The sequence below is a fragment of the Papilio xuthus genome, unplaced genomic scaffold (genome assembly GCF_000836235.2).
Source record: "Papilio xuthus unplaced genomic scaffold, Pxut_1.1 DF827597.1, whole genome shotgun sequence".
Taxonomy (NCBI): Eukaryota; Metazoa; Arthropoda; class Insecta; order Lepidoptera; family Papilionidae; genus Papilio; species Papilio xuthus.
Window position 1 is genome coordinate 2,403,145 of NW_013531052.1, and position 70,953 is coordinate 2,474,097.

At 34.3% G+C, this 70,953-nt stretch overlaps 8 protein-coding genes across 9 annotated transcripts in view; 3 read left to right on the forward strand and 5 right to left on the reverse strand.

Moving 5' to 3' along the window:
* Positions 1-5,335: 5,335 nt before the first annotated feature.
* Positions 5,336-12,126, reverse strand: Su(H) (recombining binding protein suppressor of hairless). Its single transcript, XM_013312760.1, has 4 exons — positions 11,269-12,126; positions 10,944-11,188; positions 7,890-8,115; positions 5,336-7,577 (listed from the first exon to the last, which is right to left on the reverse strand). The coding sequence occupies exons 1-4, from the start codon at positions 12,118-12,120 to the stop codon at positions 7,401-7,403; spliced, it is 1,500 nt and encodes a 499-aa protein (XP_013168214.1). The 5' UTR covers positions 12,121-12,126; the 3' UTR covers positions 5,336-7,400.
* Positions 12,127-13,070: 944 nt separating this feature from the next.
* On the forward strand, positions 13,071-18,039 carry mus201 (rad2 superfamily protein mus201). The gene is made up of 7 exons (XM_013312756.1): positions 13,071-13,171; positions 13,246-13,421; positions 13,793-14,004; positions 14,140-14,335; positions 14,432-16,091; positions 16,552-16,838; positions 16,911-18,039. The coding sequence occupies exons 1-7, from the start codon at positions 13,084-13,086 to the stop codon at positions 17,580-17,582; spliced, it is 3,291 nt and encodes a 1,096-aa protein (XP_013168210.1). The 5' UTR covers positions 13,071-13,083; the 3' UTR covers positions 17,583-18,039.
* A 1,555-nt stretch (positions 18,040-19,594) lies between these two features.
* On the reverse strand, positions 19,595-24,989 carry TM9SF2 (transmembrane 9 superfamily protein member 2). Its single transcript, XM_013312762.1, has 9 exons — positions 24,686-24,989; positions 23,973-24,368; positions 23,286-23,441; positions 22,599-22,934; positions 22,145-22,237; positions 21,747-21,952; positions 21,029-21,188; positions 20,570-20,731; positions 19,595-20,196 (listed from the first exon to the last, which is right to left on the reverse strand). The coding sequence occupies exons 1-9, from the start codon at positions 24,809-24,811 to the stop codon at positions 19,855-19,857; spliced, it is 1,977 nt and encodes a 658-aa protein (XP_013168216.1). The 5' UTR covers positions 24,812-24,989; the 3' UTR covers positions 19,595-19,854.
* Positions 23,783-39,509, reverse strand: LOC106118194 (venom serine carboxypeptidase). Of its 2 annotated transcripts, XM_013312759.1 has the most exons (10): positions 39,366-39,509; positions 37,664-37,980; positions 37,441-37,553; positions 36,713-36,886; positions 36,184-36,351; positions 35,500-35,759; positions 34,996-35,127; positions 34,139-34,541; positions 30,886-30,897; positions 23,783-23,792 (listed from the first exon to the last, which is right to left on the reverse strand). In XM_013312759.1, the coding sequence occupies exons 1-8, from the start codon at positions 39,398-39,400 to the stop codon at positions 34,175-34,177; spliced, it is 1,566 nt and encodes a 521-aa protein (XP_013168213.1). In that variant the 5' UTR covers positions 39,401-39,509; the 3' UTR covers positions 23,783-23,792; positions 30,886-30,897; positions 34,139-34,174. The 2 variants fall into 2 exon arrangements, with proteins under 2 accessions (XP_013168213.1, XP_013168212.1); XM_013312758.1 differs by lacking the exons at positions 23,783-23,792; positions 30,886-30,897 and having other exon boundaries at positions 34,113-34,541.
* LOC106118197 (venom serine carboxypeptidase) lies at positions 25,560-30,374 on the reverse strand. The gene is made up of 9 exons (XM_013312761.1): positions 30,222-30,374; positions 29,623-29,878; positions 27,758-27,932; positions 27,457-27,569; positions 27,121-27,288; positions 26,744-26,911; positions 26,261-26,520; positions 25,981-26,109; positions 25,560-25,844 (listed from the first exon to the last, which is right to left on the reverse strand). The coding sequence occupies exons 1-9, from the start codon at positions 30,248-30,250 to the stop codon at positions 25,649-25,651; spliced, it is 1,494 nt and encodes a 497-aa protein (XP_013168215.1). The 5' UTR covers positions 30,251-30,374; the 3' UTR covers positions 25,560-25,648.
* Positions 39,510-40,289: 780 nt separating the features above from the next.
* LOC106118193 (venom serine carboxypeptidase) lies at positions 40,290-45,644 on the reverse strand. Its single transcript, XM_013312757.1, has 8 exons — positions 45,352-45,644; positions 44,565-45,091; positions 43,022-43,134; positions 42,616-42,786; positions 42,321-42,488; positions 41,729-41,988; positions 41,177-41,305; positions 40,290-40,568 (listed from the first exon to the last, which is right to left on the reverse strand). The coding sequence occupies exons 1-8, from the start codon at positions 45,402-45,404 to the stop codon at positions 40,370-40,372; spliced, it is 1,620 nt and encodes a 539-aa protein (XP_013168211.1). The 5' UTR covers positions 45,405-45,644; the 3' UTR covers positions 40,290-40,369.
* An 8,364-nt stretch (positions 45,645-54,008) lies between these two features.
* Positions 54,009-62,180, forward strand: CngB (Cyclic nucleotide-gated ion channel subunit B). Its single transcript, XM_013312709.1, has 15 exons — positions 54,009-54,417; positions 58,061-58,176; positions 58,407-58,481; positions 58,705-58,842; positions 59,086-59,225; positions 59,537-59,796; positions 59,884-60,033; positions 60,189-60,363; positions 60,431-60,561; positions 60,632-60,755; positions 60,834-60,916; positions 61,070-61,216; positions 61,297-61,409; positions 61,505-61,850; positions 61,933-62,180. Exons 1-15 carry the CDS (start codon positions 54,385-54,387, stop codon positions 62,011-62,013), a joined length of 2,112 nt encoding a protein of 703 aa, XP_013168163.1. The 5' UTR covers positions 54,009-54,384; the 3' UTR covers positions 62,014-62,180.
* Positions 62,181-68,879: 6,699 nt separating this feature from the next.
* The window catches only part of LOC106118105 (tetratricopeptide repeat protein 25), a 2,484-nt gene continuing 410 nt past the window's right edge, over positions 68,880-70,953 (forward strand). The window contains exons 1-2 of the mRNA XM_013312659.1: positions 68,880-69,365; positions 70,150-70,410. Of these exons, the coding sequence (XP_013168113.1) occupies positions 68,880-69,365; positions 70,150-70,410 (747 nt within the window). The remainder of the gene's footprint in view (positions 69,366-70,149; positions 70,411-70,953) is intronic.

Genomic DNA, 70,953 nt, shown 5'->3' on the forward strand with positions numbered 1-70,953 from the left:
TGTACCACATGTAGGCAATAGGACTGAACGAATAAATAGACGCTAGTGTTTAAATTTGGGCGCAATCGCGGCACTAACAATTAAGGTAAAAGCGGGGCTATTACAAAAACTGTTAATTAGACCAAACAAAAAATATATATCCGCAATAAGGTCGTGGGAGTCTCTCACGGCAGCGCTCTATTCTGCGTTCTGAGGAATAATGATGGCTCCATTGTAAGCCGCAGCAGGAAGTCATTTATCTAACATCAAGAATATGAGTGTTTAGAGCAATTTCGTGTCTGATTTCTCATCCTAAAGTGTGCAATTTGGGGTGACGAGTCGCCACTGTCGCGTCGCGGCCGGGCAGTAACCAAGTGTCAACCAACTCTGATTCTATAATAGTTTCATACGAGGGTAATACAGATAACTATAAAACAGTGCAGTACTGCAATTGAACGCACATTTACTATTAAAACAGTAGTGTTCTATCCTACTCTTCTTGTGAAACTCAAAATGCCCTCGTGAGACAAAGCAATTTGTTTTGCCCGAACACGACACAACGTATCGTGTTTTCATATTGCTGATAGCCGATTTTTCGCACGGAAAGTTTTTAAATGGAGTTATCCCAAAATATTTGTGTTTGATAAGTAATGGGAAAATTGACGAATTATTTCAGTTGAATAATAAGTCAACAGACTATGTTACATTCAAATAAACTTTGGTGTCGCGTTCATGAGAAAAAGTCACAATTAGTTTTACCTATCTGATTTAATGTTTGAAGTAATTACAGTGAAATTGTTATTTATTGGTATAGTCTAGAACCGTCAGTTTCTTGATTTGCTCAGTCTCGACGCTGCTTCCGACTAAAGAACTAACACAGAGTAAATTGTATAAAGGAATCATTTTTTTTTATAAGATAAGGGGGCAAACGAGTGGCGGGAACACCGAGGTGATCAACGACACGCATAGATATCTGCAACACCAGAGTTGCTGCAGATGCGTTGCCGGCCTTTAACCATGGTTTTCCTATAATAACTAAAGTAATAGATTTGTACAGCCATCTTGTTATCATCTAGTGCTCTAAAGCTAGTTCTAGTTTAGTTCTAAATCTGATATAAGTATTCAGAATTTAACAAATTGCATTTAAGCAATTTATAAATTATTTCCGGAGTTTTGTACAGCAGTTTCAGTGTATTAAAATACAGGTTGATGTATAGGTATATCTATTTTATAGAAAACGTCAGGAAAACAACGTTATGTATAACTAGAGATTGCCCACGACTTTGTCAGCGCGGAATTTAAAAATTAGCCAAGTTACCCCCGCAAGCTAGCTTTCCAGTAAAAGTCCCGTCAAAATCGGTCCAGCTGTTTCGGAATTACCCGGAAAAAAGGATTTGCGCACAAACAGACAAGCAGACAGTTATTTAAAAAAATGGATTGGATGAATAACGTTAACATATCACGTTCGCATACAAGCTTTCCAATATTATTAATTGTAAACATAGAATTTTACAATGTTGAAAAAAACTAATTTACGTATACACTTGTAGTCCATGTTGTCAAGCAACTTTTAGTAGCTAATTACGTTGAATCATTGGAAATCGGAGTGTTCTAGTTAAAATAGTGTTGCTATCCTGTTACTAGACATATAATTCTAGTCTTATGGACAAACAATAGCCACATCGTTTCAAAACAATCGTAAGCTATTAAATTAATCGTCTTCTATTTAATGGGCTTCGATTACTTCAATTCGAGGCACAAGAGAGAAGTGTTTGTTGAGAATAAACGCAAAGGCCGGCAACGCATCTGCGATTCCTCTGGTATTGCTGATGTCCATGGGCGTCGTTGAACACCTCGGTGTTTCCGCTGCTCGTTTGCCCCCTTCTGTTATAAAAAAAAATCAGTAATAACATTTTGTGATAACTAAAGCTGAAATGCTTAAGTAGACATTTCATTTGTCCCGTCCCCTTTTCCGTCATTCACATCTGTTTTTTTTAAATAATTGGCGTGGTTACTACTTATTATTAGTGTACATTCTACATCATCATCAGCTCACTATACGTCTCCACTGAGGACTTCGGAGTCTACCTTAAGTTGTGACTAGGCCATAGTCAAGCACGCTGGCTCAGTGCGGATTGCTTAACTTCACACATATCTTTAAATTTCTTCGCAGATATGTGCAGGTTTCACTTCACCTTAAGAAAGTCGGATAAATGTACATATGTAAATCGAAAAAAATATTGGTACATGGCGGGATTCGAACCCAGGACCTGTAGATTATACTTAAGTGCTTAAACCCCTAAGCCACCGACGCTTTTTACATACCGATATTTTACATATTGGATTTTAAATGAGTCATAGAAGAAATTATAATTTCAAGATGCCGCAGTTCTCACGGCTGAAGATGGCATGTAGGGAAACACGAGCTGCTGAGCTACGCCTAACATTTCCCACACTCTGCATATCTTGCCTTCATATATCAAGTTGGCAAAGTGCAAAAAAGCATAGACAATGATCCAATTGTGTAGTCATAGCTTTCTCACAGTCTCCCCCACTGATATGATCTGTGGTACAGTTAATTAGTGGGGGTAAATGACCACCGTTCTTCCGGATATAAGTGACATAAAGACGGAAGTAGATGATTGGTCTTATACTCTTACAGATGTTAGAATTAAAAAAGTATTTTATTAATATTTTCACTAACAGTTCTGAGACCAAAATCTCTGTATAAAATATATCGTCATTCCTGTCATTATCGTTAACAATTCAGAGATAAGAATATGTTTTAAAGTGGGATTTTGGTTTCAAAAATCCTCCATAAAAGCACTATTTTTCGATAAAAAAAGTGCTTTCGTTATTCAAATATCTTTAGCGACATACAAATCGGCCTTGGTTTTTTTATTTTTTAATGATATTGAGGTTATTCCACATTTACTTTTTTGTAACAATAATTTTCATATCTTATTCTCCACCAGGATGTTACTGATTTCAAAGAATTACAATGATTGGCTTTTTTAACATAGTCATGAATGAATAACCATGTGTTTTTCATCGTCACTGTTTCATTGACACGTCACTATTAATAGCATTCGTCACGCCATCTAAGATGTACGAAGTATGAACTAGTGTTTATAATTTCATTCATAATGTTAATTGGTAATTCATTATCCCTACATATTCCTTTGGATTAGGGTTCGTGTTATGCCTATAATATTAGTCGTATTAGTAAAACATAGATCGATAGCTAGAACTCTTTTTTTTGTAGTAACTCGATAGTTTTAGACATTATTAATTGGTACTTGGCGCGAATGACGTGCTTTCGTTACAAAGTGTCAGAAGTAATAGTGAGGGGACACAAACGTCGACATTTTAGTAAGGCTAGTGTTGGGTAAATACACTACCACATTTTCGGATTTTCTTCCTAACAATAGAGAGTGGTTATTTTTTTTTATTCGAAGCAGCGGGTTCATGTACATCCTAATTTAAGACGCATAGATAAAGTATGATGTAGAGAATTGGCGGAACTTTTAAATAGTTACAGTTAACAAAGATTAATCATTCATCTCCAATTATATTGATATTAAATATTCTGATATCGTGTTATTAATAGAACAGGATCTAGATATAGGAAATTCCAATTATTAGATTAAATCCGTTTGATTTTCGCGTGTTATCCGGCAATTACTTACGATGATTTATTTCACGCCACAGTTATGTCGTCAGGAATCGTCATTGCTAGCATGGGAAAACGTTGTAACTCAGAAAAAACAATTAAAAACTTTGCGTTGCCAACTAAACTATGAATGTGAATCATGTTTTAGATTAATGAATGAATAGTTAGCTTAGTTTCATTACTTAGTGTTATTAAGCTGTATACTACATCAAATAATACTGGAATATCCTAGGATTTAAGTCTTAAGGGTTTCATAAGACGTATGGGCAATTTGACCAGATGTTAGGTTTTCATCATTACGCATCAACAATGCGGTTCAACTGGTGAAATGCCACCACACGGAAGACAAACGTAAAGAGGAAGTGATTCGGTTTCGTCTAATGCTCTTTTAAAAGTGACGTCTTTTAAACAAGCAGATATCTTGCTATATATTTCCTTTAGAACAATCTTCACTTCTCTTTAGTATTCAATAAGGCTGTGGTAGTTCTATGGTTAAATCAGTTTGTTCCTTCGATATCTTTTACCATTAATGGCTTAATCATTATTACTAGTGTTACACTTACTGTTATGTATCGAATAGTTTAATGTATTCAACATGTTTTATTCTCATAGTTAAATATTAACAAAATAAATATTTATAGAAATAATATATTAATATTAAATTATGAATATCAAATTATGACCGTGAGAAAATGTCTGCCGAATGTTACGATTGTAAAATAAAGCAAACAAGTAGGGTGGATTTATTAAAAATTAACATTATCGTAATTACGAGAAAAACATTATTTTCACATCAAAACAAAGTATAATTCTGTATTATTTAAATCAGAGCTAGAAACAATGGCGGATGGGTGGGCACTTGATAATCATCAGAGGTCGGTTCGCCGGCGCGGAACGCTATGTCGGGAAGATTTTTATTATCATGTGAAGACATTTTGAAGACATTCCCACACACGGCCACTGATTTTCACGATTAACTCTGATTCTTGCGATGTTAATTACTCTTTAAGTTAACTTTTTTTTCAATTTAATTAATCGCACTTTGTTAATTAATTTGCTGTTATATTTTGATGTGTGGGAATTCTTGATAAAGTTTTTGTAGACTTAATAATTTTGCGCATTATATTAAAAATTGTAGGTAAATTAATTGCAAAAAATTATATTATTGAAGTATTGAATACGTTTAATTTTGCAAGATGAACTAATCTGGCAGCTATTGGAGTGGCAGAATCTGGATGTAGTGTTTAGTCTACATCTAGATGTACTACATTTAGACTAAACTATCAATTAACTAACATGGTCTACGTTGTAAATATCAGTCACGTATAACTAGCGTTTACTCGTAGAAAAGATCCCACGTCAATTTGTCTTAAGTAGAACTGATAGAACTGTTTCTGTCTCTTTCTAGTTTAATAGAAGCGAGTTTAGTGTTGTATTTGGGATTTGTCGTAATAATAATACAAAAATGTACTGTTTAAATTCATTTTTATTAAAATATTCATGTTTTTTTTAAAGACTGCCTACTGCGTGAACTCTTTATGGATTTATTCTTAAAACAATACCATAAATTAATTCGGGCAGTCGTCTCTTAAATAATGACAATCTTTCAATATATACGAATACCAAATGTAAAAATTATAAAAATGCATGAGTAAACAGTTTTTTCATTGTAAAAAAATCGTTTACATTTTATACAAAATTGACGAAATATTCGTTATATCGATTTCAATACTTATTCACCGTAATACTGCATCTACAATACCAATTCCATAAAAATGTCTAGTAATTTAATTTTTATAGTCGATATAAAAATATTGTTTAAAAAATTTTGTACTTATTAATTCACTTCCTTATGGAATGTTCGAAAAATCACACTCTTCAATATAAATACACACGAAATCGATTTACCAAAAAAAAATTATAAAATATCTAAAAAGTCGCATTTTAAATAAATAGAAATTTTCAATTGAAAGTCTCCTCTAAAATATAATGTACTATCGACTAATTCTAGCTACATCACTAGTTGTTCATTAAAATCTCCGTAAATATACATACTTACATAAATTTATACGATACTAATGCGTGCGTATAAAAAAGTAGCTAATAATTTGAAATATTTTAGTGGCAGAATGTATTTATTACCTTTGCCCTTCAACAGTCAATAAAAAATAACGCAACCAAGCGAGCACAGATATTGTAGCAAAACATATTTGGTTTCCGTCCTCTTATTTACAACTTATACGCACATATCTTTATAAATGGATAGGCTATTGCTATAAAATGACAGTTCCTGACAGTTGATTCTACTGTATTATTAGTTCGAATCCTCACCACCAATACGAACTGCAACGACAGCGCCAAAATGTCGATGATCAAATAGGCACAAAATACCATGGTTTATAGCCTGTCCATGTATAAAGTCAGTACTTATACGTATAAAAACTTATAAACGAAGTCTTCGAATATTGGCTTCTTAAGTAATCTCAAGACATCTCCTCAACCGATAAACTTATTTTACGTGACCCTTAAATATATTGATACGATGATGACTTGTCATGGACATTACAACTATTTGGCCCCAAAGAATCGAATCTTAGAGCAGAGATTTCATTTTACTTCATCGAATCTGAATAAACCAGGCTAGGAACTAATGTTCTACCAAATTTCTAAAACATGCCTGGGTAGTAAAATTTACCATTTAGGCATACACACTACAGTAATCAGAACAAAAACGATTTTATTTGATCTTTGTGGATTTTTTTTGTCTTAGTTGAGAAACAATCCGAACACAAGTGCGTTTTCACCCTTACAAAAAATACACACCAAAAGTATCAAATAAAATTGACATGAGCTTACGAATCATTTAAAAATATAATCTAGTCTAAAGATGCATGACCGTAAATACACGTGAGAATTTCAGTATATTAATAAGAAAATAATAAAAAGAAAGTTGCGATAAAATTTTAAACCAAACATCTTAAATAAAAATAATTCGTTTAAACATAAATCGTATAGCTTTACTAACGTTAACTATCTTAGTATATAGCATTTTGGTGTCGTAATCTCGCAAAAAAAAAACTAAATTTAAGTATAATTTTAGACAGTTACCGTCATAATCTGTCGAGACAGTTCGCTTTGCGAATGTTCTGGACACCGAACGGCAAAGTTATTGACTCACGGCATACTTAAGCTTTCTATTGTAATATAATCCTGAATATTATTTATAAAAAGTCAAATTGTTCATTTCAGTTAGGAAATTCGGTTTTAGAGGGATTCATTTACGGATTATATCACGATAGTGAGTTTGCAAACATTTTTGACCGAACTAAAGTTGCGTCAACAAACATTGGCACATGTAATGTGACTGAAGTAAAATTCTGACATCATTAGAAGTCAAACGACCGGTCAAATAAAGCAAATATTACAGGCACTATAGAAACTAACGTATTAATGTCCTCAACTCACCAAATTCTAACACTTTCTAGTTCACCAACTATTTATAACTCTTTGGATAGTCCTTTTTGATATGCAGCAACAATAGGGTTGTCACTGAAGAGTCCACTCCGCATCTAATATTAGGGTTGTCACTACACTGCCACTAAGCTGGTAGGGTTATCACTCCGGGTTGTCACTGCACTGTCATAGATTATGTCACAAAGAGACCGATAGAGTTGTCACTAGTAACAAGTCCACCCTGTATAGACCGGTAGGGTTGTCACCGCAGACTATCGAGCCTGCAGTCCTCCTGCTATTGTATGTTGTCTGGCAGGCGGTGTGCGATGGCGTCGTGGTGCCAGGCCTGCTCGGGGCGCATCACGTCGTCAACAGGCGGACACACCGGCCGCGGCCCGGGCTCCGGCGTATACGTGAAAGTCAGACCGGTCGCGTATATTATACCGTCGTTTCTCACCAATGATACTGGCACCTGGAATTGTTAAAATTACTTACCGGTGGTTTCTGAGACTTAAAACCCTGTATAAATCCATCGTCATCCAACTCATTATCTTTGAGAATATAGAAATAACAAAATGTTTTATACAGGAATTTTGGCCTCAGAAACTGACGATTAGAGCCATGTTTCTCAGTAGATTGACTCCATGTTGCTGTTTTAGATTTAGATTAACTAAATAAAACAGTAAATAATTGTATGAAGTACTGAAATTTATAATTCTGATAGTCAAAAGTGTCGAAAGAGTTTATCACTTATAACATTTGATTGTAAATACGCGTTACATACCTGAGTGGGCTGTCGCACCCACAGCCACTGTCCCCTGAATTGAGATATGTCCGGTACAACGCAAAGCATGGACTCTGCACAGCGGTACATTGTCTCAGCTTCAACATCGCCGAACCACACCTGCAGTGAGGGCGTGAAGTTGTCCCCCGCTAATTCCAGCATGGCTACATCACCGCCACCGTTCAAATTCAGTGAATGGACTAGGGGCACAGGAGTCACCGGAGACCTGGTTCAACATTTTTTATCATTGACACTTAGGGGACAAATGCATAGAAACAATTTATTGATCTACTTTCCGACCCTATTCTAAAAATAACACACGCGGGTCCCCTGACCCTATCTCTAAGCGTCGAACGAATGGATATTTCACAATTTCATCTCATTCAAATATCCATGATTGCATATAAAGATAACTATTTAATTTAAAAAAATAATCCTGGATTCGATTGACTCTTTAATCGATTTACCGTAGGTTTCAGAGACTAAAATTCCCCTTTAAACCATATCGTTATCTCTGTTTTGTAGAAGATTATGACAGAGGTATGTTTTATACAGAGATTATGATCTCAGAAATCGACGGTTATATAGATACGCTCTAGTGGAAAAAAGGTTAAATCCGAATCCAGAAACAGATTCTTAACATTCATTATTTTAAACTTGTAAAAGAAGATCTTCTTCTTCTTGAGGCGCCTCTCCGACTAACGAAGGTTGGCGATCAGTTCTCCATATAACATGTTTACCAAATGGTCTTCGTCGATCGTATCGTCATATCGTCACTTCATCATTGACCAAACGGAGATAACAATATGTTTTAAACGGATCTCAAAAACCCATCATAAACCATTTGTATTTTTTAACGCAGTAGGATTGCATGGTGATAGTTTATATATCTTTATGAAAGCCAAAAATCAAATTGGCTTGTTATTAAACTTATTGGATATATTTTGCAAATAGGCGTGAGAAAGTTTCACAGTGTATGCAATTGATAGAGATATCACTTTGATAAGGTCGCCCGCGGGAACCACTAGGGTTACAGCTTGTCCCACGATATTTTTCTGTACTAGCGAGCGCTCGCAACTCCGTCCGCGCGGAATTTAAAAAAATCATAATTATTATATGTGTTCTTATAGGATGATGTAGTATAGACATCTATGCCAAATTTTAGCGATATCCATGCAACCGTTCTGGACATATCTTCAAACAAACATCCATTCATCCATTCTTCCATCTGTTTAGATCGCATTTATAATATTAGTAAGATTTTCCCGACTATCATAAACATGGCATGCAAATGGAAATGGGATAAAATATAATTCAAATAAGAATGTATCCATTCTTTACGTCAAAAATCACTAGAAAATAAAAAAATCGGCTTCGTGGATCCGAAGGTCACAAAAAAGATTTACGAGATTGATTTCATCAAATTGTCATTTGTCATTAAAAGAAATCTTAACTTCAATCGCAACAAAATAAACGAAGTATATTATTCTTATCATTATGTTGTTTTTATAATAACTATAATTGAGTAATATATACGTTATTTACTATCGGCGATGCGTTTGTTTGTGTTGTTAGTTAATAGTTGAAAACTATATGTTTACTTTAGATATTAAAATGAATGAATCGATCCTATTGTATCTTGTAAAATGTAATTATACTACTGTGTTAGTTCGTTATATTGTAATGAAAATAGAATAAAGTTAAATAATATTTTATACTACGAGAAATTGATATTTTTGACTTTCATCATCAGCTCACTATACTGAGGGGCTCGGTGCTTACCCCAATTTGGGGGTGACTAGGCCACACTACGCTGGTCAAATGCGGGTTAGTTGACTTCACACACATCTTTGAATTTCTTCACAGATATGTGAAGGTTGCATCACGATGCATTCCGTAAGAACGTGGGATATAAATACATTTGTAAATCAAAAAACACATTGGTAAATAGAGAGATTTGAACCCAGGACCTGCAGATTACCAGTCAAGTGCTTAACATCTGAGTCACCAACTTTTTTCTTGTCATTTCCATAATACTGTAGTATACACAGCTGGATTTTTAAGTTTTATACTAATTATGATCGTTGATAATTTATATTGGAATATTTCTAGTCGAATTGGTAATCGACCGGTGACATTTCGTTGTAGTCACCCGTATTCCGAATCAAAGGAAATTAGCATAGATAAATTTTGAGATTCTTTATCTAAACTGCATTAAAAGATAACATATTTATAACGACTTATATATTTAAATTTAACAAATTAATTTATAACGCGATTATAACGAAATGTTGCGAACGAAAAATTAACAAATTAATTTAACGCCAAAATAAATAGGTATCCTGCTTTCACGATGCTAAATTTTAGCAAAAATATGTTGTTTGAGTTTTTTTTTCAAAGATAATAAAAGCTGAATATATATAGGAATGATGCGGCAGTGCAAACTCAAGACACGCAATACATCATGTGTATAACATACTATTTTTTTATTACATACATACACACCAATTTTTTGGATAGATTAGTTGAACTCTATGTACATTACAATGCCAAAGTTAAATAATGTTACCACAAGTAAGTGTCATAAACAATAAAATATTTATATTATACTTCTTAGATTTTTTGGATGCAAAACCTTCTTCGGCATCCTTAAAATATTCTAGCTAATTTCGACATTAATTGACCAATGGTGTAGCAATACATATTGGGACAAACACAAGTATATCTAGAATCTAGATGATTTAATTTAATGTGTATTAGAAGCTCAGTCAGAATTATAAATGCTTGCAAATATTGTTATATCTAATGTTGAACATTTACATATTTATGTAAACTGAATTGATATTTACATAGTATTAATTAATTTAATAACTTTTTTTTTTAAATTTGGATTTGTTTATTAAGTTTTTATTTTATTTTATATTTGTATAGCTATTTAATTATTTGAATAATTATTTCTTTTTTATATAAATATTAAATAATAAGTAAATAGAAACCAAAATTAAAATAGTACTATTTTTAAATTTAGAGTGTGTATGTATTTGTGTTATTTACCTGACAGGTCCCATGCCTTCGTAAAATTGATATTCAGCTTTATCAGTAGATATAATAGTCCAACAAGCACCATCATTGATCATTTCCTTATTTGGTTCTTTGGGGCACGGTGTAGCTTGGAACTGGATTATTCTCTCCTGGGACAGGCAGAGATACATCCTCTCTGTATCTTTCATGTAAAACGCACATTTGTGCAGCTGAGATACCGGGTCATCTGCTTCCAATAATGCCATTTGCTTGTCCACCTAATTAGCATATATGTATTATTTAAGTATATAAGTGTTATTTATGAAGTAAAATTTAATAGTAGATTTATAATATTTACCTTTCTAATTATAAGCCGTGGTAATGCCATGCCTGTTACAGAACAGACAAGCTTCACAGTAGATCCATAGTGGACGTAACCATCCCTTACTGCAAACTCTTCAGACTCACTCTCATTGTCATCCAGGAGGTGTATCGTGAATGCACCCCACTGTGTGGATGATGCATGGAAGTTACCATTCTCCACATGCAGATATCTTGTTGATACCGTCTGTGACCTTAGTCTATTGAATAGCGCTACTTTTGTTCCGCTAGCTATACACAAATCAGCATTCTTTAAGGATTGCTTTTTCTTTGAAGGTTTTGAAATAACTTTTATCCTTTTACTATTAAAAATGCCTATATCATGTCCGTTACCGTAAAACATTTTAACAGATAACATGAAGTGTTTTCTCTTATCTGAATCTGATATGTACAAAGTTTTAGCGGCACAATACTGTTTGCCATTGTTCAGGTCTAACTGCTGCATGTCCTGGTCTGAGTTGCCTATGCCGATGAAGGCACACAGCTGCGACGCCTGCTCGGTCTCGCCTTCGCGCAGCATGCGCTCGCGTCGCAGCCGCCACCCATCGCCGAAAAGGTAAATACAAGGAGGTGGACAGAAGAACCTTTTTTCGTTTCCATAAGACTTTTGAGCGACTTTAGCGTGTAATATGACAACGACCATATCGGAACGATCGCGCAGGTATCGTTCCATGGCTTCACGAGTTAGGCGGCGCTCTTCTGGACGGTAGGCGCCGGCGCCTGGGCCCGCGGCGCTGGCGTAGCGCGGGTACAGCGCGCCGTGCTGCGGCGGCGGGGACGGCGGGCCCTGCGCCATCCCGCCCGCGCCCGCGCCGTACTGGTGCGGCATGCTGGCCACCTTTGCTCTGCTCTCACCTCCCTCCGTACTGCATCACCGATCGATCCGGAATCTGACGGCACATGACGCTGTCCTCGAGTTTCACTTGAACTCTTTGATACCAATATCACCGCGGAAGATTGCCCATATTACCAGGAGAAATTGGTAGTATCCTGCCTGATCAGTGGGGACTCTTATCAAGCGTAAACACTTACAACGCTTTGTTGAAGCAGTATCTCACTTTCTTAACGACTGTTAACTTTTCGATCGATACACTTTTGTGTTATTCACGGCACCATAAATAAATAATTACGATGGGAACTTTAACACACTTCATTCAAAAACACCTGTTCAATGGTAGAAAATTCAGACAGTCTAGCCAACATACCACAGTTTACTATTTATTAATACTATTGATAAACCTAACATAAGATGCAATAAGTTCTGAGTAGATGATATTTCGTATAAGTTCGTTATTAAAAGTTGATAAAACTTGTGTTTATTTCGCTTTGATACGACAACGCTTTTATTAGGATCTGTCAAGAAGAACCATAGACACTGAAACAAGCGTGTTGTCGATTACACGCGCGCGAATAAAATCGAGCGATGCGAGTTCGGCTCCGGCGCGACTGACAGCCCGGCAGACAGACGGTCGGTCATAGGATGTGGGGTTACGCATGGGGCGTGAGAAAATAAAGTGTGGGAAAGAGTGGGCGTCGCGGCGTAGTAAAACATTTGATATTGTATGTAGTGAACGGAACACTTACGAATGCGCCAGTAGCAGGCGGCATTTCGATTTGTTTTTGTGTGCGTCATAAATATACGTCGAGTTCACAGAGCGAAAAGGTTGCGATGTGTGAGGAAGAGACCGACGATTGACCGAAGATCTCGTGGGAAATGACCTTTGTTATGTACATCGATATATACTTTAGTTAAAACAAAAAAAATCTGGTCTGGAATTTAATCTCACACGCGATGGGAGTCACTGGACTGTGGAGACTGATTGAGCCCGCGGGCAAACCGGTCCCGGTGGAGACTTTGGAAAACAAAGTGCTCGCAGTTGGTATGAACTTCACAATTCACCGGTAGTGTTAATCGGAATCGTATTTGATAACAAGAAGTTTTCTTTTTTACCAGATATATCAATATGGTTGCATCAGATGGTCAAAGGATACCAAGATGCGAAAGGAGCCCCTGTGGCGAACGCCCACCTTATGGGTCTATTTCAACGTCTTTGCAAATTACTATATTTTAGAATAAAACCAGTATTTGTTTTTGATGGTGGATACCCTGATTTAAAAAAAGAAACAATTGTAAGTTTATTTCAATCAATAACAACAAAAACTACCTTATATCCACTATTATCCAGTTATTATTAACATTATATCATATTAACCCGGTTAGGTAGCATTTAAAAATAAAGTTGTTAAAATAGTTTTATTTTTGCTATTCTATAATATTTTTTTTGCCAAAGTATTTCTATTTAGCATATCTAAAAAGATGTGATGATTGCACAATAATTTACAAATAGTGGTAATAACTTAATGCTCCTAAAATTCATAGTTTCTTTGCTCAAAAGTATATTTTTCTTATAATTGTTAATTCCACAATGAATGCTATAACATGCATTGAACAAACTGATTTCAATTTATGTATACTATAATGTGTATATATAAAATTTCAGGCTAAAAGACAAGATAGTAAATCTAAACTTAACTCCGAATCAGAAAGATTAAAAAGAGAACTAGCTCTATTGCTTGGGAAACGGACAGCTATTGGTAGTTTATTAGGAAAGCAAATATCTCCAAAGAAGGCCAACGCTGCAAATGATGTTAATAGAGATGATATGTTTAAACTACCAGCATTACCACAGAAAGAAGAAGAAACTGAAACAGAGTATGTAATGTAGTTTACTCCAACTCACTATAAGTTCAGTTCCCTAAACAAACATATTATATTTTTTATTATATTTTGAGTTAGATGGATGTATACTTAATATCAATATTCCTTAAATCCTTTATTGTGTACTAGGTCTGAAGATGAGCAAGATTCTAGTGCATCTACAGTTGACTTACACACTGTTGATGTTGAGTCTGACAATTTTAAGAGTATGCCTGCTAAAGAAAAGTATGATTTACTTGTTGAATTAAAAGAAACAAGAAAGATGAATTCATGGGGAAAACTTCATACACTGCCAAAGAAAAGTGATCAGTTCTCAGATTTTCAAGTGGGTAACAGCTTTGTAAATATTAATAATTTTTCTTGTTAAATTGTGCCCGTTCCTCACAGTATTTAAAAAAATAATATTTCATATAAATTACAGATGGAAAGATTATTAAAACGTAGGAAAATACAAGAATGCTTAGAAGAAACAGAAAAAGAAATGGGAGATGGCACAATGTCCATAAATGAGCTTGAATCTTTGTTAAATGAAGAAGGCATTGATACAAAAATTGAGGCACTACCTACTCGCAGAATTGCTTCTAACAATACAACTAGGTTCCTACTCATTAATAATGTAAAACAAGCATTAGCAGATGCTAGAAAGAAAAAAGAACTACTTAGCAAGAAAGATGAAGATAAGAAAATAACTCCTGAAGAGATGACTGATGTAACACCAACTGAGGATGAGGAACTTCAAATGGCTATAAAAATGTCAATGGAATGTGTTGATGAAGCTAATACAACTGCAGGTACATCTAAAACAGATGATTCTTGGACTTCACATTTATCAGATTCAGATTATTCGTATTCTTATTCTGAGGATGAAGGTGATAATATTGAACAGCCAGATATGTCCTCTGCTAAGGCCTATATCGCGCAATACAGTGATTTAACCTATAAAGCTATTGATGATATTGTAACATCCAAAAATAGTAGCACCAAAAGTAAATCTAAAGTCCCTAAAATAGACGAAATAATCAAGGAACTTGAAAATGAAAAGTCGGTTATAGTAGACAAAGTTGATTTGTCATCAGATGAAGACCAAAAATTGCATGGTACTAATTTCAATGACCCAGAACCATCCACAATAATTGAAAATGATGATGATGTTAATGACACACAGCAATCTGTTATTGCTGTTGAAAACCAATCCGTTGGTGTCATAAACCTGGACACGAGCACTGAGGATGAGAGAAAACCAGAAATAAGAAATATTGTATCTGACACAGTTAAAGTTGGAACTGTTCAAAAGGAATTATCAGATGATTCTAGTGACAGTGAATTTGAAGAAGTGCCAGAAGAAAATAAATCAAGCAAGCCAGTTGTTGAGCTGACTCTCAACATGGGGGCAGCTCCTGATGATGATATATTTGCTGATGTTTTTGAAGACAACAAACAAGAAAATATTAAGGAAAATCAAGAAAGTAACAATGAACCTACAATTTTTAATACTAATATTGATTTGGATGAAGTAAAAATAAAAGAAGAGCCTGATATGACCAACCTTTATAACATAGATTCAGAAGGAGAAATAGACACATCACCTAATGAGAAAGAAAGTTCTGAAGATGAAAAGAATGGTGCAGTAGTTACTGCAGAAAATTTTATTAAAAGTAAAGAGCAAGAACATATTGTAACATCCCCAGAAAAAAGTGATCAGATAGTCATTGAAAGTAATAAGCCACCTAAGAAATTATTAACTACTGAAGATTTAAACTCCATGATGACTGAAATTCAAAACAAAGAGGATCATTTGATTCAAGAAAAAGGAAGAATGGATCGAATCGGGCGAAATATAACAGAGGAAATGACTAAAGATGCGCAAGAGTTGCTTCAAATTTTTGGTATTCCTTACATAGTTGCTCCAATGGAGGCAGAGGCACAATGTGCATTTCTTGAACATGTAAATTTAACAGACGGGACTATAACTGATGATAGTGATATTTGGTTATTTGGTGGAAAGACAGTTTATAAGAATTTCTTTAATCACAAGAAGCATGTCATGCAGTTTTTGTCAGAAAGAATAGAGAAGTCATTTAGTAAGTGCTATTATCAGTATGGGTTTAAAGCTCACATGTATCCTTGTGGGTTAAGGTTTTGGGTTATTTTGTCATCTGTAATATCGTAATTTGAAGATGATGCTGTGGTTCGAAACTGGCCAGTAATAAATTCTGTTTTGCGACTCTTTTCTCAATGGAAACATATACAAAGGCAAGAGTTATATTTTAAAATTTTGGCCAGTATTTTTTTACATTTATTGTAAAACTATATTACATTTTCTTTCTAACTGCTGCAAGTAACTTAAAAGTAGTAATTCTAAATAATTTTTCACGAGATTCTTTATTTGCCTACCAATCTTTATTTCTGACATGCCATAAACTATAGAAAAATTCTATTTTTTACGTTAAATCAAAGCTTAAAACTAATGTCACATGGACGAAAATAACTTACCAACTTTCATAATTCTTTTGCAGTTAATAAAACAATTTTTCTTTTCAGATTTATCAAGAGAACAGTTAATACTGTTTGCGTTGTTAGTCGGTAGTGATTATACAATGGGTGTACCCGGTATTGGTCCTGTAACTGCACTAGAAATCCTGGCATCATTTCCATTCAGCAAGAGACAGTTCCTCAATGAAACATCCAAACAGGCGCAGTACTTCCAAATAATAGCTGGTCTACAAGAATTTAAAAAATGGGTGCGAGCTGGAAAGAGAACGGATAATATTAAACTAAAGAAGAAGATAAAAAATGTTCAATTAACAGAAGACTTTCCTAGTATGAGGGTATGTGTATTGAGTTTTTACATAATTTTATTGGTGTTAATTATTAACTTTTTATTTGTTTTATTTTTTTAGGTGGTTCAAGCATACTTAGAGCCGAATGTTGAAGAAAGTGATGAGAAATTTACTTGGGGTAATATTGATATTACAATATTACGAGATTACACAAAAACTAAATTCGGTTGGTCACAAAATAAACTTGATGAAATTATAAAACCAGTTTTGAGTAGAATAAACGACCGCAAAACTCAGAGATCTGTTCAGGACTATTTTAAGGCAAAGATAGATTTTCAGTCACTTGAGGATAAAATGAGCAAAAGAGTTAAAGCCGCGGTTCAAATGATGGATCCAGAATATAAGGCTGAGGTAAATGAAGACATTCAACCTGTAGAAGACAAAAAAGGAAAAACAAAACGTAAACCAAATAAAATTACAACAGATAATGACCTGTCAGAACCATCAACAAGCAAAAAGAAGAAATCGGAGAATACTAAAGCAGTAACTAAAGTTATCAATATCAATGAAGCCAATTGCCAAGGCTTTGAAGTGGTTATTCCGAAAACTGACAGATTCCAGGAGATCATACCTCAGAGGGAAAAAGAAAAGCAGAACATTTTACAGAATAAATTAAAAGCAATAGAGATATTTAGAAAATCAACAATCAGTAGAAAAGTTAAGCGCACAAAAAAGAAAGTGAAGCCACCAAAAGCAGAAGCCGAGTTGTCAGAAAGTAGTGATGAAAATTAAGCCGAAGTTTAAATGTGAACGACAAATACGTGGTGCCACGATGGTACGAACGATACCAAGTGGGTGCTTGCTTTGAAGCACTGCAATGAGATTCCATGAGTAAAACAATTCATATATAAATAATATTAGTAAAAGAATAACAAGTTCAAGCAAAGTCTGTATTTCTTTTAAACTAATATAAGTAAACTGAGTATAAAAGTGAATATATCAAGAAGCAATAGACAGGAAAAGGTTACATTCACAAAAAAAGGAAATAAGATCGCTGTGGCCCGGTAATGTGCTGTATGTGCAAGTATTCTCATTGCAGATCGCGGCCTACATGTGCTAAGTAAGAATATTGCGCTGTGCCGCGCTTTTGTCCGCTCTGCAACGCATCGGTCCGACAGTATGCATGTCTTTAAAGTCTAAATCGTGTTGTGATATTTTTTTTAATAAAATTCAAATATAAAATATTTAATTTATTGTTTACATAACCGTTTATTTATCTAAGCACTTTTAAACATGTAATTAGTTTACGTAAAATAAAATTTGCTTATGATCACACGAATAGCGTTATAAAGAAATAATCACCAGTTAACTTATAGAAATAAATACTTAAGTCCCGGTGCAAGTGATGCAAACAAGAGTTGTCAACCGAGTAATACTGTACATAGATATAATAATTGTACATGTTTAAATGCATATTAGTGGCTCTACTTTCATAAATGCTGTCTCTTGAACTGGGACTTATATTTAGGGATAATCGATGTTAAAAGTAGCCATCGACATAATGTATCCTGGATATTTAGACTTTAGGATCTAAAATATGGATGAAAAAAAACGTATAATTTTTTGTCATTACGAATATTGGTCATACTAATTATTTACATAATATCCATTTTTTAGAACCCACCATATTTTGGAGCAACAGTTGGTTTTTGTTATTCTACATTTTCGGATAGATTATGAAACACTGGGAATATTTCCCACTGCCGATTACTATAAAAACATTGTCCTTAATTGGTATTTTTTAATTGAAAATATTTTTTGTCCGCGTTTGGGCATCGAAAATTTAGTTCCTTTAACATTTATTCCAAAGCTTAATTAATTCGCGCCAGCACGACTTTTGCTTGGCAAGTAAAAAAAAATTAGCCTACTTCCAATATTTAATAAATTCCATAAAAGTGCACCTTAAAATAATTATAATAAAATTTTATCGTTAAACATTCAAAATACACAGGATTGTGATTAGTTCTATGTTTTCTCAAAAACTGAATGAATTGTTTTAAGAAAAATATACGAATTTATCTTTTTTTTTTTCTAATTCATGGGTTTTTAACTTCAATATACTAAGAAAATTATTATGTAATGCATAAAGTTAAATAATATTAACATCGACAATCCCTATAGATTACATAATTAAATTATCCATAATATTTAAAATTATTTTTAACATTTGCATTGATATGATTTAAATCCTCAAAGTTATAATCGTTGCTTTTCAACTACACATTCAGAAATGTTATTTATTGTGTAAAAATTCGACATACATTTAGACAAGATGAAAAATATTTTTTATATAAAAAAACTTAAACAAATATTGCGATAGGACGTTACAATAGTGAAATACATTACATAATAAGACTTATTTATATAATATTAAATAAATAAAACACATACCTTTATATACCATATGCCTAGTATATAAAGGTAAAAGCCGTACTAATTCATTTTTACATAAATAAGCCTTTTACGTATATACTAAGAAACATAAGTTCCACATTAAGGGCGTGTTCAGACCACGAGTAGCCGCCGAATGTGAGCTTGATGGAAGTTTATTTTTTTTAATAATATACTTGTTCATACCAATGCAAACTACGCAAGGCGTAGTCTGTTTACAGATATCCAGTGTTAAATAATGTTTACATTGGGACACAGTGAGCGAGCTGACAGTCGGCGGCAGATGCTAGTGTGCACATGGCCTAAAAGACCGAAACACCTAAAAACTAACTAAACACTCATAGTTTGTTATCCTAACATCGGTAATTAGTCAATAAGATCTCATTTAACTGACGTAAGCTCTCCTTCCACCGATTACACAAAGATTTTAATAAAACCTTATTTACAATGACTAAAAGAAGCTGAAACGAAAATGTCAAATAAATCTACTAATATTTAAATGACATTATCATATACATAGATTTATACATTGCACGTTGCATCACGCGCACAACAGACGAATACCACAAAAAAAAATAAACAGACAAAGTCTGGATTTCGTCACTAACAAACACTAATCGACTTTAACGACGCTGTAGATCTTCCTCACGAACCAGAAACAAGCCATGAAGCCAATGGTTCCGGTGAGAAGGAAGAACAGGAACACCATGATGAAGGTGTACCCGAAGTAGAGGAAGGTGGAGGCGGCATCTTCGATGTTGAGCTTGGTGACGAAGTAGTGGCAGCAGTAGACGAAGAGGTAGCCAGCGGTGGAGCCCGAGCTGAGGAAGGCGCGCCACCACCAGTGATAGTCTTCAGCACACAGATGGAAGTAGCACAGCAGGATGGTCGTCTCAGAGCACGTGATCACCAAGATCACGAACACGAGGAACAGGAAGCCGAACATGTAGTACATCTGCAAACATAACAAAATTATTAACAAGGTCACATAAACCCATCCTACAAGGTCAACTAACAAATGAAGTAAAATAAACATTTCTATTAACTAGTTTACCTTGGGTTTCCGAGACCAAAAACCATGTTTAAAGCATATCGTTATCTCTGTTTTGCCAAAGATAATGACAAGGATGACGATATGTTTTATATAGAGATTTTGATCTCAGAAATCTTCGACATTTCTTTACAAGAGAGAGATGGTAGATATCCCTGAAGTAGAGTAAAAGAGACAGCGCTACATAGAGCAAAACCATAGATTAGATCTTTAATACAGATTACAAAGGAAACTTGACCCTTAGGAATGATTGAGATATAGAGTAAGGTGAGGTTACCTGACTGGACCAGAGAGAGTTGAGTATGAAGAAAAGCTGTATGAAGATGCATCCGAAGGGCAGCACTCCTCCCATCACGATGCCGGGCACGGGCTGCGTGTACAGCGACTGCTCGGGAATCTGTCGCGGGATCTGGTTCGTTCGCACCGGGTGCTCCAGGATCTAAATACGAACAACAGGAATGTGATTTAAGTTGTCTGGCCGACCACCTTTGCAACTATATTGCCTTGATAATATCAAAACAAACATACAAAAAGAACTTTCAACAAATTTTACTAAAAATGACAATATATCCATACAACATTTCATCCCACATTAAAAAGCTTATGTAATTTCACAGGCTCTATACTATCTGTGTACCAAATTTCATTTGAATTGGTTAAGTACTTTTGGCGTAAGAGCGCAAAATACAGACAGAGGTACTTTCGCATTTATAATATTAGTAAGGATTCGACTCACTCTCTTCCTAAATCCAAAGTAAGCGCCGATGAATGTAAGTGGTACAGAGACGCCGAACCAGAGAGCCAGCAGCGCCACCAGAGTGGAGAAGGGCACCGCAGCAGACGACCCCTTGCCCCACAGCACCAGATTCATTATGAAGAACAGAGAGAATACCACACTGGAAACATATAAAAATATATTAGAAATTACCTACAGATAATACTTACGCATACATTCATAGCAGAAATATATTCAAAAAGAATCTCATTTTTTTTCTTCAATATGTATAAAATATTAAAAACAATAAGTATAAAACATATTTCTATCCTAAATTATTGCAAAAACAGAGATAAATTCAATCCAATTTTTTCTCTTTATAGATAAGGTATTCTATTATCTACATCCTGTTATGTAATAGGACATTTTTGTTACATTAAACATAGAATGTTGCTGCAATGACTCTTCTATCTATAATATAAAATTAATCGTAAAATGTGTTGGTAAGCGCATAACTCAACAATGCCTGGACCAATCTGGCCAATTCTTTTTTTTTAAATGTTCCTTGAAGTTCAAAGATGGTTTGTATGGAGAGAAAAATTCGAATAATAGCCGTGAACTATTTTTTTTTCATTTCACGCGGAAGGAGTCGCGGGCGACAGTTAGTACTTAATGTTATCATCACATTCATGGTACATAAAATATTAATAGATTAACTAAAAATACTATTCGAACATACCCGGGGCACACCATTGAAGTAAGTAATATATTGCTCTTCCATCGTCTACCACCAAAGCTTTTATAGATCCTGGCGCTGACGTAGCCAGCCGCAGCCCCTAGTAGCACCCAGGCAACCAGTGCACAAGTCATCAGAGCTCCACGGTTAGCCGGTGACAGGAAGCCGAGGCAGGCAAAGGCTAGTGTTACCAATGTCATGCCAAAAACCTAAAGAAATACTAAAAATAACTAAACTGACAAAAAGGTTCTAACAACTTTAAAGGAACGGGAATTGCCCTTCAACTGTGTTTGTTGAGCATTTTTATGACTGTAAAATGAACAATTTTTTTTTTCTTTTTATTGTTTTTTGAGATACTTTGTTTACAATATTCAATATTATCTCGTAAATAAAAATTATACCTGTGCTCCGGAACCAAGGAAGACAGCGAGAAGCATGCCACGACGCGGTGGTCTAAACACATCCCCATGCACCAACTTCCAACCAAACTCCTCCTAGACAATAAAACCAACATGTCATATATGGAAATTATCTCACTATAAGTTTATTTGAGTTTGGCTATACCCATGGAATAGATTGTAGCCTAGTATTCTAGCCTATATTATTAGCTGATAAATTATTAAATTGATTTGTTTCGCTTTAAGTTATATGAAAGCAATTAACCAAAGAGTTTCAAATATAATACTAGCTATAGAGTAGCCATTATGAACATTTTCCTTTAAATATTTTAAGAATATCCATCACAAGTAGTTTTTGAGTATTTGGTTTGGTCTGTAATGTCATGTCTTTTGATGAATATGTTAAAATGTCTTCGAATGTTGTACAGGTACTACTAAAAACAACACACAAATTTACCTGTGCATCTTCACCACATTCCATCTGATTATATCTTGCGATATCTTTATGTAAAGTTCTCAACAATATCATGGCAACCATTCCACTCAGGAAGAGAACAATCACTAAGGAGTTTAGTATTGAAAACCATTGGATATTGGTTTGTGGCATTGACTCCAATATGTAATCCCATCTTGAGGACCATTTTATTGTATTGTTCTTAATAAACTTCACACTATAAGAGTATGTGATACTAAATTTGTCATCTTTTAGGAGGGTGTTGGGTATTTCTAGAAGGTTGCGGTTGTTACAGTCCAAATGGTCTGGGTTTGCATGATTAATACTGGCAGGTTTGACCTGTTAGGGATGGAAAAATTAAGAAATTATTTATATGAATATAAGAATTATTTAAATCATTGATTTTCTTGAAATATAGTAACTTTATTAGCCATGTTTTACTCTATTGCTAGAGTTAGTTCATGATTATATACATCTTACTAATTAATTGTATAGATGGATGGATGTATGTATGTTTGAAGGTATCTCCAAAACAGCTGCACTGATCTTGATGAAATTTGGTGTATAGAACATAGTCTGGGTAAACACATAGGTTAATAATCATGTTTTTTTTCCCGCACGAACAGTCATGGTCATCAACTAGTAAATAATAATGGTTACTCAATTATACTCTATGTAGTTATCTCTTACCTTGGCAGAAATAATTCGCCCTTCATTATCACCAAATCCGACACCCCATTCTTCCTCTTTACCGCTGTGATATGTTATCTCCAAGTCAACATGATTGAATAAGTAGTACGCACCAACTTTGTTTGGTATATTGTTGACTATCGGAGTACATGTGTCCTGAATATGAATAAATTATTAATACAAACTATTCATAAACACATAATAGTAATGAATAGTTATCCTTCATGCATAATTAAACTGATGTCATAACTCATTAATTATTTGACCTTGTACTAGTTATAAATTAACTTTGTGCAGTAAAAACAAATTCAAATATAAACAAAAGAGTTTTGATAGGTTAATTATACTTCAAATAATGACTTAATTATTGCAAGTTAAAAGCATCCTTGTACCATAGAATTAGATCAGATAATTTATGATTAAATTCAATTAACGGCATGTTGCAAGTCTTTACTAAAATATTTTGTATTATGATTAGATTGCAACATATTTTGACACTCTGATTAACTTTTTATGACATTTCTAGACAACTTCAGGCAATGCCGTAGATTTTTCATGTCATGCTGTGCCGTAATGTAATCAAATTATAATATCACATCACATAATTCATACAATTAGATGATTAAAATTAATCCAAAAATAGGGCTTCTAGTTTATAAGAGCATAATTTACAAAGCTAAATCTTACCATGTCACTGCGCAACTGACATCCCATTGGGAAGCCGGTGCTGCAATAAACCTTGCCATCTTCATTTACCAAGTAACACCAGGTCACGGGCATATTATCCAAGATCCAATGATGCTGGTAATACAAAGCCATTCCCATTTTCAACAAGTTCAATTTCTTAATTGAATCCGGATCAGTCCCTCTGTAAGACTTGGTACACACTGCCTGGCACTCAACATTCTCAAGGAACTTTAGTCTGTATGGACTTGGCCTTATTCTCTCACCAAATACAACTTGTCCAAGGTTCTCAACTGGTGATTGTGTCTCATCGGACAAACAGAAATCAAAATGATGATATTCAAACGGTATGACAGATTCTTCTGTGTTTAGCCTATTCACAAATAGGGGGATTTCATTCTGAAAAAATATTCAAGATAAATCTATAATCTTATAATTAATTTCGTGTTTGTAATGTAAATTATATAGTAATTTTTGTTTGGACCAATTAAAAAAAATTGAAATTCTACTGGTTTAAATCTGAAAGCCTAAATTGTGTTGTACGTGTATACGTAAATTGGTTATTGCAATCAAAAATGTAGTTAAAGATATCAATTAAATCTTATCAATAGTACACGGTTTCTAATTTGTTACAGCGGTAACTATGCATGTTTCGCACATTTTATTTGATTGACACAGTTGCACCCAACAAAAAGGATATCAATGTTCTTACTTACTTTACATGACTTCCCTGTATCTTCACCAGCTTTGCAATAGTTTACTGGCGCTAAGCCGGGTAAATAAAATGCATGGATAGGTGTCAAAAACAGAAATGCGTAAAGCACATACGACACAAGAGCCATGATGTGATTGCTTTATAAATTCCTCTGAAATTACTAGAACCCAGCTATCATAAACGATACACATAAAAGTATGAATTCCACATAATCCTTTGGTACCGCTACACAAAACTTAAAGGAAATCTTTCACGATTTTAGCAAATTTTCGTTTCCATCAAAATCAGATCGAAAACGTCACCAACAAAACATAGACTAAAAAATAGTTTTTTTTACTCTTTGTCTGTTAGCCTGTTATTTCCATTTTTTGTGGCTGGTAACATTTACCATGAATTTCAAATTATTTTGAAACAAAAGTTATTTTATCATAATTTTACTGTAATTTTAACGAAATATATAACAAATTAATATCTTACGGAAATATTTCAATTATTTATTTTTGACGATTGTGCCACTGACATAAAATGTACAACGCATCACAATTAGGATAACTGCAAAAGTTAATGTTTAATTTTGTATCATGATCATTCTTTATCGAAGTAGGAGGGTAGAAATAAGAAGTTTAGAGATGGCCTAGGGATGAAAAGAAAAAAAGTAGTTCAGTTCAGCTCTTAAAATATATTTTATACATGTAACATACCTTGAACTAAGTATTTTTATAATACATGCTACATTCGATAAACAATACTAAAAATAAATATTGTTATTAAAGATGCTACATCAGTATGGTTTTTATTTGGGAGTTTTACTTTGGGCTATGAATAAAAGTAACTTCTTAAAAGAAAACCACTTTATTACATATTTACACAACCATCGTGCAATTATATACATACACACACTGATCTTAAATTAAAAATACCCTATACGAGTTAACAACTATTAATATTAAATACGTGTTTATAATTAATTTGTGGGTAGCTGACGACGCCTTTGTTGTGAGTTTTTTTCGTCGACCAACGCAGATGTATCCTTGTCAAGCTCCACGCCGCGTACGAAAGCCGATATGAGGCCTAGGGCTGCAGGCGGTTGGTCGGTGGGGACCATATGACCGGCGCCACGGACCATCACTTCAGTCAAGTTACCGGCTCTTTTGTAATACCTGTACATAACAAATATAGATCATTTTTGTGATAACACCATATTTTTAACGTTTTATTTAAGTCTTTAGTTTCTGTTCAGTGTTAAATAATGATATTTTGTGTATTGTGTAACGTATTTAATAAAATTCAAATCACCCAGCGACTCTCCCGTCATGATACCATGGCATTCTCTTGGCCGATTTGAAGTCCGCAGTACCAGAGAATGAGAGTGCATTGTATGTGTTCACCGATGGATGGTACGCAACAATGATGTCCAAATGACCACTGCAACAAGTTAAATAATTATATTACTAAGAGAAGGTGCTGATTCTTAACATTCACATTTTTTTTAAAGGAGGTATACAATGGTGTATGTCATTGGGGTTCAAGTCTAATCTCACCACCGTAACTGCAATTAAGAATAGTATAAGCTTACTTGTAGATCATAACCCTATAGTTTTCCAGTAGTTCTTCCAGCCAGTGTTTCGCGCTGCCCATAAAGTCGGGCACGAGTTTTTTATAGACAACGCCGATTGACGTGAAGTTGGTGTTGCCAACGTGAAGCGCGCGTCGCACCTCGTCGCGCTGGATGAAGTCTACGTAACTACCCTGCAAGCTTATGTCGTCTTGCAAGTAATTGTACAAGTTGCCGAGTCGTGACTCCGAGATGAACAGTTGAAGCAAGTAATTGTAATACTGAAAACATAAAGGTTCTATATTAGTCAATCATAACATTAAAAACATAAAGACTTCGTGTTTTCGAAATGGCATATAAATGCCCTTCAAAAAAAGGGCTATATAATGTACGTGTTTTTACAAGATAATATATTAAAAGCACTAGTTTTTCCATTGCGTTTTTTGCTGTATCTATTATTATGAGGTAAATTGCTTTGTCCTGTTGTAATTCATAATGCCTTACCGCGTATGCTTTAAGCATCTCTCCGTTGTTGATGAACTGTATGACAGCGGTCTCAAGGTGGTTCATGGCGTCTGCCGCCTTGTCGTCCAGCAGACCCACCTCACGCACGAAGTGGCTGTAGCGTTGTAGAGTCAGCGGGTCAATGAACCCGTTGCCGATCGCTAAACCCTGCGATATAAGTTATCAAGCTAATATTACTTTACACATTTAAACATACAGTCGCACGCTTGACCTAAAATGAGTGCTAGAAATTACAGATTTGACAAGACAAGAGGCGAATCGTTCGCACAGAGTCTTGTCTGTATAATACAACAAAGATATTCTCCACCAAAAGGTTTCACGAATCGATTTAGTACTTAAATACTTATCAAACTCACCTGTAGATTAACAGGTTCTTGCTCCTCCCGATGCCAGAGTATTTGTACCGCGAGGGATGGTATGTGTTTCCCAGCGTACGACTCTCCCGCCAGCGTCAGAGGTGCCTTCCTCAGCTCAGGGAACAGCGTAAGGAACTGCTGCAGTGCTGCGTAAAGATTCTCACCGATCTAAATCATAATAAATAGAAAATGGAGTGTATTTATTGCACTCAGTTGGAGTACATAATTATCACGTGGGATAAACTAATGTACTTTTAATTTTTCTTTTATTCAATGCTCTCATCTCTTAGAGATCGATGCGCAAATCATTTTAATAATATGCGAAGCCGTAGTTACCGTTGTCTGATTAGTAGAATATCCCCTGTCGTCGTCAGTAAAACTGAAGCCGGTGCCCACGGGGTTGTCGATGAACAGCAGGGAATGGTTCTTGCCCCAAGAATACTTCATCTCTACAAAACAATATTTATTTATTAAACGTAACTACTTTAATGTTAGAATGGAACCATGTAAATAATAAATTCCGTATAATGTTGAAAGAAATCTAAGACTACGACTTTTATTTTTATAAAAGACTAAATTATTGAATGAAGATCTTTTACCGTATAAAACCTTAAATAATAAAGATCTTCCACAATACCTTCTAAATTACTATTTTCAGTGACACGAAAGGGTCCGATCTCAGTAAAGAGGCCGTACAAGGATGATGCGCCGGGCCCTCCCTGCAGCCAGAGGATCAAGGGCGTCTCCGAGATAGGCTTGTCCGCCACCGGGAAGTACCAGAACCAGAGGTTCGAGTTGTATTCTTTATTTACCTAAAAAAACATATATTGCGACCTTACTCGGGAATGTAACTTTTTCTGTATCAGACAATTGATTTGGCACGTTGGGAATAAGCGACCTCTTCCGTTCGCGAACCGATGCGCGGACCCACGCGCTAAGTTAAGTCAAGAGTTTGTCTCCTACAAAATGAACAAACTTACAAAACAACGATATTCTGAGCACATATATATAACTCTTCCACATTCTAACACAATCGATTTATGCAATTAAATATGCATGTTATCATATTATTTAACTTTAGTAAAATTTAAGTAAAATATTTTCAAATTAACGTTTTAATTAAAAGACATCGTATAATATTTAATTTACTAATATAACGTTTACTAGATACATAATTAAAACAAAAAAATAATTAAATTTGTAACCCATGTATAGATACATAAAAAGAAAAAACTAGGTCAATTGTTAACGAGTTGAGAACTTGTATGAAAGCTTCAAGACGGCAACAATTTTCTCGAGACGTTTACTTTGAAGTAAAGCTCTGAGATGCGGCTCATTAGCAATTTCTCACGCTTTACTCGTACGAGTAGTTGTGTCCGAGCAAGGAAATAATTGAGATTGCAACATATCAAATTAAATCTGTCCTCTTTATAATTTTATTTTTAATTAATGATCTAGCCATCTTTATGAAACTAACTTGAACTCTGACAGGTTAAATTTGTCGTAATAATCAGAAATATGACTGAAATACTAACTAGCATCCGCACCAGGGTTCGCACGCCTAGTAAAGAATAACAGCAGAATTTTATAAATCTTTCACTTTTGGACCGAAAACTGTAACTGTAACCGATATCTGGCTTTCCTTGTTGAAGTATTTGTTAACCGAAGAGACCCCTCTACTATACAACAATGTTTACAGTTTTTTTTATTAAAATTTTATTGTTTTTTTAAGGCCATGTGTTATAAAGTTTAGATAAGTTATTTCTTTAAATGCATAGATTATTAACATGGCATATTATATATATATATGCAATTAAGAAATCACTTTTTAAAATTATTTTTATTTACAGTTATGACAAGGTGTAAATCTTCGCGGGTCCTACTAAAGCACTGTTTTGGTTAGTTTTCTTGATTCTAACGAAAATGTCATCTATTCATACTGTAAGTATACCACAGTGTAGAGACATGGGTAATTGATGGTTGTTACGTAAAGAGGCAGCATTTCGCTGGCAGGTAGGAAATTGCAGCGCAGTCCCACGATCTCTCGAGGTCGAACTGAGCGCAAAGCTCCGACATGTGTGCCCCCAATGCGTCGACCGGCGCCGGCGCAGTCGCAAGCGCATCCAATATATTTATTATATCTACACTATGTTTATACTGTACCGTTTATGTAGTCGTAAATAACAGTTAGAGTATGATTTATTAATATAGAGATTCAAAGCTTTAAAGCATTCGCTCCTTGAAATACACATGCCAAAAAGAAAAATAAACTGCCATCTTTAGAGTTATCCCATGCCAGTCATTCTTTAAAAAAATTACAGTTATTTTGCGAAAAGTTGTACAGTTATATGGCGAGTGCGCTATAAGTTTTTAATTCATTATAATATAATAAAATTATTGTATGTATGTACTTACAAGAAGGTAAAAGGTCAACGATGTATCGATTTTATATTCTTTGTGGTCTTACTAAGAAAACCATTAAATCAAAGTTAATTTACTCACAGTTAAATATCCTGCGTAACTCTCCATATCAGGTAGGGTGTACCCTGGATCGACAAAGGCGGCTTTCCTCGCCTCTTCCAGTTTCTTCTCTTCAATATACGGCGTGAGGAGTAAGGGTTCCCCTGCGTCGTAGCCTGCCCGGACTCGTCCACTGTGGTATGTCTTCTCCATGAAGGTCAGAATGGGCTCCGGCGCCTCCCCAGGAGGTAACTCGGGTAATAAATAATGCTCCGTGCATATTATTAGTTGAGAGATCCTATAAAAAATATTTAAAAAATATAGTGCGCAACTTATTAATTGATTAAATATTTATTAATTAAAAAATTTCAACAACTATTTTCGTAAGCATTGTGTATTTTTCGAAATCAAAAAATTATAAAAAAATCTACAACGCGATGGAAATGAAAGTAAAGTAAACTAAAATCACTGGTAAAAATCGCCTTTTACTAATTCTTAGTTTAAAAACAAAATCAAAAAAGACAAAAGCACTTCGAAATTTCAGCCAAATTTTAAATATTTTTAATCAAACTTAACAATATCAAATATGAATAAAGTTGAAAAAGTATTTGATAAAGCCATTGAAAGAAAAAAATACTTACGATAACAAAATGGTCCAGCGCGGTATCATCTTTGAGCGGTGTGGTATCGTCCGGAGCCTGGGTACAGCCGCAGAGATCTGCCGGAGCGGAATGGATCGGGAGTACTAGCGGCTGAAACCTTGTATACCCCCGCGGCCCGCCTGTACTTGCCACTTGAACTTGGATTTATCTCTATCTTATATACAGGGTGTCCGGTTTTACTTGTTTACAACTCGATTACGTTAAAATTTTAACGATACGTAACTGATACATCGAATAAAATAGAATTTTCACGATCGCGAGTAAATACTGAGTATTATTAGTATTTATATTTACGTGATAAAATTTATCTTTGAGTTTATAATACAAACATGCAATACGATCACTGGAACCCTTTAATATCTTAGTAGTATAAATCGGCTTAATTATTCGTTTTCGATTCATTAATTTCATAAGATTATTAATGATTACAATAGCGAGAAGATTTTTTGATACATTAACTGTTGGTACAAAATTTCAAGTAAAAAACGTACAATATTAAATTGAACAAGATGAACTTGTATTATATGGTGCGTTAATATACTTTTTTTTTTAATTTAATTTTAACATTGTATAAACATATTGTTATAGAAGTATTAATGTAAATTAATACTGATAAGTAGCTAAAGCCCCAGTAATATAGTACATAAAAAAATAATAAAATAATTTTCTCGACTCGGCCATTTGGATAATCGCATCAAGCTGTATAGTGCCGGAGAACAGGTATGGGGTACCAATGACCTGTTTAGCATAAACGCGCTCCCACGCTCCCCACATTCGCGATAGATTCTTGCACGCTCTTAAAATGTGATTTGCTCTATATTTAGGATGTGTAGTAAAACAAACATCGACGGGGCATCGCCGCGACGTGCACGCGGTCGCTAATGCGCCATAACGACGCCCGCCGTACAATACCGCACCGTAATTATAATTTCCCACGCTCCGGGTTTTTTTCGGAGTGTAAAATTGACATTCAAAGCTTGCTCTGTGCTCCGAAACCCGATGATCCATTTACTACGTGAATTGGAAAATTTCCTATAAAACCTCCGCGTATAAATTGAATGCGAATTTATTTTTCTAAAAGAACTGTGTGAAATATGATAATGACATAGTTTTCAAGACGTTTAATTTCTAAGATCCTTATGGAGTCCTTAGCTCTTTATAATGAGAATTTTTAGTTTCCCATTGAACCTAGATTAAGTACCGTATTTAAATTTAATTACAAAAAAAAATATAATAACGTAAAAAAAAATAGAAGAGTTCCATAAAAAGTGTGCTTTCTAGTAAAGATTGTTGAGACTTAAATCTAATGATTTTTTTCCATAATTACACATGTATTTTAAATGTGTTTATCTCAATATAATTTTAATGTAATCGAAAATTATTTTCTTTATTCATGGGTCTTATCAGAGAGATCGTGTTGTCTAAAGTATCGTAGTCTGATAAAATCGACTCGTAAGCGCTTTCCGGAAATAGCACAATAAAATTGTCAAAAGATAAAGAAATCAATATCCCGATACACGATACCATAGATTACGTGAATACGGCTAATAGAGGCAGTAATTGCTACAGTATTAAACTCTGTTTTGTTTACAAACAGGGCCGTTTCAACTCGTGTGCTGGGCCGCACGGGCGCCAGTTTCTTTAGGACGCCAACTAATAAATGGCCTTTAACAAGTTTCAAAAATTGGAATTTATCACAGAGGCGCCTTACTGATTTTCTCACTCGGGCGCTCGATACGGTGAAGACGACTCTATTACAAAGATAGATAAGTCTTTTTAATATTTTAAATTAAATGGAAAACTTAAGTGATTAAATTTTATAGCTTAATTTTGATTGCCAGTCACCTAATACCATGTTTGCACTTGTCGTTACCCTGTGTACAGTCACCCGCGCGGCCTTGGCGTACGTGAATCGGTTACTTACGATATCAAAGTTGTTCAAAGCATACTTATTTGGTGAGAACTTCCCAGCGGCCAGTAGTACGCATTAATTTGTAAATAGATGCTGTAATAATTGATGTACAAAATAAGTTAGATAAAGAATTGTTTTATTATTACAGTTTTATCTTTAATGTTAATACGATAATTAATTAGGAAAATATATTTCAGATCTACTACAAAAATATAGTAAGAAAAATGAAATATTTTTGATAAAGGTAGGCCTTCCATCCTTAAACAAATAGGACTACTATTGGGTAATATACCCCAGGTAGACTATAATTCCTTGACAGCTTTAAGCACTGCTAAGGATTTTTTTTAACTTTAGTCTCGTTCAATCATACTTCATACTAATATTATAAATGCGAATGTTTAGATGTTTGGTGGCTGAACGGAACTCAATGTGATTTGGAATACATATAGAACATAGTCTGGTAGAACACATAAGATACTAATTAAGTTTTTTTTTTAATCGACGTAGACGGAATCTCAGATGATAGCTATTTTTATAAAACAACACTCCCTCGTAATGTTATCAGGCGATGCAATTTTATCATGAATTCCTCGCAGACGAGCCGTTTTCTTGATATATCTATCTCCAATCAGATCGCCATTAATGTTTCGTCTCATGTACGAACCTGTCTACTTATTGTCAGCAGTAACCATGCAGTGACTACTTAATTAAAGTTTTTTCTACATAAATAACTATCTGTTTTCCATAATATTAACATTAGAGATATTGATTACTTAAAAATAATAATTAAAACATTAAGAAGATAACAGTTGCATTTTAGTGTATATTATTTATTATTGAAATTTGTCGAAGCGTCTAAAACCATTTTTTTATTTTAAGTTCACTTTGGTGCATACCTCGTAATATAATTGAATATATTGATATATACGTTGTTACAATTCTTTTTAAGCATATCCTTAGGTAAAACCACTACTGAGGTTAGAGTAGACAGCTGGGTGACCGCCTAGGTCTCTGGACATTAGGGGTCCTATAGGTCTGAGAATTACAGTCTCACGTAATCTTATTAAATCTCGTCCCTCAAGGCATGTTTAAGACGCGTCGTAGAAAGTAGGAACTGAGTAAAACACATTATAACTATATGTTTATCTCATACATTAAGAAGTTAAGAATTCAAACAACATTGTTGAGGAAAAAACATGTTGGAATTTTTTTTTTGCGAAAATTATAACTCAATACGCTTCAGGGATGGGTTTATGCAATAAAAGTAATTTTATATTAATAAACTTTATTTTTATTAAATTTTAGAAAAATGTACATTTTTAACGAGTATTACAGGCAAAGATAGGCAGGATTCGATATTATGCATTTTAAGACGATATTTAGCACCTTAATAGTAAACAGAAATTCTTATTAACTAAAGGTTAGAAGTGTGGGGTTAACGTTTATATGGAGAGATATTCCTTAATGCTTTATCTGAAATACTTGATTATTTACAAAAACACATCGCAATAAAAATAAATGACCCTTCTTCAAGTTTTCTGTAAAAATATTTTTGAAAAATACATTTTGCCGAAAAAAAAAATGTTTTTTTGGGATCATTGGCCTTGATTGTTTTTTTTTCAAATGCGGAATCGAAGGGATTTTTAGGGTTCACATGTAATAGTGTACGGAACATTTCTACCAATTTTGTAGTCTGCAAATAGTAGCTTCAATATCTTAATTAGACTGAAGTAATACAAATGTATAAAAATATTCGAAAAATATCCATAGTAATTATTAATTTACGTCTATATTTTAAATGTAACAAAAACATATTGTCAAATCCTTCGTTTAATACAATCGCTTGATTATAAATATTACGAGAGGAGAGTAGCCAATAATCTTTGAAAAAACATAGACAAGATTTTGTTATAGATAATACAAGAAGACTTTTATATCTGTAACGTTTTAATTTCTAATAATAATGGCAGGTCTCAGATTAAATAAAAAAATAAAATGTTATCACAATAATAGTATTTTATCACGTCATAGACAGAATCCCATCTGAGAGTGGGGAATAGAAGAAATCCTCGTTCCTCCTCCGCCATCGCACCGCGAACACGACCAGTACAAGTAGACCCATAATTAATAGAACATTCACACTGACACTCACAATCAAACCAGTTTTATAACCTGTACCAGAATCTGGTACAGTTTCCTGGTTATCTGGTACGGTATACTCTGGCGTATTCTTCGGGTCTACTTGATAGTTTGGTGGTGTTGGCAAATCCAGGCCCCTGATGAAGTAGGAGACTAATTGCTGCACCTGTACCGGTTTGTCGATTGGTGAGAGATGTCCCGCGTCCTGGACTAATACTTCTGTAAAACCTCCGCCGGTTTTAACGAACCTGTAAATTGTTTTGAAAAGCTTGTATTTAACAGTGGGCCAGCTCGCCCGGTGCGATATCACGACTACACAGAAGACAGGCGTCAAGTGAAAGCAATACCACGTTGCCTATCCTTGGAAGGAGACGTGGTTTTAGAGGAGACGAGGTCTCATAGAAAAGGGAAATTTCCTCTTTCGGCGCATGTCCTCCATCGCGTGAAGCTAGGCAACGCATCTGTAGTTGCGATGTCTAGATTGATAAAGATTGAATAATGTGCAGAGGTCGCTTCGCTATTTTGGCGAATTCAGGTGCTTACATGTTTGGAAAAAAAGTTTGAAATATGTTTTCCCGGATTCTCCTTAACATAGTGATAGGACGAAATTACATCAATGTCCTTTATATCTATATTTCTGCCTTATTCCCATCCCTCGCCCCCTACACCTAAAATGTATAATTGTAGGATGTTGTCAGTTACCCAGCACGAGACTCGTTGTACCACCAGGGTGTGCGCGGCGCGCGCAGGAACATCTCGCGCCCGCTCCAGTGCCAGTGCTGGCGCCGCCACTCCGCCGCTGGCACACATGGCGTTGTCAAGTCCAGCTGACCGCTGCAAATACAAGTAAGTATACTGCAAAATTATTTTTTTATCTTCCATCCATCTTCTATCCTAACTTAATGAGTACTCTCACTAACGGTGAAGGAAAACGTCGTGATGCAACCTGCACATATCTAAGAAGATATTCAAAGATATGTGTGAAGTCAACCAACCCTCAATTGGCCAAAGTTGACTACGGCCTAGCCACCCTTAATTTAGGGTAGGTTCCGAGCACCAGTGGGGGCGATTAGTGAGCTGATGATGATTCTAACTTCTTCCACTTATTATATTTACAGATGTTAGAATTTTTAACCGACTGCAAAAAGGAGGAGGTACTCAAGTATATGTTTTGTTACTTTGCAATAGCTATTTAAAATGACTTACCAATAGATGAGGACTCTGCAATGTTCCAATACAGAGGACATAATCGGTGACATTGGGTTCAAGAAATCTTCAACAATATACGTATGAACACTGTGATTGCTGAAGGTGAAACGTATGCTGCCAACATGCAGCGCCTCGCGGACATTCTCCAATGCAATATATTCACTAAAATCCTCCAAATCCCGATAACTCTTCAATACATTATACGTATCAGGCTTAAAAGCTATCTGCTGCAATTTGTCGAGCAACGAGTTTCTAAGCTGGAACACGTCAATATATAGATTAAAGAAGCTTCGCATTTTCTCTAATTATAAAAAAAAACTATTGCCCGAGACTCCGTTCGGGAAATTAAAAAACTAGTAGCCTATGTATTCTTTCGACCTATGTTCTACATCTATGTTTAATTTCATCGAGATCCACGCAGCCATTCTGGAAATACCTTGTAACAAACATCCATCCATTTATCTAAACTTTCGCATTTATAATATTAGTAAAAATTACTGTCGCCTCGACTCCGTCTGCGTGGATTTAAATAAAAACTTAATAGATTATGTATGTTCTTTTAGACTATGTTCTACATGTATTCCAAATTTCATCAAAAACCTTGCGGCCGTTCCTTTGAACATCCATACATCTCAACGTTCACATTCACAGTAAGAAGAAAGATAGAAGAGACATGCATACCTCAACAGCAGCACTGGAATTTCCTTTTTGAACGGCCTGTATAAACTGTTCCTGAAGGGAGCTGGCAGCGATCACCCCCTGCCGGTCTATCAGACCCCAGTTGTAGAAAACCGAGGTGAAGTTTGTCTCCCCCTTGCGGTCTAACGCTGGATTACCCATTATTAAACCCTGGAAAATTGTCACCAATTGGAACTTCGGTTCGTAAAATAATGAGGAAATGCCCATATTTTTTTTATTATTACAATAACATATAATAGAAATAAAGCATATATACAGGATGTTAAATCAATTTGACAGCTTAAAATATGAGAACAGGTTAGTGCCACTGATGATAGGCTATTGCTTATAAATAACAGTTCTTGTGTCGTTCTGGTTTAAACGCGCCTGTTGATGTTCCTGACAACACTATCGCTATACAACGCTACCAACCAAAATAGCGAATATCAATGTTAAGTGCAATTTAAATAAACAAAGATGTAAAATGATCTTTATTATTATCTAACAATGCAATACAACAAATTTTACCAACTTTTAAGTTAAAAGGTATTTTTCCATGTTCGTTCATCTCCTGCAATGCTTTGTTTGCGAATGCCGGTATGTAATGTCCACCGTAGGATTCGCCAGCCACGTATAATTCGCTAGATTGTAACACAGGGAACAGCACAACCAATTGCTTGACTGCTGTGTACAATTGGTTGGAATACTGCAAAAGTGGAAAGTGAAGTATTCTAGGAAAATTCAAAAAATGTCTTTATATGTGAAATCTTAAAAAAAACAGTCTTGACAGACAGACGGACGGACAACAAAGTGATCCTATAAGGGTTCCGTTTTTTCCTATGAGGTACGGAACCCTAAATAACAATATATTGTATTTAAATGTAAAAAATAATTAAAGTCTAAGGCTGAAACTTACAGTTCGTGCTTAGAATTTGCTCTGTCTCTCATGCTTAACTTACGTCAATCTTATCTTAGGCTTTGCTAAGACTTACGTCGCAATTCGAATTTACAGTCGTTATGGGCTGAGCAAGTGCTAAGCCAGAGCTAAGACAAATTTTGACAGTGTTTCTATACGCGTAATATATTTTTAGTAATTCAATAATAATTATTGGCATTTACAAAAATAATATTTATGATATGTATCTTATGATACATAACATAAATATTATTTTTAAATATTTATATATTATTTTTCTTTATTGTTGATTCCTATATTGTTAATCTTTTTGCATAATTAACGGATAAACAATTTCGTCGTACCATAGACATATTTCTTGCGAATCCATCATTGCTGTCAGTGAAACTGAATCCAGCGCCTACTGGGTTATCGATGAACACCATGGAGTACTCCCTACACCATGAGGAATCACGTTCTATAAGAAAACAATTTTACTTATAGATAATATTAGATTAACGATAACAATGCTTTTAAGTATTATTCACAGATTTCTATAAATTGAAATATATCTATTGTTTAACTCACTTTTTAAACCTAAATCTTTCTTGTATTCAAATGGACCGACTTCATCAAACACACCAACAAGACTGGTCGCACCGGGACCTCCTTGCAGCCAAATAATCCATGGCGTCTTATCAACTGGCTTATCAGGAACCGGGAAGTACCAGAAGAATAGATTTGAGTTGTATTTTTTATCAACCGTAAGGAATCCGGAATAGCTGGTCACATTTAAGAATAGTAAAGGATCAACGCTAGCAAGTTTTCTCGCCTCTTCAGTTTTATTCGCTTCAATAAGAGGCGTAAGAATCAATGCTGGTGTTACAGATTCTGTTATTTTTATACTGAAATAAAAATAATATTATTTAGAAAACATCCTGTGTATACATATAGTATGAATCAAATATACGAAGTCTCAGTAATTTGATTGCTGATTACTTATTACGTTTGAAAGAAAAATACTTAAGTCGGGTGGGATCGTCTTCAAATTTTCTATTTACTATCACAAACCTTATATTTCAGTTACATTTTTAATTATGTTTTTATCCTACTCGAAGGATCATTTAAAATTTTCATTAAGTTGTTTAGTTAGAACGATTAATATTTTTGGCAGTAAAAAGCCTATAACAGAGATAGTATATATATATATATAGTAGAGTGAATAGGCACTTACTAAGCTAGCGCGTACCATCTTTCGACCAAATCTCTACTTCACCAGGTGGGATCGTGGTCAAGCGCTAGCTTATAAAACGTAAAAAAAAAAAAAAAAAACAAATTTTTAACTTCATCTTTATCATCTCTCTTTTCCTTAGTAACGAAAATGTTGTCTTTACTATTGATATTAATTTAACTAATTGCGAGTATGACGCAAGACGCGCATTTATTGGTATGCATGCGTACAACATTGCAACATGTTTCTGAGACCTTCATGGCTGCAGACGTAAATAAAATCTATTTATATCTCAAGAGAGTTTATATCTCTCTGCAATATATCATCCTTTGTAGATATACGATACCTAAAGTCTGAGTACATTATTCTGCTGTGCCTAAGGTGAATGAGCTACAATAAATAATTAAAAATATACGAATATTTATTAAGTATTGACAGTTTATAAAAATGTGTATTAAGAGTTTAATATTAAATTGAACTAAATACAAATATTATATCTGAGAAAAAATCAAATGGGGAAATCACGATTTTCGTAATATTTAATTTTAATTAAAAAAAAGAATTGATACCCGGTTCCCCTGAGAAAATAAAATAGCAATTATTATTTCTATCATAATAGATATTATGGAACAGAGACTGTAAGAGTTTGTTATTCATTTAACTTATAAGTTTTGTACTAAGGTTTTATATATAGTTTTTACTTGACATGGATAGACATGCAAATTTTACTACAGTTTAACCATAATTACTTTCCTTTGCATTTAATTAATTATTAATAACAACCTAACCTCAAATTAACAATACCTAACTTAATATAATTAGTAACATTTAAACAATTTATCTTTGGAATTACATATACAATATATTTGTGTACATTTTTTTAATTTTATTCAAGTAATTGTCCATTACAATGACACGTACTTACTTAAATTACAGATTAACATTTAAATTCACAATACAAAGTAAACAAATACATATACCAATTCTAATACACAACAGAAATTAATAAACCTACATAACATATTGTACACAAGCTATACAATACAAAAATCCACTTACCTTAAAATAAAAACTAAGGTAAAAACTAATTTCATCTTAGATAACAACTTATTGACTAATTAAACAAAAACAATTAACTAAACTCGGAAACAAAAGTTACATTTATTAACCACACATAGACAACTGATAAAGGATCAACTACAGAAGGAAAACGAAAATAGGTTGGTTATGTTATCATAATTTACGATTGACGTGAGACATTCAGTGTTTACACATACATTTTGAATTTCTAACAAAAGAAGATGACATCGCGCGTTGCGGAATTTCGAAAATACAATGTTTTATCGTAGTTAACAAGAGAATTGAAAATTTACAATAATATATAAAAAATGTTACTCTCACTATGTCCGACAATTTATAAGTAACCTCATGTAGAAAAAACTACTAAATAAGAATATGCGATAGGAATATTATAATGGCAACACTGAAAATGAGTCATGGCGCGTAGATTAAAAACAAGCGCCAATAGGGGCTCGACTTTCCATTCAAAACACACGCACACACTCATAGAATGAACACCATTACAAACAAAAATGTACTCACTAGTCGGCATAAATAAACAGGTTCTTCATTAATCATTATTATTGCCATGCGGGAAAACCATGCGTAATGTTTTTATTTATAATTATTGTAAGGAAAAAAAGATGCATGAAGTAATTGTAGGCTACTTTCAAATATTCTTTAGCATTAAATTCAAGCGCGTCAATCATCGATTCTCTAGGATCTTGGAGCAGGTTGTAAAAAATATTTTTTTATTCCAAATTTGATGGTAATTAGCTAGGTGATGGGATAAAATTACAAGTAGTTTTTTAAATATCTTTGTGGATAATTTATATTTACATTTTTTAAGTTTTGGCGAATCTGAAGACCCCATCTCTATTACCATTTAAAAATATCCAGATCAATAAAAATAAAACACGTAAATAACATAAAACATTTATAATTATTATTAGCGCTTATTAAAACAAAACAAAAAACTTGTACTATAACTGTTAGGGTTAACATCAAAGGTAAATTGCAGTTGTGTTTGCTATAAAACTGGTTATGAATGATGCTTCTAAGCGAGGAAAGGATGGGCTTAGTTTTTGGTTGTGCGTCCATTTTGTAATGAGGTCCCGGGCAGGAGCCGGCACGTCCATGGGTACCATGTGTCCCGCCCCTATGAACACTACCTCAGTCAGACCTCCGCCGGTTTTATGATATCTGTGGAATATATATATATATATATATATATATATATATATATATATATATATATATATATATATATATATATATATATATATATATATACAAGCAAATAGTATATAATCATTCCAAAATAATATGAATAAATTTTGTTCAAAACTTTTCAAGATATTGGCGGAAATAAAAAAAAAGGAGTCATAAACTTTAAAACACTTTAGCACCCAATCTTAGCAAGTTTGGGGGCGCTGCCTGGAAAATGATGGATATTTTCGGCTAACCGGGGATTTCTAAGATCAAAATCCTCGTTTATTACATGTCGTTACCAGTTTTGTTAAAGATGACAGAGATGAAGATATTTTTTTTTACAGAGGTTTTGGTTTCAGAAACCCACGGTATAAAATATGTGGTCACATAAAATATCCCCACGACATTTTGTGTACATAGAAGTATAACTATAATAACTAAGTATTTCGATTCTCAGAACACGTATTTTTGAAAACCTTTGAGAAAAAGCGTCTACTTCCAGGATGTTCCACTTTCCTTGGAGGTCCCATCAAAAAATGTCATCCCGTATATTAAGATAAATAAGTAATAAGTATGTGTATTAAAAAAAAACATCGTACCCAGCAAGTTTATTTGAATATAAGTACGGTAATCTTGTTGCATTTATGAATTTTTCCGTCTCATTCCATTTCCATGTTCGATAGTTCTCCGAATTTGTGACACATGGCATCATCAGATCTAAGTGACCGCTGAAAATTATAAAAAAAAACGAAAAATAAGATTGCTATTCATTAAAAATGTGTTATGTCTGGTTTACATTATGCCAGTACAGGAGAGCAGCGCTGGCCTCGAAGGGACTGTACTGGATCACTGGCACCAGTACAGTAGAACAGTAGGGCCCAAAATCAGCGCTGGCATACCTACAGCTGGTATAATGTATACCAGATATTATATGTACTGATTGTGATTTGTCATTTTATTCGTCACCCATTTCTTAATCGTGTAACATTTACACAATCCATCCAATTAAAAAGATAATAAACGTAATCGGCCAAGGCCATGTGTAAATATGAATTGTTATTTATAACAAGAGGTCATTGAGTCACTCAATAAGTGCCTACGATATAAAAATCTTCTATAATTTTGTAATAAAAGAAGTATTTATCACTCACCAATACGCGAGCACCCTGTAATGTTCCAACAGAGTTTCGAAGTGCGGTTTACTGCTGCTTAAGAAATCCGAATTGAGTTGGTAATTGACAATCATATTGACGAAGCTGTAGTTTGTCCTACGCACATGTATCGCTTTTTGTATGTCCATCCGATTCAAGAATTTCACGTATCTGCCTACCCCTAATTCGTAGCGTAAGAAGTTATATCCGTGCTGCTGATGGGTCAACATTAGAAGAAGAGAGATGAGGTTGATCCATTTCTATAAAATTAGGAAAAGAAAAAGTAGTATTGAAAATGGTTTACTTTGTAATACAAGCTGGCAACGAAGATGTCACCAGCAATCGCTGAAATGAAAAAAAAAAGACCGCTGTCAACCGCTGTCCATAGACATCAACAATATTTGCAAGTAGCAGTTAATTTGCCCTCCTATAATTTGCAAAGGAAAGGATGTGCAGAAACAGGATTATACTCTTTACTAGTCATCCCCTACCGCGTTAAATCATTCTCTCATTCATATCCATTTTCTAATAAGAAAGTCAAGACAATAACTATAAGCGAGTGCAACTCGTACGTTGCTCTTTGACTACTCACATTTTTAGCTAATGAGCTGTTTTTGGCAGCCACATGTTCCGCCACCGCGTTCGACATTGGTCTCAGCATTTCCACCTGCTCCTTTCCTATCAAACCTAAGTTATAGAAGGGCCGGACTGTGAGGGGAATAACTGCAGGGTCCACATACGCATTACCGATCATTAAACCCTGAAAGTTAAAGTTAAGTTCTCGTAAACTAATAGCATTAAAAGTTACACACTTTCTTTTTTTAGTTTTTATGTATGCGATTTAGTTTTGTACCTGCCATCATTTGCTTATACTTCGTATGTTTTACCTTGAAATTAACACGATGTTCTGGTAAATGTATTCTTTTATGTATCTCCAGGCCCAGTGCAGGAACGTACTTTCCCGCGTACGACTCGCCAGCGATGTAGAGCGGCGCTTCCTTCAGCTCGGGAAACATCTGGACGAACTGGTGGAACGCGATGTACAGCTGACTGGAATACTGAATGACAGATGACGTTACACCGCTGGTCAAAGAAGTTAACTAACTTTTTTACTAAAAGTTGCTATAGTTAGGAAGAAAATCCGAAAATGTGTAGTGTAAGGGTATAGACCAAACTCTAGCCTTACTAAAATGTCGACGTTTATGTCCCCTCACTATTCATTCTGACACTGGACTTTGGAACGAAATCACGTTATTCGCGCCAAATTAATAAAGTCTAAAACTATATTATTACCGTAGGCATATCTCGTACGTATCCGCGTTTATCATCAGTAAAACTGAATCCAACTCCTACGGGGTTGTCGAAAAACAACAAGGAATGGTTCTGCAGCCATGAGTACGGGTTACCTGGAGAATTAAAGATAAAATTGAGTGGGTTTTATCTTACCCTAAGTCTTCGTCGTCTATAAGAGCATCGGTGACTCAGGAGTTAACCCTTGACTTGCAATCTGCAGGTCCTGTGTTCGAATCCCGCCAAGTATGTACCAATATGTTTTTCAATTTTCGATTTACATATATACATTTATTCGACGTTCTTACGATGAAGGAAAACATCGTGATGCAACCTGTAACATATCTGCGAAGAAATTCAAAGATATGTGTGAAGTCAATTAACCCGCACTGGGCCATCGTGGTTTTGACTATGGCCTAGTCACCCCTAATTTAAGCTAGGCTCCAAGCCCCTCATCGGGGATGTACAGTGAGCTGATGATGATGAAGTCTTTATCAATTGGACATTATAGACATTAGAATTTAAAAAAAATTGACGATGTTTAAAGAACGATGGACAGGTAGAGTGGAGATGCAGCTTGCAATGTAAGGGGCGACATTGTAGTGTCCGATAACTTTGACATATGGGGAGTACTTAACTGATGTCTTGATTGTTATGTTAACTAATATATGCTGTCACTTTAAAAAAAAACAAAATTATTTAGCAAGACTAAAGAGTGCTAAAAACCAGCGCGTCATTTAGGGTTTATAAAATTATTTTCAATGTGCTTTCAAATGGACTTAGGTATGTATAGAGAGAACATAGTAAATTGTTTTTTCCACTCAAAATTTTATAGTTTATTTCAGGCAATAAATAACCGACTAAAAAAAAATATTTGTATATTCTGGAATATCACAAGTGTGCAATGTAGTTTATTAAATGTTGGTTACTCATTTTATTCAACTTAATACAATAGAAATGTGCGAACAAAAGAAATATCTATCTAAATGAGTATTTATTAACTTTTCATCAATGGTGAATATTTTCATTGTAAAAATACCATCCATTGGTGGACGCCAAACATTAACGTAAATTGATTATTCAAGGATGTATAATTTTAAAAAGCTATTAACTTTTAAATAATTTTAATTATCTTCTTCTATCTATATATATAATAGAAAGTCGTGTTAGTTACACTATTCAAGAACGGCTTTACCAATATATTATATATAGGAGGTACCTTAGAGCCAGGAGTAGGACATAGGATACTATTTATTCTTTTTTATTCCGAATTTATGCCTTGAAGAGGTGCTTTTTGATGAGTGATGAGCCGATGTGATGTGGATGGGTGTTTGAAGATGTCTCTAGAACGGCTGAACGGATCTCGATTTAATTTGGCATACGTATAGAACATAGTCTGAAAGAACACATAAGCTACACTAATTAACTTTTTTATATATCCATGCGGACGGAGTCGCGGGCGACAGCTAGTAAGTTATAAAATACAAAACATACAACACTCTAATATTAATAAAAATCAAATTGTACAAACATCATTTCTACTTACGTGCCAAATTTAATTTAGCGTCCATTTTAAGCGGTCCAATTTCCTCAAAAAGTCCTGTCATACTAGACGCACCGGGACCGCCTTGTAACCAAATAATCCAAGGTGTTTCACCAACCGGCTTATCCACAATTGGGAAGTACCAAAAGAACATATTAGAATTATAAGTTTTGTTCACAGTAAAATATCCTGAATAACTTTTAAAACCTAGAAATGTTTTTGGATTGACAAAACTTGCGTTCCTTGCTTCATTGATTCTTCCTTGTTCAATGTATGGTGTCAATACTAGTGGTTCTAAATGTTCAGTTTCATTATTTGTTTTTTCTTGTCTTGTATTCACTTTAGTTTTTGATTTGATTGTAATATCAATTTTAGTTTTATTATCGTCAACATTTATTTCGTTATATGATAAAATCTTCGCATCTTTTGCATCTGTGTTATTTATCATCTGTACTTTAATTTTTGACGGATCTAAAGAATTTAATAATTCAGTAATCTTTTCCCTGCTCAATACCACTTTACAGTTGACACTAAAAAAAGTTTAAAAAAACATTAGCAATTATTACTTTTAATACATCAAATAAAGAATATCGTAGGATATAGAAAATCTTTAACCATCAGTTTCCATTGCTAGAGTACTTAAACCAAAACATATGATTGTTTCTAAAATAAAGAAAATAAAAAGAAAGATGTTGTTGTACATGTGGCAGCAATGAAATCCCAAGCTAACAATATATAACTTCTAAATGGTCAAATATCACAATTTATTTAAAATCATAATAAAGCTTACCTCGACAATAAAGTACACAACACGCACGTAATAAATATTTTTATAAAATACATTTTATATTATATTAATTATTGCACATGTCGAATTAACACGTTCCGTTTAGAATTGTACGTTAAATGACAGAGACTAGATAATGTTACACGATTTCCTTGTTATCAGTTGAACTGCTTGATCCCGACTTTGTAATGATGATTTGTAATATACCTATAATAATTGTTATGCATTTTTACATCGAATGAATAGAAAAAAGATTAAACACAATTCTTATTAACGGATATTTGTAATTCTTAAAATGTTATTGTAAAAATATTATACGATAAACAGTGCGGCGTTCCGTTAGATTGTAAGACGCGTCTGAATTAAGTTTTTATATTCACTTCCTTTTGTTGAAACCAGTTTCCTTTATGTCCGATATACAAGAACGAGATGATTTTTATCTTTTACTCATATGTATTTTTGGTATCTTAAGATATAAGGTGACCTAAAAATTAACAAAGACAATAACTCTAGACGAAGCGCAAATGGGATCTAAATATATTTAAGCCTGTAGGTGCTAAGAGAGGGCGCTGTGGTTGGAAGTTGCCTATCTGGTTCTTGCGGCGTCGCGCATAGCTTATTTATGTTCATTTTGTGATTCCTGATTTGGTAAGATTTTTAGGGTTCCGTATCTCATAGGAAAAAAACGGAACCCTTAAAGGATTACTTTGTTGTCCGTCCGTCTGTCAAGTCCCTTTATTTATATCCAACATTCATGTCACAAATACCTTATTCTTTTTCTATGCCCATTGATGACAAATAAAAACTACTAAGAGCACGTCACAATAAAACATTCGGCAGTTAACTAAAACTTATTAAGAGAGAGGGATAATATGTTGGGATCTAAAATACAATAAAGAATATATAAAGTACCAACTTTATTATCATTGATTGCCTCACATAATGTTTTGGTAGGGCAAGTCATTGACCCAAATGTACACTAAAAATTACGATTGTGTTTAACGCCTGCAGCTCACTACTACCAAAGCGAACTGAAAGCGATGAAAAACATCTTTAGCATACACTTATAAACACGGACAACAGTATTTACTTCTTGTCTGCTTTCTATCAAACATTTTCATTTCATACCAAAACTTCGCTACGCTTCTGGTTTGCTGTTGTGGTTATGTGCGACATGCATAAAACCAGTTCACTTTATACGTCCGTTATTTCTTAAACTTGTTTTACATGCTTATATTTATTTGCAAGAAAAGTTCGCTCACCTGATATACTTAACATAACAATGGCTCTGAGTTTTAAACAATACTAAATAAATATAGACATGGTAACATGTTATAGGTACATCCAGAATCGTCTTGTCTCTTTCTCTATGTTATCCCACGTTATAATTAAAAATGCTTTTAAATAACTGCTAGCTGTCGCGACATAGTGTGCGCGGAATTAAAAATAAACTTATTAAGTATTTTTTTATATCATAAGGTCAGATCAAACGAGAGACCACCTGAAATCGCTGAAATAGCGTATATAATACCGTTATCCATAGACACACGCAACTACATATGCGTTGCCTACCTTTAATCGACGGAGGAGACCATGTACGGAAAAAAAATATTTTCCCTTCCTATGCATCCTCTAATCCGGAAAGTCCACTACCAATTCCCATCCCTTTTCTTATAAGAAAAAGGGTGGGAAGGGAAAGAGGACAAAATTAGGCCTCCGAGACGCACATTCATCAGACGAAACGCGGAATTGCTTTCACTTTCACCACCACTTGCAGTGGTCGTGGTATTTCACCGGGTGAGCAGGGCCAATTCTTGAGAAAATGTCAAAGCGGGCTCTACCACTCTTAAAGTAGCCATTTATCCGTTCTGGAGATACGTTAACAAACATCCATCCATAAGATTTACATATCTATAAGTTAGTAGAGTACCTCAACAATGCTGCGTCATTTTTTTTTGAAAAACATATTTTTTATGTCTCAAACATCTTACACATATTTATGAGAGAATATTAAAATGAAAAATAATAGTTCCTCAGATTCCATAGTGAGTTCAGGTCAGTAGTAAATAAAACTCAAATTCGTTTAATACGATTTTTAATACATCCAATATAACATTTAAGAACAACATATATCTTCTAACTCCAACTGCCACAACCGTGTTACCCTGGTAGGGCAGAATTAAACACAATTTGAAATTATATTTCACGGCTTTTGTGGCAGCGCGGCAAAGTTCACATCCCTCGTAAATTCGTAATAAAATGACAGGCGCTATAATTAACTGAGTCTCATAATGATCTACTTATAATTTAAATACTATGAATTCATAATTTAAAAATTCAGTAATTTGCCAGATATAATAGGTACCAGTAGGTTTTACTTGAACATAGACTCCTACTTTTTTGTAAGCGCAACATTAATATAAGCTGCGGACTAATACAATATTTAACTTTAATGCATTTAATAAAGTCTTAAAAAACCTTGTCTACGTGACAGTATTAAACACCGATTCTATACGTATGCTTCCACATTACTAGACTACTGCATTGAGTTTAATTTTTTTTTAAACTTTCCTGGTAACATGAGACAACGTGATCCAAATAAAGATAAAAAAGAATAACAATTTAAATACATAGATTTTAATAAAGGTTATGAAGTCAAAATCAAAACTGCTTAGGGTTAGATAAATAAACACGAGTATATATTCACCGTAGAGCGTAGCGTGACGTAGCACGTAGCTAATGCTACGTTACTAAAATAAGTAGATATAAAACGTAAAGGGGTAAATCGCAAATAGTCGGAGTCATACATACACATGATTTTGAATCACAGGTGCACATGTACAATACATAAGTATTAATTTTATTTAGGCTTCGTTCAAGCTGCCGACTGTGAGCAAGTTTATTGTGCGTCTATGTCTATGCCTATGTGAACATGAAATCACATTGCATTTAAGATCAGCTACTGCACCACGTGTGTAAATACGTAGCTTCAATTCGGTGTCCGAAAAAATATATTATCAATTGAATATGCTCACAATCGACTGACAATACTTTTAGTTTGAACATGACCTTAATTTTACCTAAGCTTAAAACCTAAAGACATCAATAGTATATATTTATAATAAAATACAGTAAATACTATCAGGACGTATCCTTAGCTTGTATAATAAGAGTCTTAATTTCTTTTCTCTCCAATATACAAGCTCCTTCTCATTCTTCTCGGTGATAAACTTTACAAATGATAAGATATCAGAGTATTTAACCGTCACTATCATATGCGGCAATGTTGGCCACACTGACTCGGGTGCGCCGTAATGGTAGCACTGAGCAGTTCCAGTCAGTTCCTTCCAAGTAGCCGACGAGAGGAGACGTCCTTCAGTAACAGCACACCTTATACTTAGTATGTTCGAAAGATATATAGATAGGGTAATACAACATCTATTTGCTCCAACAACTATTTTATTAGGACTTCTGGCGTCTTATACTTCAAATAAATCTTTGGCACACATAAAGCGGGGGGCGATCTTTGGTGATCAACAAACTACACACTAATTTAATATACAAATATCTACATTTATTCTAAAAAGAGCTTACGGAAACGAAGATTTAGAAAGTTGGACAATTAAGCATATTACGATTTTAGTAACGCCAACATCCAAGTTATGAGTATACTCCAAAGGACCAGAGCAAAGGCAAAGTGAAATAAAGAAGAATGAAGTTATTGGGCGCTTTCATAGACCATAGGATAGATAAATATCTTAGATAAAGTAGTTGTTGACATCCACAATCAAAATGTTTAAAAGATAGTCGGCATTTCGCTGATGTTGTTTTTAAACCTTGGATTATTCTTTAAAATCTCACGAAAGGTGTTCGTTACCAATATAATACGCATGCAATCAACTAAAGTTTCACGCATCGTCACGCTGATTAAACGAATATTCCTAATTTCCTCTATTTCCCTTTTTTCAACAGACTCCGGGTCAGTTTTGGTTCCTGGAATAAATTATCAATCTATATATATGTATAAAAGAAAGTCGTGTTAGTTACACTGTTTATAACTCAAGAACGGCTTTACCGATATGCCTGAAAATTGGTGAGAAGGTAACTTAGAGCCAGGAGACGGACATAGGATACTATTTATTCATTTTTTTTTTCGAATTTATGCCTTGAAGAGCTGCTTGTTATTTAACTTACTAATATTATAAATGCGAATGTTAAGATGAATTTGAAGTTGAGGGATGGATGGGTGGGCTACACAAATTAAGTTTTTTATATATCCAACGAATTAAAAAACATGATAAGTAAGATGTGTTCTTCCAGACTATGTTCTACATGTGTGCCGAATTTTATTAAAATTCGTTAAGCCTTTCCGGAGATACCTTAAAACAAACATCCATCCATCCAAACATTCGCTTTTATAATATTAGTAAGACGTAGAATCAAATATTTGAGTATAAGATATAATACATTATTAGTTTTTCGATAGAATAGCACCAAATATTCATTTAAATGAAATATTTTTACATTCGCTTGACTCAAAACATGTTGTCTATGATTAGGTATGTATGTATGTTCATATTCTTACTAAAACATTTTAAGATAGAATTTAAAAATTACGTACTTTCAGCTTGAACCTCCAACTTCATTTTGCGATCAAATTCAATCGCATCACTCATATCCGTAAACGAGTGACAACGACGGAGAATTGCCGGTGCTGTGAAGAAAGGTAAAATATGAGAAAGAGTATCACGCGTACAACGCAAATCTCTTCATCTCATATCTCAATATCTTCCGATTACCACCATTTGTTACCACTCCTTGCACCATAAAAATGCATAAGCATTTGTTAACAAAATTATTGATACTTGCTACAAAACAAGTATTAAGAATTTTGTAAATTAAAAGTAATCACTTATCAGTTTCATGTTCCAAGAAACTTGCAAATTATAATTGTTTTGTGTGGTTGCACAAACAAAAGCTCAAGATACAGTATGAACTAAGCGAGTAAATAAAAAAGAATTACCTTCAAATTCCATGTCATCTGAATCGGCATTGCGTGGATGCTTGTCGCACACATCGTCCAGAGCTATAATAATTTATCATAATTACGCAATCCAAATTGCAGAAAGACAACAACAGACATAAAATAAAAGTACCTGAAGTATCCTTCATTCGCTTATTTATATAATACTTTTTAATCGCAATGCAGGCATTGGTAAAAGCGCGGCCGTCTTTTACGAATAGACTCAGTGTTCGTGCTGGCTAAGATAAAATTATAAACAATTTTGTGTGTATGACGCTTCTGTATGTTTGTATGCTTCTCAAACAAATATACTTACTATTTGTGTGTAAAAGAGTAGCTAAGAGCTCATAGGTATTAAGCGGCAATGTGCGGACAGAGGCAGTCAAAATGTGTAAAAAGATTCAGGCACTTCAGGAAAGGCGGATGCTAAGGTTTCGCGATTTCTCGTAGCGTTGTGGTTACACCGCGGTTGGTTTGTTTTTGTGTGTTGGGACGGTAAGCTGTTTACACCGCTGTGTTGCCGCTGTCGGCCTCTTCCAAACCGCTTAGTACGTATGAGACCTAATTTACCTATCAACGCACAGCTAAATTGAATTTAAGTATGTAATTTATTAAAATATATTTTTTTTAAATGCAAATTTCAAATGTTAAAAACAAAAACCACATCGTTCCTATCGCAAGCTAAATACAATAATTGTTTCAAGTACAATATTAATTACATAATAGCCTGTTTAATCCTGTTTTAGCTTAGAAATATTTGAATCGCTTTACAAAAACGCAAGCGTTATCATGTTTATTTCAGTTAAAGGAAAGTTACCTTTTGCATCATCATTTGTCTCTTCGGAGCTCGTTGGAGACTGCTTCCAGCGCTTGACGATAACATCGTCGGAAGCGGAGTGCCGACGTTTGCGCACTACAGCGGGCTTCGATGTACATTCTTCCCAAAATTTACTTTTCTATAAAACAAATACTTAAGTAAGTCTATCTCTTTTTAATCTACACTTTCATTCGTAACCGTCTAGTAAGTCGCAAGTAAAAGTACTGACTATATTTATTAACCTACACTAACCTAACAAATAATATAATAATAATAATAAATGTTTACACACACATATTAGTCCATACGTTAAAAATTAAAGTATAAAATACACACATTATGTCGTAAATACACATTTAAGCAAACATAGTATCAAGAATTACGAACATTTTACTTTTTATCTTTTTTTATATCATAAGGTTTCAAACGAGCGAGCGGCCACCAGAAATCGCTGAAATAGCGTAGTGACCGTTGCCCATAGATTTACGCAATTACATATGCGTTGCCTACCTTTAATCGACGGAGTAGAGGATGCACAGAAAGAAAATATTTTCCTTTCCATGCATCCTCTCATAAGGAAAGTCCACTACCACTTCCCATCCTTTTCTTATAAGAAAAAGGGTGGGAAGTGAAAGAGAACTAAATTAGGCCTCCGGGACGCACACTCATCAGATGAAACACGAAATTGTTTCCACTTGGTACCTGTCTTCTGTGTGGTCGTGGTATTTCACTGGGCGAGCCGGGCCAATTCGTGCGAAGATGTTAAAGCGGGCTCTACCACTGTTAAATAATACGTTTTATCTATAACATAACAGATATCTCCATATTCTGTTTTAGACCTATCAAAGACCGGCAACGCATCTATGGTTCCTCTGTTATTGCTGATGTCTATGGGCGTCGATGAACATCGTTCCTTCGCATCTCTATTTTATTAAAAAAAAGACTTTTGTCTCAAAAAACCACGCTAAAACAAACAACGACAATAACATTTGAAATATAAATATTAGTAATACTTACTGTAGGATCAAATATGTAATTAATTTCATCATCATCATCTTCGGAATTCAGATAACACATAATAAGTCTATCCACTTCAGAGACAGGTATTAAATCATCTTCTATTACGAGAGTTATTTTCCTTTCGTATACTATTTCTGTGATCCTTTGTTTTATCCGTAACCTTATATATTGCAAATACTAAAAAAATATATATTAATATGAATAATTAACCCTTATTGTGGCAAGATTTCTGTTTTTGAAGAAAAGCAAAAAACAAAGTTTATAAAAAATTAAGTTAAAAATTATTTTATAGTGCTCGTATATTTTTATAAAGTTCTATGTATGGTATACTATACAAAATGAACATAAGGATTAAAGAGCGTCGGTGGCTCAGGTGTTTAAGCATTTGATTTGTAATCTGCAGGTTCTTTGTTCGAATCTCGCCATGTACCAATGTGTTTCGATTTTCGATTTACATATGTAAAGTCATCCAAAGTTCTTACAGTGAAGGTAAACATCCTGATGCAACATCAACAAATCTACGAAGAAATTCAAGGATATGTGTGAAGTCAAGGTTAACTATGGCCTAGTCACCCCTAATTTAGGGTTGGCTCCGAGCCCCACATTGGGGACACATAGCGAGCTGATGATGATTATGAATAATTAAAAGATAAAATACTTTAGAAGGGCAGTAATAAAGCACCTAAAACTAAAGAGCCTGAACGCGTAGATGTATGAATGCAAAAAGAAAAAGGTGTGTCAGCCGACAAATGTAAGTCAGTGATCTCTGCTTACCCCTTTGAATTACGGGTATGAGTTATGTTGTTAATAAATTTTCAAGAAAATTATGTTCTAAAAAAGATTTTTTTACTTTATTAATCGATTAAATACTTATTAATGCTATATTTCTAATAAGCTAATTATGTGCTTTTAATAGAGGTGAAAATTAAAAAAAAAATCAAGCCATTACCTGCGACCAATCAAAGCTACTCTTAAAAGCTCCACCTTTTATAGCGTTCAACTTTGTAGCAGCAACATCCCAAAATCTTTTCAAGGTCAAAGTACGATTACGCCTCGGTACCAGTCTATATAATGATGGTAAAGCTCTGATCAATCTAAGAAATACCATTAATTGCTCATAGGAAACGCCTCGTTGCATTATCAGAAATTCTGTAAAATATGGTAACCACTGTTCGGTATTTTCATAACAAAATTAACGCACATTTAAAATTATCAATGGAAATTGTTCATAAATCATTCAATACATACCTTTTCTCATTTTTAATTGATTATTTATTTACAATTTTCGACTCTGAAATGCAATATAACTCGATGAGAATAACAAAAAAATATAGAGTTTCACAAACTGTGGTTTTTAAGAAAAAAAATCCAGATTTTTTTTTATAAAAGAAAATCGGTACACACTGGCTATCACACAACACGTTCACCTCTATTTGTTCATGAAATCAAACTGAATTCAACACGTAATTGTCAAGCTCACGGTGTGCAAACTGTGAAGCAAAACAAAAATAAATCCTTCGCCATCCTTGTCTTTATGTCAATAAGGTTGCGTTTTAGTTTAAGCCCTTGTACAGTTTTATAAAACATTTAACTTAATTTCATTTATTAAATATATTACATTACATTATATACTTTAATTTTAATTAACAATTTATTAAAATAAATAGAATACTTCGCCAAATAAACAAAACATATTGGTTTGTCGATGGAAGTGAGAGAGCGTGAACTTTCTGTGAACATGACAACGTCGCGTTTATATTGATTTATTTGAGCGTCCCTCTCCCTCTTTCAGCGTTCGAGGTGTTTACAAAACGTAGCTTTAGCGCAGTTATTTCGCTCAGATTTCCTATTTCGTATCAGACTGAAGTTTCTAGAAAATTGTGTAGATAAATATAAATAGTAAACAGTGCTATATGAAATTTACAGTAAAGTGTCCTGTGAAAGTTACATTGTTAAACGTTGAAACTGGCGAATGTACGAAGACGAATTCGCTAAAAATACGCATTTCTAAATATTGTATATCTACCACTATACAAATATTTAACATCTACCATTACGTGAAAAGAGCAAATAAATCGATTTTTCAGAAGGTTGACAATTCATACATTTTCTTACTGCGTTCTGGGCACAAACGAAACATAAGTTTTCAAGCAATATTGTTCAAGAATTTTTAGTCATGGTGCTGGATTTGCTCAAGTTTATGCGAGGGGTAAGTTATTAAAACATTTTGGTTTATTATTCACTATCTGTCATCCGCGCTAAATTTAAAAAAAAAGTAGTAGGCTATGTGTCCTTCCAGACTATGTTCTACATTTAGTCCGTTGAGTCATTTTGGACATTCTAACAAACATCCATCCAAACATTTGCATTTATAATATTAATAAGAATTATTTTATGAATACTAAGCCCAAATTATGTCGTCCTGAACCTTCTCTTTTTGTAAGTCAAAGAAAGGTTAAAAATCTATTTTTACGCTTCACCTTGCAAAGATCAATACGACTGAAAATTCACAAAACAAACGTTTAGGTGTGACAGGTAGCATTTTTAAATGATTTCTATCGATAATTTTCTTAATCGACTTTTAAGTTCGAGAAGAGCCCCGCGAAAACATTTTTTTTAATAACTCAACAATGATTGTACGTAAATATTTTCTACATATAAATAAAAACATATTACACGGCATTGTTATTAGTAAATACTGAAAATAGTTCATATTTTTGTTTGTTAAGTGTGTGTTCTATACTTACGCGCCTGCGGTAAATCTTACAAAACAATATACCAACATCTATAGAGCATAGAGCGTTGTATCGCCGACTTAAGTTTTCTTATCGGCCAGTAAGTTGTGGACAGTGAATGGGGACGTTCATAGACAACGCGCGCGGGAAAATATACTTTGCCGATTGGCTGAAACTGTCATCTTTTTGAATTTAGAATGAAGTTTTAACTCTGAATATGGAAATTAAAGTTGATGTGGTAAGTTTACAATTTTTTAATGAACATCGTATACGAACATAAAAAGTTTTGCAACTATTGAATTATTATTTTCGTCTTCGCGTTAATATTCAAATTTTCGGAGTTTGATTAAATTCAATTTTTTTTAGAGTTATTAACTATTATTTAGAAGTTTTAAAAATTGTGAAATATGTAAAATATTTTTATTATTGAAAAATGTAAAATAATTTTATACTAAAAAATATAGCCCATATTTCAAACATAAACAACTAATTATGTTTTTTTTTTAGTTATAATTTCCTGTGTTAACTTGAAATCACCTAAGTGGCAATCGTAAAGCTCTGTAATTATTATTTAATGTAAACTAATTGTTTGAAGACAGTGGGTTTGCAATTATGTTCTCAGTTTTAGCTAAGTTAGCCTCAATTGTCTCCTGGCACGCGATTTGTATACTAATTGCAACAAATAGAATAGTTTCTTTATTTGCTGTACTGACTGTTTATACTATAACAATTACATGTCTTTATAATGTTGTTATCAAAATATAATAATATAAAAATAGAACAATTGTCTATGACTTTTAGTTAAAAATGTTTGAAAATGGCTTCGGTTTAGAGTTTATCAAGAATAAATTATATTATCTCAATACTTTAGGTATTCCAATATATTATATTTTAAAAATAAATACATAAAAGATTAAAAAGTCTTTCGTCTTATTCTTCTTTTTTTTTTAATTTTTAATTCGTTTACTGGTAGTCGGAAATAGTTTACAGTAAATAGTCTTTAAGAGAGATGACATTTCGAAAAACAAGAAAAAGAATGAGATTAAATGTGGCTACAAAGGTTGAGGAATGCGGAAGAAAGTGTGGATAGATTGTGTGATGTGATGATATAGATGTATGGAGGAGTACATACTGTGCCAACCCTCGATAGGGACAAGGGCAGGTATCAACCTGATCATCATCATCAGATGGTCCCTAAGAGATTTATAATACAACTCTGAAAGTCACAATTGATGTTTCTAACTCTGAATCTACGGTATTTTATTAGTTACTCTTCAAATCAATATTTTTATCATCAATAAAATTGGGTTTAGTAACCATGGGCTGTGCGTAATGCGTGTCAGGCACTAAACAAAGTTAATATTTTGCCGCGCCCTCCTACCTATAAGTATTAAGTAATTATGTTTACCAAAGATAAATTTACACCCCCGTAGACATATGATGGATGATATACAAAATATTTGATAGTTCTAATAGAGATAAGTACGTACACAGAAATGAAGAGTAGAGCATCTCATTGTCCTGGGGCTTTGTTGATATTTTTAATAAGTCTGTTTTGGAGATACAAACATTTTTAAAGGAACAATCAATGTCACTAACTTATTGTCAACTCCGGCAGATTTTAATCGGTCTATTTAAAAAGGAAAATGTCAATAAAACGAATTGGAGTTATTTTTAAAATGACTAAACTAAACTATATAATTAAATCGTAAATTCATCTATATGTGATAATATTTACAAATATTATAAAGTCTAGTCCGATTATAAATTGTCAAAATTCATAATTTATCGGTAACAATATGCAAATGAGTACAAAGCGGTAATTGTGGTGTGTAGGTGAGTGTCGGAGCGATACGGTGTCGGGCACGACGAGGACGCAACATTAACCTCAGCGCACCGGACACATTGTGATTTGAATACTAAATTGATTTTAAGTGCTTACCAAATGCGGCACGTACTGAAATATTTTTATCGATAACGAATTGAAACTAAGAAAAATGAGAATAACATTTTAACCGTGGTTTTCACAATAACACACTTTTGCCATTTACCAATAATGTGACTCCAATCTTAATCCAATTAAAACAAAATATCTCGCATATTTATGTAGGAAGTTGTCTATGGGTAGCATTTTAGCTATAACAGGTAGCCGGTTACTCGTTTGTCCCTGTTGAAACTTAAGTTTTGTAATTTAATATTGTCTAATAGTGTAATGATTCAGGAGTTAAATTTAAATTTACTATAAAAAGATAGTTTTGAATAGATTTAATATGATTAATCCAGATTAGCCAGATTATAATATGGCATAATATTTCATTTGACTGCAACGTCTATCCCAGTGAATATTATATTCGAAAACGTTATGAGTGAGCTATCATTTATTACTTAACGACTTCAATAAAACGGATCGTAAAATGGCATTGTTTGCACTAGAACTTGATATTATCGTCCAAAGATTACTAAAAAAATAGTATAAATAAGATTGACGTAGTTTTTTTTTAAAATCAGGCAGGAACAAGCGAATAAAGGGCAACCTAAACTTCCTAAAATAGTGAACCGGTCATAAAAAATCAACAATAAAGTATAAGGTTGATGTGTTCCCCAACACATGGAAATACAAGAACAAGGGAGAGGATTACAGAAAAAGATAATTCCCCATATGTTGTAGGATCTGAAAAAACCTAAATATACGCATGAGATTGAATGTGCAACAGAGACATGGCCTTCAGACCTTTGACCAATCTGCATTGATTAAAATGCAAAAGTTATTGAGGAAAATCAAAAATCTTGACTCAATAAACAAAGCATTCAAATTACAATTTTACTAATATTATACATGCAAATGTTTGGATGGACGGATGGAACGTTGTCGCTGAAATTTGGCATAGATGTAGAAATAGTCTGGAAGAACACATAGACTACTTATTAAGATTGCTTTTAATTCCGCGGGAGCGGAGTCGCGGGCGACAGCCAGTAGTTTCATGAATTCGACAATACTAAAAATAATTTTCAAGTATAAATTCGTAATAAAATAGCTTAATTATATCTTTATCTACCGCCAGTCTTTTAAATTATTATTTCTCAGGTTTTTCTACATATTTTCTGTTATAATTCCAGCACACGGTCCACCCGTCGTCTTCGCAGCCGACGAAGACCCATCCCGCATTAAAATCAGCATCAAAATCTGCGTACAGCTCCTGGTGCACTCCAGAAACAACACCAACTCATGAAAAGTAAGCTACTATGAATTCCTAAACAACCAAAGGCCGATGTTTGACAAGAGATCTACGCTTATAATGTTTGTTAATATTATTTGAGCATTTTCAGAATATTTATTGCGTAAAACATACTTTTACAAACAATATATAATAGTAAAACTTAATGTATATTTAGTATTCGTAATTTCTTCTAATTTATAAGATTAAAACGTTAAAATTAACAATGCATTATATTATTTTTACAGATTAACAAAAACATCTTCAAACGTTGAGAACCAAACTAATTTTAAAGAGGATACAGGACAATTTAAAGATAAAAGGTAATTAGAGACGAAAGGAAAGATAAAATTGTAGGTTTCCATTGCCGAAAAATATTGCTGCCTCCAATTTTATAGAAGAGAATGTAAGGAATGACAATTTAGAAATACAAGTACTTTGGTAGTGGAATCCCACGAGATGACTTAAGCTTAGCAGCTTATAATAGCAAGCAAAAATAATGAGTTATGAATAAAAGTGAAATAAACGATTTTGTTTTTTTTTCAGAATATTTCCCATACAAAAAGTGAGGTTATTTGCTAATAGTCCTCCTCCGATATTTAAAACTAAGAATGAAGTCAAGGAGTCAGTCACAGAACTCAAAGACTTTAAGGAACCAATATCAAGAGACAATTCTTTTAAACGGTTTGTGATAAATTATAACCTTATATATGAAAGCTTGATAAAAATCTATACAAAAAGTACTACAAAAACTCTACATATTGGTTGTATAGTAACTCTCTTGTTAAAGTCATTGCTTTCAACTTTTTATGTAAATGCAGTGCTAAGAAAGATGATCGGCATATTTTCCACAATTAAATCTATTTAGTAACTTATTGCTATAATCATTCATTTTTACTAACAAAGTATAATTTGTTTATTTCATAGACCAACGCCTGAAAAACAATTGGTACCGATAATAGAGACGCCCCAGAGCCCCGTGCCATCCTCTCCCAGCCGGTACAAGAAGTGCAAAGGCCTCTCGCTGCCCACCTTCTGCGACCCCTTTCTCCCCATCGACCCCCAGGGTGAGTTAATCATACAATTTGTTATTAGTTAATTGTCCGCGGGACGCCATTAAAGGAATTGAAACGATATTAAAGTTAACTTTTTTATAGCGAGTTTGCAAAGTAATCATATCAGTAACTATAATTTTCCTTATTTTTCAAAGGTTTTACTTTTAAATGAGAAATGTTATGTTTAAATTTAAATTAAAAAAATATAGCTATAAATCTCATAGCTTTTCTAGTAGCTATTACCATATTGTATTATATTATAATCGGATCCCACCTATATGGGTTCTTATATTATTATTTACACTTCTTTTATCTACACCCAGGCCGTGGTTACATCAGTTGGCTGCTACTGGTGACATTTTGCTACAGTTACAATGCATGGTGCATCGCATTACGCGCCACCTTCCCCTATCAGACCGCCGAGAACACGCCGCTATGGATGATGGCTGACTACTTCTGTGACGCCGTCTACTTGCTGGACGTAGCCTTTGTCAAGCCCAGACTCATGTTCCTACACGAAGGATTCTGGGTGGACGACCCCGTGGAGACCAGGCGGAATTATAGAAGGAAACTGCAATACAAGGTATGATAGGATAACCTGTTTTTACAGATATTGTTTCGAAAAGTAGTCATTAAAAGAGTTCTTCTTCTTTATCTTGATTTTTTTCAGTTCGACGTAATTTCACTGCTACCTTTGGACCTTTTGTATTTCTACTTCGGAACACAAAAGGTGATACTCCGTTTCCCGAGGCTACTGAAGCTGCAAACATTCTGGGAGTTTCACCAGGCTATGGACCGGGTTCTATCTTCTCCATACATAGTGCGTATAACCAATAAAAATATTTAAAAACAGCTCGACAACATTTAAAATCAATTGAAACTTTTTATTTTCGATTACCATCTCTAACTACATCCATGACCATTAATTTATTTGGTTTAAGGTCCTCTTTTTTTATGCAAAACTGATTTTCTTAGGTAAGAATCGGCAAGACATTATTCTACATCTTTTACCTGATACATTTGAACGCGTGCGCGTACTACGCAATGAGCGACTACATCGGCCTCGCGAGCAACGGTTGGGTGTACGACAACGTTGGCAACGCTTACATAAGGTGCTTCTACTTCGCCACCAAGACCGCTACGTCTATTGGTGAGTACCGTACTTACTTGTCTTAACGATCGTCGAAATCGTCTACAAAAGATCTTTGTTTGAACAGGTAAAAATCCGAAGCCGGAGAACACGGTGGAATATCTATTCATGACTGCTGCCTGGCTGATGGGCGTGTTTGTGTTCGCTCTGCTCATAGGACAGATCCGTGACATCATCGCTACAGCCACCAGAGCAAGGGTAACATTGTACTTTCCCAGATATATCAGCCTGTTAGTACTACAATTGTTAAAATGCTTTTTTTATGCAGACGGAGTATCGCAAGTCTGTGGATGGATGTGCGCGATATCTGCGGCGGCTGGGCATGCCGCGAGCACTACAACGCCGCGTTGCTTGCTGGTATCGCTACACTTGGAGCCAGCAGAGGTGCTTCGGTGAGTCCTCATAGTAGTTCCACATTAGGACTTCAATAATAATCTAATCTAATTGCTATTTCTAAATTATATTTTCAGATGAATCTAAAATACTGAATTCATTACCGTACAACATGAAGAGAGATGTTGCTCTAGCTGTGCATATGTCGACATTGAGCAAGGTAATTAAAATCTATAAGATTTTTCATTTGCACGTTTTAAATAAATATACTTTTGCAACCTGAAATAAATGATAGAGTAAATGAACAAAGATAAATTTTGTTCTACAACGCTTATGAAATTTGTTGTGTGTTATGCGCATATGTTGTTTCCAGGTGCAACTGTTCCGCGACTGCTCGGCGTCGCTGCTTCGCGACCTGGTACTGCAGCTGCGGCCGGTTTCGTGCCTACCAGGTGACCTGGTCGTCCGGCGCGGTGACGTCGGACACCACATGTACATCGTCAAGAGCGGCGAGTGCTGCGTCAGTATAACCATCATCTACTACTACTGCACAAATACATCCATCTATAGTATTTAATTATTCATTCACATTCTATTTAGGTGATGTCGCAAGATGAAAACGAAGTGGTGGCAACGCTGCACGAAGGTTCAGTGTTCGGTGAAATCAGCTTACTAGGCATCGATGGTCTGCGCCGGCGCACCGCTACTGTCCGGTAATAATACACAACACGTCAACATATACACTGCTTATTTACTTATGCTCATATATAATGTCTCGAAGTTATATAATAATTATACATATTCCCAGGTCTCGGGGCTATTCAAATCTATTCGCACTATCCCGGAGCGATTTAGATGCGGCGTTGAAGCATCACAAAGAAGCTGCTCAGATCCTTCGCCTTCGTGCTGACCAGATCATACGAGAGAATGCCGCGCGTCAGGCGAAGCAGAGAATGACTAAACTGGCAGCGAAAAAGTCAGCTAGCAGTGAAGAAGGAGGCAGAAGGAGTAGTGAGGAAGGAGTGAGAAAGCGGCGGCAGAGCGGCGCAAGTGACAGCAGCCAGCAGGAGCGACGGCACCGTTCCGCGAGTGCCATGTCCAGGCGACGTCTCTCAGCCGTCTCCGAAAATGTACCCAAAGTGACACCTCACCAGGTATGCCATACCACTTTACCACAACATGTTTTCTCTCTTTATGATTGTGGTCTTATGCCATTAATCTTTTTATTGTTTACAGGACATACAAGAAGAGGAAGTACCACCACCGACTTACCAGACGACCTTACCTGTACCAAAGATTGTGCTCTCTAGCAATTGAGGTTTTATTACATTGATGTAATAATAAATATCAAATCAGTATTTTTCGATATCATATCTACGTAGTTGGTAAGCTTGCTACAAATATTATATTATTGTTCCTATTTAATTTATATTTTTAAAAGTAACATGTAGACAGACAGATTTGACCATTTAGTATATTATTTAATATTAGTCATCTATGTTTTGTATGTTATGTTAAACATAACTATCACAAACAAAATGTTCTAATACAAAGTTTCATATTTGTTTATTCGTAGAGTTTTAAAATTAACATGCATTATACTATTTTAGATTTAGGAAAGATTTAATTTCGTGAGATTTTTACAATATCTAAGTCTGAAATCGTATCACAATATTGTAAAATATTTTGAATAGTCACCATTCAAGTGTAAACCCAACATATCTGCAAAATTAAATAAATATATTGAAATTATCAAAAATTTATTTAAATAATAAATTATCTACGACTGAATTGTCTGTGTCAAATATTTTTTAGATATGTATTTTGTTTAGATGTTTTATTCCAGCTCAAATGAAACGGAAATCATAGCAATACTTTTATTATAATTAAACGCTACAATTTAAAAATAATTTTGCACAATTATAATTGTACGGAAATATATCTACTTCTCGTCTAAGTTACGCAGTTAAATTGTTCCTTTTATCAAATAATTATTCATACTTATTATTATATCATGTAAACTTAATGACTTTTGGCAAAGGTTATTTCTCTATTAAAAAAAATAAGATGATTTTTTTATTACGAAAATTCGATGTTTTAAGTTCAATTTTTTTGTAACATCTTTAGTGTTGGAAAAAGGGTTCACTGACCCAACATTGTAACGACGTTCCATGGTCATTATTACAAATATAAAAAAAGTAGAGCTATCGTGTATTAATTTTGATTAAGTATCAAATGTGATCTTTAAAACAATAAGTGAACAACTGGAATACTGAGACCTTGATGTAACGGATACATGCTTTATTTTATTCGCTCTCGATGTTTTCTGACTTTCTTGTAACTCTTTATAAATTCTAGTCACTTTTATTTCTTTTCAATTAGATCACATTTTCTGTATGAGCAGTATCGAAATTGCAAATTAAAAAAAAATGTTTAAGTTTCAAATATAGTCTAGGAGCTAGACGTCTATGGCTGTATGTGTTGGTAGTTAACGTAAATACAATATTTATAAAAATAACTTTTGTACTATTTTTTCTAACAATAAATGCTTATTCTTAAATATAAACATTCGTCAGAATTTATTGGACTTTTATTTCACGTAGAACCTAGAACTAAACGTAACTTTGTAATTCACTGAACAATAATACAAAGAATTTACGAGGGAAAGATTTATGATAAAAAGCTATAAAAATGTAATCGTTCGGAAATTTCTTTTCATGTAAAACAATTTGTTTCTTCATAGTTTCCATCGTTGTAATCGTCAAAAATGTCCCCTAATGCCCTTATTACATTAATTATTGTTACGACGGAATTGCGTGCTCCAAAATCAAAGATTTGGAATTCTCTGTCTGAAAATCAACTTTATACTCACGCAATAAAGGCTATCTTTGATTTAAATTTACATGACTGGGGATATTATTTCATTCCTAAAAGCATGTTTAACAACAAAGTATGCAGTTTGTATAATTTTACTACAAACTATATTAAAACGTCCCTTTGTAATAAACTATGGGTATGGATATCCGTAACATCCAATGGATTCTTACCTAAGCCAGCATGGCTTAAAGTCAATAAACTTTTCAAAGCAAACAAAAGGTTGTTTTCATATAATTATTATACGTTATCGTGTTATGTATTCTAAAATATATCGCAAGCCTCCGTGACATTCTTGCAAATATTTAAGCAAACAAAAATAGCAAGTAAAAAATTTGTTTCGACTCTTGCGTGACATAACTTACGCAATATCCAACTTCGAAATAATGCAGTCTAAGTAAATAAAACTCTCGTTTGAACAAAACTTTAATACGGAAATGACTTTGCATTTACTTTACTAAAAGCTAACAGCATAGGAAAATAAAAATGTCGGTGACAGAAAAAAACACAATAATAAAATAAAAGACAAGTATTAATTAATTATAAAAACTCAGATATTTGACAATCTCGGAATTGCGTTTTAAAATGCTCAAATTGATATGTTTTTGATACTATAAGCATTGAATTTTAATATTTGAAGTTAAAAAAATATTTAACACTCCAAAAAGTTCAATAACCTATTACTACATTATACACACATACACATTATTTTAATCTTATTTATATAATAAATTCCGTAGTTATAATTTTTCGATTTCTTTAGGACTTATTTACTTTTGTTATAAACAAAATAAACCAATTAATGTGTTTCAGTAGTACCAACACATAAAAAATAAACGACCTAATTAGCTAAGTTTAGCGTTGTCAACACGAGACGAACTTTTGCTTAGGAAAGCGTAGCTTCAAGCTGAAAGCTCCGCGTAGCATGCGAAAGCTTTCATTAATGCTTAAAAGCCTTTCCACTAGTTGCTTCAAGCTCAGTATTCTTGCTCAGTCCGCGATTCAACCCCATTTGTACAGGGCACAAACTATTTTACTGGAAGTGTTTTGTTTCATTATTGAATGTTCTCTTAAGAAATTTTACTTGTGTTTTTAAGACTTAAAATTTTCTTTGCCAATTATTTTCAAAGGTAAGTTTATTTGTTAATATTACGTAATTATATTTGAAGTTAAGAATTACATATTGTTAATTGTTTTCGGTCGCGTTTGAATTTTCAAACTTTTTAAATTTATACTATAATGTGTTTAAAGCCAATTTTTTGTTGATTTTCTTAGAATTAGCCTAAATTAGATTTATCAGATCGGGGAAGGCTTATGTACAGCAATGATCAGACAGAAGCTGATGATCATGATGATTAAATTAGATTAGAAAGATTTTTTTTATTAAAGATTTTAAATAGTGTTTGTGGAGTAAGATGAACTTTTAAATTTAATATAAAATAATTATAATATGAAAATAAATATGTTTTCTAACATAGCAAAATAAACAATGATATTTTTAATTACAAAAATAATTGTTGTAAATACTGTTGTATACATTTTAGTTTCAAAAGTAATCTTAAGACACTCCAGCTAAAAACTTTTCACTTACATATTTGTAAACAATTTTAGCTTTATAAGAAACTAGCTGTCGCACGCGACTTCGTTCACACTGAACTAAAAAAAAAACTATTAATCGCCCTAGCATAGTATGCCAAATTTCAACGAATCAATGCATTCGTTCTGAAGATACCTTCTAATAAACATCCATCCAAACATTCCCAATTATAATATTAGTAAGAAGCATAAACAACCCTATATCACAAAAATACAATATTCCGGGAGAGTTTTATCTGTGCTTTTGAAAAAAAAAACATTATTTTAACATTATAAGCGTCGACGTTTTTTTTAGTAATTTCGTTGTTATGTGGCCATAACTCAGTACGAATCGACCTCGCGTGATCTCCTTACAAAATGATAAATTCGGAGACGTCATTCAAATCGCATTGATAAATTAAATTATATTAGAGTTGATCGCATGTCGGTATTCTATGCTAATGCTCAGACCAATGAAAGAAAAAAAATTCTGCACCACTCATAAATCAGTTATGAAAATTACCTTTTTTTGTATATCGGATGATAGATAATCGTGTATTTAAGGTTAACTGTAATATTTTTTTTTCTATTGAATGTAAAATGAATCCGAGTAATTTCTTAATCTCAAATAAATGTAAATTTAAAAAAAATATTTATACATCGCTATCGCCCGCGACTTTGTTCTCGCGCAATTAAAATAAATATTTTAGTAGACTAATGCGTTGTCCCCGGTCATGTTCTACATCCATGCCAAATATAATAAAAAAATTACTTTCTTAAAACCATCCATCTATCCATCCAAACATTCGCATTTATATTAGTAAGATAAAAAAATCTTTCGGCTATAGCAAACTGATAGCTATTTAAAATTAGCGTTTGCTTTTAATTTTTCTAGTCGGCCATTATTCATTGTTCATTTTGGCGCGTTCGTGACGAACACGAAATAGCTGGTTGACAGCGCGATGACAGCGATTTAGGCGCGCTCAGAAAATTACGCCGGATTTAACAGCTTTTGTAATTGGATATATCAAACTTGTAATCTTACCACTTGGCCTATTAATCAAAGGGTTTTAATGAGTTTCTGCCACTGAGAAACGCTTAAATATAAATGATATATGTTTTTGTAGTTTGATAAAAGACGTTACAAGAAGTAAGGATTCTTTTCGTCGTTACAAAGTTCTTCGACATTAGTCACGAAAAATAAAAAAAAATCTTTATGTATCTGGTTAAAGGCTAGAAGAAAAAAATCAATAGTCTTAATTCATAATTTTAAAGATTTTTAAAAATAATAAACTTATTAAAAGAAACGTAAGAACGTTGATTGCTGTCTAATTTTCTGTTGTAGAAACTTTTTCCTGCATTATGATGAAAAGTGTAGCATTTCGTGATTCCCATGGTCGACAGGGTTGCATGAATAATATTCATGATAATCAGCTTTTGACTAGGGCTGCCACAAACACAATCCAAAAAATAAGAAACTGAAATCAGCGTCGATTTCAAAAACGACTATTTTTATTTAACCCTTATTGTGGCAAGATTTCTTTTTTGAAGAAAAGCAAAAAAAAAGATTAAAAAAACATAAGATAAAAGTTATTTTATAGTGATCGTATATTTTTATAAAGTTGTATGTATGGTATACTATACAAAATGAACATAAGGGTTAATTGCATTTGTAAACATTGAGAAGTCTAATTCTTGTCCCTTCCCTTTTCCTCTATTTTACAAGGATAGAAAGGGGATATAAAGTCAACAGAGAAAAGACCTTTTTCCATATCCAACCTTCAGCATAATTGTTGTTAATACTTTGATCATGAGTAACTAAATTACAATTGTAACCAAGAAAATAGCAACCTTAAAATGGAAGCGATGTCGTTCGGCTGCGGGACGCAGTAACTAAATTGATTATTTAACTTGGAAACGAACTACGTTAATTTGTACTATATACAACTTAACTGTCCGTCGTTAACTTTTGTCTACTTACAATAAATTGTTTATATTGTTTATAATAACTTGGTACACGTTTTAATAATTTAAATAATAAAAGAACGATGTTTCAAACGATGCCTTGACCATGAAAGACAAAATCTTATTTACCTGAGCTGAAAAATTACTATAGAATAGTTGTCTTATTTTTTATAATATGTTGGTTCTTCTTCTTCGTCTTCGTCGTTGCAGTCATTAGACTGGTTGTGGTAATCAAGTATCAGTGACCTGCTTCACGAGGCGATCCCACTCCTCCCTAGTCGCTGCCTTTTTAGTAAATTGGTGTATGGGGACATTTATAGCCGCCTCACAGGCGCCTCACAGGCGATCTTTCCCGTGGTCTGGTGCCCTCCACTTTCCCCTGCACCACCAAGCGCTCGATGGACTCGTCATTACGTCTACAGACATGACCAAAATATGTTAGTTACACTAAGGGGGCAGTTTTAAGTCGTATCAAGTTTTATAAGACGCGACCCACAACAGGAAAGGGTATCTACCTATAAAAGAAGTTAGAGAAATTTCTTAATTTGGCAAATAAAATACACTTCATACATATCATGATAACATTATTAATGTCGTAGTATTTTATCTTATTTCATGCTAAAAGCAAAGATTATAGATAGGTTGGTATAAATTGTGTTCAATCACGGAAGCCGGTCGTATGGCGATTAAAATTATCAGATCATGAGCCTTAGCGAATGTAGAGATTTATTACTTGAGAAGCAAGGAGGCAACGAAGGTCGTAAATATTAGCTTATTTGTAACATACATGTATGATTGTAAGGTTATAAAATAAATATAAATATTGCTGATGTCCATGGGAATCCATGAACGCCTCGGTGTTCCCGTAGCTCATTTGCCCCATTCTGTGTTAAAAAAAATCTATGTTTGATCGGAAATTTTTTAATTAGAAAACGATAATTATAATATTTATTGCTACCAGAAATATAAAACAACAAAATTTCGACATGAAAATTTAGCATCTAATATTGTCTCTCCGTATTCGTAATTACATGCTTTAAGTTAATTATAATAAATTAGGCAATTTTATCCACATCTGTTGTTTTCTGCTCGATGATGTTATATAAATCAAATGGGTGTAGGTGAGAATGGGTCGAGGCAAGGAACCGGAGCAGCAGTCCAGCAACCCAGTAGAAGCTAAAAAGCACAGAGACGAAGCGGCTGGACACTCCAAAAACGGAAACTATGAAAGAGCTCTGACCTCGCTTACCAAGGTACAATCAATTTCCTTCCATTACATACAATTCAGTTTCCTTCTATACAGTCAAAACTGAAGGTGTGTCATTAATAGATGTCATGAATAGTGGGGTGCTTCCAGTTAGGTTTTACCCACTAGGGAAATAAATTATCTTGGACTCAATTGGTCTAATTAGAAAAAAATCCTATGGACCGTTTGAACGGTAGGTCCAATGGAAAACAACGGGTCTCGAGCCAAATGGAGATTAGTTTTTTTTTCATTTGTCTAGTACATGAACAAGTTTTTAATAGACGAAAAGAATTATAGTTAACAACTTTCTATAGTATCATGCAAATTGTATGTAATACTTTGAGTTGTTAAACTTTTTCCTTCCTTCAAACACGTATTTCCCTTGCAAGAAAACTTGTGGCACTAAACGCGTGTGGTGAGTGTGCGAAAACACTTCCCGTTGCTATGACTACGACAGCGAGGGCGTCGATATTGTCAGGGTGTCATTCGCGACACCTTTACGTAAGGACTATTCGGTACCATAATGGAGAACGAGGATACGGCAAAAGCTCAAATCCGTTCCATTCTCGGGCCAACTAAAGATGCTGAATTCCTGCAAAGTTTCGTCAGAGTTGGTATTGGTGATGATGAAGAGGAGCTACCTGTACCTAAAGCTTCGATCAGCAAGCGAGCGCCGGCGTCGGCTGAGAAAAGTGAGTCTGGAGAAGAAGATAAGCAAACGACGAAGGAAAGGAAGGAGTCTGTGGAGCCTAAGAAGAAGAGCTACAGGCGAAAGGTGAAGCGAGAGCGACGTCGACGGGAGGAGGAATTGTACACAGACAAGGACCGTGCGGCGGCCGTGGTCATGGGCTCCAAAGACATCAAGCTTTCACTCAACATGAAGGACCAAGCGGAGCGCAGCAGTGCGCTCCAGCTGCCGGCAGAGGCCGACGCCGGCACGCTGCTTGCACTCGCCCGCGCTGAGATGACAAGAGAACGCTATCGCACAGCCCTCTCGTTCGTTGATAAGGTATTTTTCATAGCTTCCCGAAGAAGTAATATTTTGTGAAGTCGTTGGCTAAATCAACGTAGAATTTTTAAATAACAACACAAACGTAAGTAAAAATGGAAGCTTTTAAAATCATAGTAACTAAATCATCAAGTTATCATAAAGCATGATTTTGTAATATGGCTATTGTTAAGTAGGTGTTGGTTGCCTAGTAACTGAACGTCTTTAACTTTACGATACACGTGTAAATCAAATAATGCTAGATCAAACATTGCATTTTTTGAGAATCTTCAAATGAACTCTAAATGATTTGTCAGTTCAATACTTCATAAGTAGCCTAAGATGATAAAGCCTCCAAGGTTGGCAACTACTCAATGTTCGCTTGAACAATCAAATTACGAACAGTTAGAAAAAAATCTCTAGTGTTAAGTAATCCGTGACTTCTTTTGTTATATTTAAATAAATCCGAGACCAAAACTTAAAAGAACACGGAAGTTGTTTTCCTTATTTGGAATAAAGCAAGGCGTACATTTAAAAAGGGACTGGTTTTATAGATTAAATTTTTTTATAAGTAGTGGTTGGTCTACAAATGCCTTCGAATGCATGCCTTCAATAGCGATAGAGAACGGTCTCTTTCCTGATGGACATTGTCCTTACTGTACACGTCCTTGATTGTCCTTACTGCTGTAAGGACTGACTCAACTATAAAGTTAGCCTTTGATTACCTAATCTTCTTTCGAAGAACCGTGTGGGTCGACCTTGAAACGACTGATGTAGCTTTTCCACAAAAGACTGTCTATTCCAGGCGATAGAGCTAGCTCCAGAAGAGAAGGCGGCGTACGTAGCGCGCAGTAAGTGCTACCTGCTACTAGGGGAGCCCCAGCTGGCTCTGTCGGACGCGGAGGCTGCACTTCGGCTGGACCCGCAGCATGCCCGCGCGTTGCTGCAGAAAGCGGAGGCACTCTACTACTGCGGAGAGTTTGAACTCAGTCTAGTCCATTACCATCGTGGACTTAGTACCAGACCTGATTTGAACGACTTCAGACTTGGAGTGCAGAAGGCTCAGGTGTTAAAATCATTACATATTTCAACTTGTAAAAAGAACGTTGGTGGAACTAGGGAGGGTATGAAATTGTTGAAAATCCAATCGTTACGTTGAACTGAAATTATGAAAATGAGTATTATATAATTTATATGTTTAGCATAAAATCTCATGGTAAGAGTAGGTACATTGTTACGAGAGCGAAAGCGTGCCCGTGGTCCCGTCCCGATGCGTTGGAGGAACAGAGGGGTTTAGTGGGTATGCTTTCCATCCGGAAGAGAATCCCACATAACTACCGCGTCCCCCCCGGGGCGCGGAGTATGCATAAAGCATTCCCCTCTGAAAAAAAAGGTACATTGTTACATAGGTTCAATCTGGAGCCTATCCTAAGTTAAGGGTGATTAGACCAAAGTCAACCACGCGGGCCAAGTGCGGGTTGGTTGACTTCGCACTTTGAATTTCTTCTCAGATATGTGCAGGTTGCATCACGATGTTATCCTTCCCCGTAAGAATGTCAGATAAATGTACGTATGTAAATCGGAACTCGAAAAACACATAGCGGGATTC

What these genes read in the sequence shown, in the direction of transcription:
- mus201 (XM_013312756.1), top strand. Translation starts at nt 13,084, where the DNA reads ATGGGAGTCACTGGACTGTGGAGACTGATTGAGCCCGCGGGCAAACCG. An exon ending in ATCAGTTCTCAGATTTTCAA is followed by an intron (nt 14,336 to 14,431) that starts GTGGGTAACAGC and finishes TATAAATTACAG; the next exon opens with ATGGAAAGATTATTAAAACG. An exon ending in AAGAATAGAGAAGTCATTTA is followed by an intron (nt 16,092 to 16,551) that starts GTAAGTGCTATT and finishes TTTTCTTTTCAG; the next exon opens with ATTTATCAAGAGAACAGTTA.
- TM9SF2 (XM_013312762.1), bottom strand. Translation starts at nt 24,811, where the DNA reads ATGGCTCTTGTGTCGTATGTGCTTTACGCATTTCTGTTTTTGACACCT. An exon ending in GTCAGTTGCGCAGTGACATG is followed by an intron (nt 23,442 to 23,972) that starts GTAAGATTTAGC and finishes ATTCATATTCAG; the next exon opens with GACACATGTACTCCGATAGT. An exon ending in GGCGAATTATTTCTGCCAAG is followed by an intron (nt 22,935 to 23,285) that starts GTAAGAGATAAC and finishes CATCCCTAACAG; the next exon opens with GTCAAACCTGCCAGTATTAA.
- CngB (XM_013312709.1), top strand. Translation starts at nt 54,385, where the DNA reads ATGGTGCTGGATTTGCTCAAGTTTATGCGAGGG. An exon ending in TCTCCCCATCGACCCCCAGG is followed by an intron (nt 59,226 to 59,536) that starts GTGAGTTAATCA and finishes ATCTACACCCAG; the next exon opens with GCCGTGGTTACATCAGTTGG. An exon ending in TCAAGAGCGGCGAGTGCTGC is followed by an intron (nt 61,217 to 61,296) that starts GTCAGTATAACC and finishes CATTCTATTTAG; the next exon opens with GTGATGTCGCAAGATGAAAA.
- LOC106118193 (XM_013312757.1), bottom strand. Translation starts at nt 45,404, where the DNA reads ATGTATTTTATAAAAATATTTATTACGTGCGTGTTGTGTACTTTATTG. An exon ending in TTGTGTACTTTATTGTCGAG is followed by an intron (nt 45,092 to 45,351) that starts GTAAGCTTTATT and finishes AACTTTTTTTAG; the next exon opens with TGTCAACTGTAAAGTGGTAT. An exon ending in TACAGGGTGCTCGCGTATTG is followed by an intron (nt 41,306 to 41,728) that starts GTGAGTGATAAA and finishes TATAATTTTCAG; the next exon opens with CGGTCACTTAGATCTGATGA.
- LOC106118194 (XM_013312759.1), bottom strand. Translation starts at nt 39,400, where the DNA reads ATGAAATTAGTTTTTACCTTAGTTTTTATTTTAAG. An exon ending in TCGCAAGAAATATGTCTATG is followed by an intron (nt 36,887 to 37,440) that starts GTACGACGAAAT and finishes CCACTTTTGCAG; the next exon opens with TATTCCAACCAATTGTACAC. An exon ending in ATTCCAGTGCTGCTGTTGAG is followed by an intron (nt 35,760 to 36,183) that starts GTATGCATGTCT and finishes GACGTGTTCCAG; the next exon opens with CTTAGAAACTCGTTGCTCGA.
- LOC106118197 (XM_013312761.1), bottom strand. Translation starts at nt 30,250, where the DNA reads ATGATACCGCGCTGGACCATTTTGTTATC. An exon ending in TGAAAATAGTAATTTAGAAG is followed by an intron (nt 27,570 to 27,757) that starts GTATTGTGGAAG and finishes ATTGTTTTGTAG; the next exon opens with AGATGAAGTATTCTTGGGGC. An exon ending in ATTCTACTAATCAGACAACG is followed by an intron (nt 27,289 to 27,456) that starts GTAACTACGGCT and finishes ATTATGATTTAG; the next exon opens with ATCGGTGAGAATCTTTACGC.